Consider the following 63117-nt stretch of genomic DNA (forward strand, 5'->3'; position numbering starts at 1 on the left):
CTCGGGATAGAGTCATTCTGTTTGGTCATTTTAATTCCCGAGTTAGTCATGATTCTGACATCTGGTCTGGAATTAATGGAATGCATTGGCCAGATCAGTTCAATAACAACGGTAGGAGGCTGCTAAACTTTTGTGCAGCCTATGGGCTTGTAATTACCAACACGCTGTTCCAGCATCAGCGCATCCACACAACATCATGGATGCACACCGGGTCTAAGCAAGAACATCAGTTGGACTACATAGTGATGGAACAGCGGATGGGGACCCAGGTTTGGACTTCAGGACCTACCGTGGAGCTGATCTTCCCACTGACCATCTATTTGTCATCAGTAAAATGCGCCTACCATTCTTCCACTCTGGTGATGGGTGTACATCCAGGACCCCATTCAAACCCACAATGGCCTTGTCTCATCGAGGTGATGAAAGTTGTAAGCAAGAATTTCATCATTTCTTACAACTGGGGTTGGCATCGTCCCCCTCTCTCCTCCTGATGTCGAGGGGAAATGAGCGAGTTTCATGCTCATGTAGCTGCAATGGCTGCTTTGGGTACACGGTCCAAACCTCCCGAGAGACCCTGGGCTAACAGAGGACATGTTCCAGTTTCGATTTAAAGCTTTCGTGACTGCAGGGATTCATCTTCTTGGTTCTTTCGGTAAAGTGACGTATGTTTTATTTTTATTATTTTATTACTTCCCTTCTACGTGACTTTACCGAAAGAACCAAGAGGACTTGTTCCAGCTGGCTGAGACAAAACGACAGGTCCACTACCACCATCTGCAGCATCCCATGTAAGAGAATGAGGAGGCTTACCGCAGCCTTCGCTCAGAGGTTAGGAGAGCCGTGCGGTGCTGCAAGGATGGGTGGTGGTGGCGAGTTGGTGCCTCAGTAGCCAGCGATCACAATTGACTCTTTAACTCCATGAAGTACATTTTGATTTAAAGCTTTCGTGACTGCAGGGATTCAATATTCTTGGTTCTTTCGGTAAATGTCACGTGTGGATTTCGCACCTGATGACGATTGCATGTGTTGCAGTCGAAACGTCGTGAGAATTTTTATTGTTTTATATTCATATTATTTTATTATTTCCCTTCTACGTGACTTTACCGAAAGAACCAATGATATCCATCAAGTAACTTTCTGTGCCACACATTAGGGGGAAGAAATGTGACCTTAGCTCTGACCCCCAGGACCAGGTTTGCAGATTTGCTGAATATTTCGGTGAGGTCTTGGTGGAGGGGGAATCCCTCAGCCTGGAAAACATCCTGGGGCAAAGTGGGGATGGCCCTGCTGAGGCTGCAGTGCCTCGAATATTGGCAGTTGTCATCCCCTGTGAATGGCTATCTGAAGTGCCATCTGTTGAGGAAGCACAAATTATCCAGATTCTGAAAACAAGTATAACCCGTAAAAACAAAGTTGTTCACTATAAATCCTTTATATGCGTGGCGGCTAGAGTCCTCTCGTCCTCTGGCTTGAGATGGCTGCCACCTATGGGTCAGATGATTGCATTGCACCGTTAAGCAATTGGTAATTAAATATAATATTTTTGTCCTAAAAAATGTAAAATTTTGGGAAAATTTTTTTCACGAACATTAATTGTCACGCACAACGAGTCTGTGTGGAAAATGTCAGCTCGATTGGATCACGGGAAGTGGGTTAAAAAACGACCGAAAGATTTGCACGGTCGTAAGCGCGCAAGCAAGCAAGCGAACTTAATATAAAGGATTTAAAAAGATATGTGAACGCTCAACCACACGGACAATCTCGAGTTGAAGTTTTCGTGACTGCAAAGATCCAAACTCTTTGGTTCTTTCGGTAAAGTAACTTCGGTAGAAAATTAAAAATGTAAAAAAAAAGACTGCAGCGTTGTGAAGCAGTGAAGATACGCGCCGGTCAGGAGCTGCAGCAGAACGCCCACAAGATGACATCATTCGTGACTTTGAATTACGATGACGTCATTCGTGACTTTTGAATTGCGACGACGTCATTCGTGACTTTGAATTACGATGACGTCATTCGTGACTTTGAATTACGATGACGTCATTCGTGACTTTTGAATTACGACGGCGTCATTCGTGACTTTGAATTACGTTGACGTCATTCGTGACTTTGAATTACGACGACGTCATTCGTGACTTTGAATTACGACGACGTCATTCGTGACTTTTGAATTACGATGACGTCATTCGTGACTTTGAATTACGATGACGTAATTCGTGACTTTGAATTACGATGGCGTCATTCGTGACTTTGAATTACGACGACGTCATTCGTGACTTTGAATTACGTTGACGTCATTCGTGACTTTGAATTACGATGACGTCATTCGTGACTTTGAATTACGATGACGTCATTCGTGACTTTGAATTACGATGACGTCATTCGTGACTTTGAATTACGATGACGTAATTCGTGACTTTGAATTACGATGACGTCATTCGTGACTTTGAATTACGACGACGTCATTCGTGACTTTGAATTACGACGACGTCATTCGTGACTTTGAATTACGATGACGTCATTCGTGACTTTGAATTACGATGACGTCATTCGTGACTTTGAATTACGTTGACGTCATTCGTGACTTTGAATTACGATGACGTCATTCGTGACTTTGAATTACGATGACGTCATTCGTGACTTTGAATTAGGTTGACGTCATTCGTGACTTTGAATTACGACGACGTCATTCGTGACTTTGAATTACGAGGACGTCATTCGTGACTTTGAATTACGATGGCGTCATTCGTGACTTTGAATTACGATGACGTCATTCGTGACTTTGAATTACGATTACATAATTCGTAACTTACCAGCCAAGAGCTCAGTGTGCTTTACCGGGTAAGAATAAAACTTTTATTTTTGTAAAAAAACATGTAAGTGATCTGTTCACATTTCTCATGCTTTTCACTCTCATCGTATTTTTGTACTGCCCCTACTGGACATCTGCGAACAAGAGCTTGATAGCTCATCGGATTCCTGCAGCAAAATAAATAAATATTCACATTCTGACTTTGAAAAACATCCCATAGTGGTCGGTTCGTAAGTGCGGATGCTCGAATTTCGGACACATTCGTATCTCAGGAACTGCCTCTACCGCCCTCGCATGGACAAGAGACCCACCCACGGTGTAGAAGGGAATGAGATGGAACAGATGGAGATTAGTCCACACACGGTGTAGAAGTGAGCGAGATAGAACAGATGGAGATTAGTCCACCCACGGGGTAGAAGGGAGCGAGATGGAACAGATGGAGATTAGTCCACCCACGGTGTAGAAGGGAGTGAGATGGAACAGATGGAGATTAGTCCACACACGGGGTAGGAGGGCGAGAGATGGAACAGATGGAGATTAGTCCACACACGGGGTAGAAGGGAGCGAGATGGAACAGATGGAGATTAGTCCACACACGGGGTAGAAGGGCGCGAGATGGAACAGATGGAGATTAGTCCACCCACGGTGTAGAAGGGAGTGAGATGGAACAGATGGAGATTAGTCCACACACGGGGTAGAAGAGCGCGAGATGGAACAGATGGAGATTAGTCCACACACGGGGTAGAAGGGCGCGAGATGGAACAGATGGAGATTAGTCCACACACGGGGTAGAAGGGCGCGAGATGGAACAGATGGAGATTAGTCCACCCACGGGGTAGAAGGGAGCGAGATGGAACAGATGGACATTAGTCCACCCACGGGGTAGAAGGGAGCGAGATGGAACAGATGGACATTAGTCCACCCACGGTGTAGAAGGGAGCGAGATGGAACAGATGGACATTAGTCCACCCACGGGGTAGAAGGGAGCGAGATGGAACAGATGGACATTAGTCCACCCACGGGGTAGAAGGGAGTGAGATGGAACAGATGGAGATTAGTCCACACACGGGGTAGGAGGGAGTGAGATGGAACAGATGGAGATTAGTCCACACACGGGGTAGAAGGAGGTGAGATGGAACAGATGGAGATTAGTCCACCCACGGGGTAGAAGGGAGTGAGATGGAACAGATGGAGATTAGTCCACACACGGGGTAGGAGGGAGTGAGATGGAACAGATGGAGATTAGTCCACACACGGGGTAGAAGGAGGTGAGATGGAACAGATGGAGATTAGTCCACCCACGGTGTAGAAGGGAGTGAGATGGAACAGATGGAGATTAGTCCACCCACGGGGTAGAAGGGAGTGAGATGGAACAGATGGAGATTAGTCCACCCACGTGGTAGAAGGGAGCGAGATGGAACAGATGGAGATTAGTCCACCCACGTGGTAGAAGGGCGCGAGATGGAACAGATGGAGATTAGTCCACCCACGGTGTAGAAGGGAGCGAGATGGAACGGATGGAGATTAGTCCACCCACGTGGTAGAAGGGCGCGAGATGGAACAGATGGAGATTAGTCCACCCACGGGGTAGAAGGGAGCGAGATGGAACAGATGGAGATTAGTCCACCCACGTGGTAGAAGGGCGCGAGATGGAACAGATGGAGATTAGTCCACCCACGAGGTAGAAGGGAGTGAGATGGAACAGATGGAGATTAGTCCACCCACGTGGTAGAAGGGAGCGAGATGGAACAGATGGAGATTAGTCCACCCACGTGGTAGAAGGGAGTGAGATGGAACAGATGGAGATTAGTCCACCCACGTGGTAGAAGGGAGCGAGATGGAACAGATGGAGATTAGTCCACCCACGGGGTAGAAGGGAGCGAGATGGAACAGATAGAGATTAGTCCACACACGAGGTAGAAGAGAGTGAGATGGAACAGATGGAGATTAGTCCACCCACGGGGTAGAAGGGAGCGAGATGGAACAGATGGAGATTAGTCCACCCACGAGGTAGAAGAGAGTGAGATGGAACAGATGGAGATTAGTCCACACACGGTGTAGAAGGGAGTGAGATGGAACAGATGGAGATTAGTCCACGCACGGTGTAGAAGGGAGCGAGATGGAAAAGAAGGAGATTAGTCCACCCACGGGGTAGAAGGGAGCGTGATGGAACAGATGGAGATTAGCCCACGCACGGGGTAGTAGGGAGTGAGATGGAAAAGAAGGAGATTAGTCCACCCACGGGGTAGAAGGGAGCGTGATGGAACAGATGGAGATTAGTCCACACACGGTGTAGAAGGGAGTGAGATGGAAAAGAAGGAGATTAGTCCACCCACGGGGTAGAAGGGAGCGTGATGGAACAGATGGAGATTAGCCCACGCACGGGGTAGTAGGGAGCGAGATGGAACAGATGGAGATTAGTCCACACACGGTGCAGAAGGGAGTGAGATGGAACAGATGGAGATTAGTCCACACACGGTGTAGAAGGGAGCGAGATGGAACAGATGGAGATTAGTCCACACACGTGGTAGAAGGGAGCGAGATGGAACAGATGGAGATTAGTCCACCCACGGTGTAGAAGGGAGCGAGATGGAACAGATGGAGATTAGTCCACCCACGGTGTAGAAGGGAGCGAGATGGAACAGATGGAGATTAGTCCACCCACGGTGTAGAAGGGAGCGAGATGGAACAGATGGAGATTAGTCCACCCACGGTGTAGAAGGGAGCGAGATGGAACAGATGGAGATTAGTCCACCCACGGTGTAGAAGGGAGCGAGATGGAACAGATGGAGATTAGTCCACCCACGGTGTAGAAGGGAGTGAGATGGAACAGATGGAGATTAGTCCACGCACGGTGTAGAAGGGCGCGAGATGGAACAGATGGAGATTAGTCCACCCACGTGGTAGAAGAGATTGAGATGGAACAGATGGAGATTAGTCCACACACGGTGTAGAAGGGAGCGAGATGGAACAGATGGAGATTAGTCCACACACGGGGTAGAAGGGCGCGAGATGGAACAGATGGAGATTAGTCCACGCACGTGGTAGAAGAGATTGAGATGGAACAGATGGAGATTAGTCCACACACGGGGTAGAAGGGAGTGAGATGGAACAGATGGAGATTAGTCCACACACGGTGTAGAAGGGAGTGAGATGGAACAGATGGAGATTAGTCCACCCACGGTGTAGAAGGGCGCGAGATGGAACAGATGGAGATTAGTCCACACACGGGGCAGAAGGTGGAGTGAGATGGAACAGATGGAGATTAGCCCACACACGAGGTAGAAGGGAGTGAGATGGAACAGATGGAGATTAGTCCACACACGGTGTAGAAGGGAGCGAGATGGAACAGATGGAGATTAGTCCACCCACGGGGCAGAAGGTGGAGTGAGATGGAACAGATGGAGATTAGCCCACACACGGGGTAGAAGGGAGTGAGATAGAACAGATGGAGATTAGTCCACACACGGTGTAGAAGGGAGTGAGATGGAACAGATGGAGATTAGCCCACACACGGTGTAGAAGGGAGTGAGATGGAACAGATGGAGATTAGTCCACACACGGGGCAGAAGGTGGAGTGAGATGGAACAGATGGAGATTAGCCCACACACGGGGTAGGAGGGAGCGAGATGGAACAGATGGAGATTAGTCCACACACGGGGTAGAAGGGAGCGAGATGGAACAGATGGAGATTAGTCCACACACGGTGTAGAAGGGCGCGAGATGGAACAGATGGAGATTAGTCCACCCACGGGGTAGAAGGGAGTGAGATGGAATAGATGGAGATTAGTCCACACACGGTGTAGAAGGGCGCGAGATGGAACAGATGGAGATTAGTCCACCCACGGGGTAGAAGGGAGTGAGATGGAACAGATGGAGATTAGTCCACACACGGGGTAGAAGGGAGTGAGATGGAACAGATGGAGATTAGTCCACACACGGTGTAGAAGGGAGTGAGATGGAACAGATGGAGATTAGTCCACACACGGGGTAGAAGGGAGCGAGATGGAACAGATAGATATTAGTCCACCCACGGGGTAGAAGGGAGTGAGATGGAACAGATGGAGATTAGTCCACCCACGGTGTAGAAGGGAGTGAGATGGAACAGATGGAGATTAGTCCACCCACGGTGTAGAACGGAGTGAGGTGGAACAGATGGAGATTAGTCCACCCACGGTGTAGAAGGGAGTGAGATGGAACAGATGGAGATTAGTCCACACACGGGGTAGAAGGGAGCGAGATGGAACAGATGGAGATTAGTCCACACACGGGGTAGAAGGGAGCGAGATGGAACAGATGGAGATTAGTCCACCCACGGGGTAGAAGGGAGTGAGATGGAACAGATGGAGATTAGTCCACACACGGGGTAGAAGGGAGCGAGATGGAACAGATGGAGATTAGTCCACACACGGGGTAGAAGGGAGCGAGATGGAACAGATGGAGATTAGTCCACCCACGGGGTAGAAGGGAGCGAGATGGAACAGATGGAGATTAGTCCACACACGGTGTAGAAGGGAGCGAGGTGGAACAGATGGAGATTAGTCCACACACGGGGTAGAAGGGAGCGAGATGGAACAGATGGAGATTAGTCCACCCACGGGGTAGAAGGGAGTGAGATGGAACAGATGGAGATTAGTCCACCCACGGGGTAGAAGGGAGCGAGATGGAACAGATGGAGATTAGTCCACCCACGGTGTAGAAGGGAGTGAGATGGAACAGATGGAGATTAGTCCACACACGGTGTAGAAGAGAGCGAGATGGAACAGATGGAGATTAGTCCACACACGGGGTAGAAGGGAGTGAGATGGAACAGATGGAGATTAGTCCACCCACGGGGTAGAAGGGAGTGAGATGGAACAGATGGAGATTAGTCCACCCGCGGGGTAGAAGGGAGTGAGATGGAACAGATGGAGATTAGTCCACCCACGGGGTAGAAGGGAGCGAGATGGAACAGATGGAGATTAGTCCACCCGCGGGGTAGAAGGGAGTGAGATGGAACAGATGGAGATTAGTCCACCCATGGGGTAGAAGGGAGCGAGATGGAACAGATGGAGATTAGTCCACCCGCGGGGTAGAAGGGAGCGAGATGGAACAGATGGAGATTAGTCCACCCACGGGGTAGAAGGGAGTGAGATGGAACAGATGGAGATTAGTCCACCCACGGGGTAGAAGGGAGCGAGATGGAACAGATGGAGATTAGTCCACCCGCGGGGTAGAAGGGAGTGAGATGGAACAGATGGAGATTAGTCCACCCACGGGGTAGAAGGGAGCGAGATGGAACAGATGGAGATTAGTCCACCCGCGGGGTAGAAGGGAGTGAGATGGAACAGATGGAGATTAGTCCACCCACGGGGTAGAAGGGAGCGAGATGGAACAGATGGAGATTAGTCCACCCACGGGGTAGAAGGGAGTGAGATGGAACAGATGGAGATTAGTCCACCCACGGGGTAGAAGGGAGCGAGATGGAACAGATGGAGATTAGTCCACCCACGGTGTAGAAGGGAGTGAGATGGAACAGATGGAGACTAGTCCACCCACGGGGTAGGAGGGAGCGAGATGGAACAGATGGATACTAGTCCACCCACGGTGTAGAAGGGAGCGAGATGGAACAGATGGAGATTAGTCCACACACGGTGTAGAAGGGCGCGAGATGGAACAGATGGAGATTAGTCCACCCACGGGGTAGAAGGGAGTGAGATGGAATAGATGGAGATTAGTCCACACACGGTGTAGAAGGGCGCGAGATGGAACAGATGGAGATTAGTCCACCCACGGGGTAGAAGGGAGTGAGATGGAACAGATGGAGATTAGTCCACACACGGGGTAGAAGGGAGTGAGATGGAACAGATGGAGATTAGTCCACACACGGTGTAGAAGGGAGTGAGATGGAACAGATGGAGATTAGTCCACACACGGGGTAGAAGGGAGCGAGATGGAACAGATAGATATTAGTCCACCCACGGGGTAGAAGGGAGTGAGATGGAACAGATGGAGATTAGTCCACCCACGGTGTAGAAGGGAGTGAGATGGAACAGATGGAGATTAGTCCACCCACGGTGTAGAAGGGAGTGAGGTGGAACAGATGGAGATTAGTCCACCCACGGTGTAGAAGGGAGTGAGATGGAACAGATGGAGATTAGTCCACACACGGGGTAGAAGGGAGCGAGATGGAACAGATGGAGATTAGTCCACACACGGGGTAGAAGGGAGCGAGATGGAACAGATGGAGATTAGTCCACCCACGGGGTAGAAGGGAGTGAGATGGAACAGATGGAGATTAGTCCACACACGGGGTAGAAGGGAGCGAGATGGAACAGATGGAGATTAGTCCACACACGGGGTAGAAGGGAGCGAGATGGAACAGATGGAGATTAGTCCACCCACGGGGTAGAAGGGAGTGAGATGGAACAGATGGAGATTAGTCCACCCACGGGGTAGAAGGGAGCGAGATGGAACAGATGGAGATTAGTCCACCCACGGTGTAGAAGGGAGTGAGATGGAACAGATGGAGATTAGTCCACACACGGTGTAGAAGAGAGCGAGATGGAACAGATGGAGATTAGTCCACACACGGGGTAGAAGGGAGTGAGATGGAACAGATGGAGATTAGTCCACCCACGGGGTAGAAGGGAGTGAGATGGAACAGATGGAGATTAGTCCACCCGCGGGGTAGAAGGGAGTGAGATGGAACAGATGGAGATTAGTCCACCCACGGGGTAGAAGGGAGCGAGATGGAACAGATGGAGATTAGTCCACCCGCGGTGTAGAAGGGAGTGAGATGGAACAGATGGAGATTAGTCCACCCACGGGGTAGAAGGGAGCGAGATGGAACAGATGGAGATTAGTCCACCCGCGGGGTAGAAGGGAGCGAGATGGAACAGATGGAGATTAGTCCACCCACGGGGTAGAAGGGAGTGAGATGGAACAGATGGAGATTAGTCCACCCACGGGGTAGAAGGGAGCGAGATGGAACAGATGGAGATTAGTCCACCCGCGGGGTAGAAGGGAGTGAGATGGAACAGATGGAGATTAGTCCACCCACGGGGTAGAAGGGAGCGAGATGGAACAGATGGAGATTAGTCCACCCGCGGGGTAGAAGGGAGTGAGATGGAACAGATGGAGATTAGTCCACCCACGGGGTAGAAGGGAGCGAGATGGAACAGATGGAGATTAGTCCACCCGCGGGGTAGAAGGGAGCGAGATGGAACAGATGGAGATTAGTCCACCCACGGGGTAGAAGGGAGTGAGATGGAACAGATGGAGATTAGTCCACCCACGGGGTAGAAGGGAGCGAGATGGAACAGATGGAGATTAGTCCACCCACGGTGTAGAAGGGAGTGAGATGGAACAGATGGAGACTAGTCCACCCACGGGGTAGGAGGGAGCGAGATGGAACAGATGGATACTAGTCCACCCACGGTGTAGAAGGGAGCGAGATGGAACAGATGGAGACTAGTCCACCCACGGTGTAGAAGGGAGCGAGATGAAACAGATGGAGATTAGTCCACCCACGGTGTAGAAGGGAGTGAGATGGAACAGATGGAGATTAGTCCACCCACGGGGTAGAAGGGAGCGAGATGGAACAGATGGAGATTAATTCACCCACGGGGTAGAAGGGAGCGAGATGGAACAGATGGAGATTAGTCCACCCACGGGGTAGAAGGGAGTGAGATGGAACAGATGGAGATTAGTCCACCCACGGGGTAGAAGGGAGCGAGATGGAACAGATGGAGATTAGTCCACCCGCGGGGTAGAAGGGAGTGAGATGGAACAGATGGAGATTAGTCCACCCACGGGGTAGAAGGGAGCGAGATGAAACAGATGGAGATTAGTCCACCCGCGGGGTAGAAGGGAGTGAGATGGAACAGATGGAGATTAGTCCACCCACGGGGTAGAAGGGAGCGAGATGGAACAGATGGAGATTAGTCCACCCGCGGGGTAGAAGGGAGCGAGATGGAACAGATGGAGATTAGTCCACCCACGGGGTAGAAGGGAGTGAGATGGAACAGATGGAGATTAGTCCACCCACGGGGTAGAAGGGAGCGAGATGGAACAGATGGAGATTAGTCCACCCACGGTGTAGAAGGGAGTAAGATGGAACAGATGGAGACTAGTCCACCCACGGGGTAGGAGGGAGCGAGATGGAACAGATGGATACTAGTCCACCCACGGTGTAGAAGGGAGCGAGATGGAACAGATGGAGACTAGTCCACCCACGGTGTAGAAGGGAGCGAGATGGAACAGATGGAGATTAGTCCACCCACGGTGTAGAAGGGAGTGAGATGGAACAGATGGAGATTAGTCCACCCACGGGGTAGAAGGGAGCGAGATGGAACAGATGGAGATTAATTCACCCACGGGGTAGAAGGGAGCGAGATGGAACAGATGGAGATTAGTCCACCCACGGGGTAGAAGGTGGAGTGAGATGGAACAGATGGAGATTAGTCCACACACGGGGTAGAAGGTGGAGTGAGATGGAACAGATGGAGATTAGTCCACACACGGTGTAGAAGGGAGTGAGATGGAACAGATGGAGATTAGTCCACACACGGGGTAGAAGGGCGCGAGATGGAACAGATGGAGATTAGTCCACCCACGGTGTAGAAGGGAGTGAGATGGAACAGATGGAGATTAGTCCACCCACGGTGTAGAAGGGAGTGAGATGGAACAGATGGAGATTAGTCCACACACGGGGTAGAAGGGCGCGAGATGGAACAGATGGAGATTAGTCCACCCACGGTGTAGAAGGGAGTGAGATGGAACAGATGGAGATTAGTCCACCCACGGTGTAGAAGGGAGTGAGATGGAACAGATGGAGATTAGTCCACCCACGGTGTAGAAGGGAGTGAGATGGAACAGATGGAGATTAGTCCACCCACGGTGTAGAAGGGAGTGAGATGGAACAGATGGAGATTAGTCCACACACGGGGTAGAAGGTGGAGTGAGATGGAACAGATGGAGATTAGTCCACACACGGTGTAGAAGAGAGTGAGATGGAACAGATGGAGATTAGTCCACCCACGGGGTAGAAGGGAGCGAGATGGAACAGATGGAGATTAGTCCACCCACGGGGTAGAAGGGCGCGAGATGGAACAGATGGAGATTAGTCCACACACGGGGTAGAAGGGAGCGAGATGGAACAGATGGAGATTAGTCCACACACGGGGTAGAAGGTGGAGTGAGATGGAACAGATGGAGATTAGTCCACCCACGGGGTAGAAGGGAGCGAGATGGAACAGATGGAGATTAGTCCACCCACGGGGTAGAAGGGAGCGAGATGGAACAGATGGAGATTAGTCCACACACGGGGTAGAAGGGAGCGAGATGGAACAGATGGAGATTAGTCCACACACGGGGTGGAAGGTGGAGTGAGATGGAACAGATGGAGATTAGTCCACCCACGGGGTAGGAGGGAGCGAGATGGAACAGATGGAGATTAGTCCACCCACGGTGTAGAAGGGAGTGAGATGGAACAGATGGAGATTAGTCCACCCACGGTGTAGAAGGGAGTGAGATGGAACAGATGGAGATTAGTCCACCCACGGGGTAGAAGGGAGCGAGATGGAACAGATGGAGATTAGTCCACCCACGGGGTAGGAGGGAGCGAGATGGAACAGATGGAGATTAGTCCACCCACGGGGTAGAAGGGAGCGAGATGGAACAGATGGAGATTAGTCCACACACGGGGTGGAAGGTGGAGTGAGATGGAACAGATGGAGATTAGTCCACCCACGGGGTAGGAGGGAGCGAGATGGAACAGATGGAGATTAGTCCACCCACGGGGTAGAAGGGAGCGAGATGGAACAGATGGAGATTAGTCCACACACGGTGTAGAAGGGAGCGAGATGGAACAGATGGAGATTAGTCCACCCACGGGGTAGAAGGTGGAGTGAGATGGAACAGATGGAGATTAGTCCACACACGGGGTAGAAGGTGGAGTGAGATGGAACAGATGGAGATTAGTCCACACACGGTGTAGAAGGGAGTGAGATGGAACAGATGGAGATTAGTCCACACACGGGGTAGAAGGGCGCGAGATGGAACAGATGGAGATTAGTCCACCCACGGTGTAGAAGGGAGTGAGATGGAACAGATGGAGATTAGTCCACCCACGGTGTAGAAGGGAGTGAGATGGAACAGATGGAGATTAGTCCACACACGGGGTAGAAGGGCGCGAGATGGAACAGATGGAGATTAGTCCACCCACGGTGTAGAAGGGAGTGAGATGGAACAGATGGAGATTAGTCCACCCACGGTGTAGAAGGGAGTGAGATGGAACAGATGGAGATTAGTCCACCCACGGTGTAGAAGGGAGTGAGATGGAACAGATGGAGATTAGTCCACCCACGGTGTAGAAGGGAGTGAGATGGAACAGATGGAGATTAGTCCACACACGGGGTAGAAGGTGGAGTGAGATGGAACAGATGGAGATTAGTCCACACACGGTGTAGAAGAGAGTGAGATGGAACAGATGGAGATTAGTCCACCCACGGGGTAGAAGGGAGCGAGATGGAACAGATGGAGATTAGTCCACCCACGGGGTAGAAGGGCGCGAGATGGAACAGATGGAGATTAGTCCACACACGGGGTAGAAGGGAGCGAGATGGAACAGATGGAGATTAGTCCACACACGGGGTAGAAGGTGGAGTGAGATGGAACAGATGGAGATTAGTCCACCCACGGGGTAGAAGGGAGCGAGATGGAACAGATGGAGATTAGTCCACCCACGGGGTAGAAGGGAGCGAGATGGAACAGATGGAGATTAGTCCACACACGGGGTAGAAGGGAGCGAGATGGAACAGATGGAGATTAGTCCACACACGGGGTGGAAGGTGGAGTGAGATGGAACAGATGGAGATTAGTCCACCCACGGGGTAGGAGGGAGCGAGATGGAACAGATGGAGATTAGTCCACCCACGGTGTAGAAGGGAGTGAGATGGAACAGATGGAGATTAGTCCACCCACGGTGTAGAAGGGAGTGAGATGGAACAGATGGAGATTAGTCCACCCACGGGGTAGAAGGGAGCGAGATGGAACAGATGGAGATTAGTCCACCCACGGGGTAGGAGGGAGCGAGATGGAACAGATGGAGATTAGTCCACCCACGGGGTAGAAGGGAGCGAGATGGAACAGATGGAGATTAGTCCACACACGGGGTGGAAGGTGGAGTGAGATGGAACAGATGGAGATTAGTCCACCCACGGGGTAGGAGGGAGCGAGATGGAACAGATGGAGATTAGTCCACCCACGGGGTAGAAGGGAGCGAGATGGAACAGATGGAGATTAGTCCACACACGGTGTAGAAGGGAGCGAGATGGAACAGATGGAGATTAGTCCACCCACGGGGTAGAAGGGAGCGAGATGGAACAGATGGAGATTAGTCCACCCACGGGGTAGAAGGGAGCGAGATGGAACAGATGGAGATTAGTGCACACACTTTATATTAACAAGAAACGAAACAAACACCAAAACCCGCAGTTCGAAAACGGTGAAGCGTTTGTGTATTCCAAAACAAAAATTCAAAAAAATAAAAAAACACGCACGGTTCGATCACGTTTCGTTTCGCCCTTCGATATGGCTTCAGCTGTCGCGACGTTTCGGCCGCACGGCCTGTTTAAAAGGCGTCACCAACTCTAAATAACACAAATCCCACCACGCAAGTTCTAGATTTGAACACACAAACACACACAAAGTTGACGCCACGCAGCCTTTAGGCGATTGTGAAGACTTAAAGACACACACACACAGACACACATACAGACACACACACACACACACCACAAAGATGCGACCCCCACCCCACCCCCTCCGTATAGCCTGAACAGACTGTTGGGGCAAGTGCTGTTAGCGAGCACACACACACACAGACACATACACTCACACACTTATACACACACAGACATACACACACAGACACACACATTCACACAATCATACACACACATACACACACAGACACACACTCATACACACACAGATACACACTCATACACACACAGACACACACTCATACACACACAGACACACACTCATACACACACAGACACACACACTCATACACACACAGACATACACACACACTCATACACATACACTCATACACACACACTCACACTTATACACACACACACTCACACTCATACACACACACACTCACACTCATACACACACACTCACACACATACACTCTTACACACACACACTCATACACACACATACACACACACTCATACACAGACATACACACACACTCATACATACACAGACATACACACACACACTCACACAGACATACACACTCATACACACATACACACTCACACACACTCATACACACACACACTCACACATACACTCTTACACACACACACTCATACACACACATACACACACACTCATACACACACACACAGACATACACACACACTCACACAGACATACACACTCATACACACACACACAGACACACACTCATACACACTCACAGACACATACTCATACACACTCATACACACACACTCACAGACACATACACTCATATATACACGAGGCACGAGCGGCACAGAAGTTCAGGTCGAGTCGACCTAGGGGTGGCCCCAACACTCTACACCCACATTGAAGGGCGGGGCTAGGAGTGAAGGGCGGGGCTAGGAGTGAAGGGCGGGGCTGAGAGTGAAGGGCGGGGCTGGGAGGCGAAGGGCGGGGCTAGGAGACGAAGGGCGGGGCTGGGAGGCGAAGGGCGGGGCTGGGAGGTGAAGGGCGGGGCTAGGAGGTGAAGGGCGGGGCTAGGAGTGAAGGGCGGGGCTGGGAGGTGAAGGGCGGGGCTGGGAGGCGAAGGGCGGGGCTGGGAGGCGAAGGGCGGGGCTAGGAGGCGTAGGGCGGGGCTAGGAGGCGAAGGGCGGGGCTAGGAGGCGAAGGGCGGGGCTGGGAGTGAAGGGCGGGGCTAGGAGTGAAGGGCGGGGCTGGGAGTGAAGGGCGGGGCTAGGAGGTGAAGGGCGGGGCTAGGAGACGAAGGGCGGGGCTGGGAGGTGAAGGGCGGGGCTAGGAGGCGAAGGGCGGGGCTGGGAGTGAAGGGCGGGGCTAGGAGTGAAGGGCGGGGCTGGGAGTGAAGGGCGGGGCTAGGAGTGAAGGGCGGGGCTGGGAGTGAAGAGCGGGGCTAGCTGGGCCCTCAGTAGTCTGCATTGATCACGGCTGTAGCAGCAGCAGCGGTTACAGTGGTGGTGGTTGTGGTGGTGGTTGTGGTGGTGGTTGTAGTGGTTAGTGGTGACTACAGTGGTGGTGGTTGTGGTGGTTGTAGTGGTGGTGGTTGTAGTGGTGGTGGTGGTTGTAGTGGTGGTGGTGGTTGTAGTGGTGGTGGTTGCAGTGGTGGTGGTGGTTGTAGTGGTGGTTGTAGTGGTGGTGGTGGTTGTAGTGGTGGTTGTAGTGGTGGTTGTAGTGGTGGTTGTAGTGGTGGTGGTTGCAGTGGTGGTGGTGGTTGTAGTGGTGGTGGTGGTTGTAGTGGTGGTGGTGGTTGTAGTGGTGGTGGTTGCAGTGGTGGTGGTGGTTGTAGTGGTGGTTGTAGTGGTGGTGGTTGTAGTGGTGGTTGTAGTGGTGGTGGTGGTTGTAGTGGTGGTGGTTGTAGTGGTGGTGGTGGTTGTAGTGGTGGTGGTTAGTGGTGACTACAGTGATGGTGGTTGTGGTGGTTGTAGTGGTGGTGGTTGTAGTGGTGGTGGTGGTTGTAGTGGTGGTGGTGGTTGTAGTGGTGGTGGTTGCAGTGGTGGTGGTGGTTGTAGTGGTGGTTGTAGTGGTGGTGGTGGTTGTAGTGGTGGTTGTAGTGGTGGTTGTAGTGGTGGTTGTAGTGGTGGTGGTTGCAGTGGTGGTGGTGGTTGTAGTGGTGGTGGTGGTTGTAGTGGTGGTGGTGGTTGTAGTGGTGGTGGTTGCAGTGGTGGTGGTGGTTGTAGTGGTGGTTGTAGTGGTGGTGGTTGTAGTGGTGGTTGTAGTGGTGGTGGTGGTTGTAGTGGTGGTGGTTGTAGTGGTGGTGGTGGTTGTAGTGGTGGTGGTTAGTGGTGACTACAGTGGTGGTGGTTGTGGTGGTTGTAGTGGTGGTGGTTGTAGTGGTGGTGGTGGTTGTAGTGGTGGTGGTGGTTGTAGTGGTGGTGGTTGCAGTGGTGGTGGTGGTTGTAGTGGTGGTTGTAGTGGTGGTGGTGGTTGTAGTGGTGGTTGTAGTGGTGGTGGTTGCAGTGGTGGTGGTGGTTGTAGTGGTGGTTGTAGTGGTGGTGGTGGTTGTAGTGGTGGTGGTTGTAGTGGTGGTGGTGGTTGTAGTGGTGGTTGTAGTGGTGGTTGTAGTGGTGGTTGTAGTGGTGGTGGTGGTTGTAGTGGTGGTTGTAGTGGTGGTGGTGGTTGTAGTGGTGGTGGTTGCAGTGGTGGTGGTGGTTGTAGTGGTGGTTGTAGTGGTGGTTGTAGTGGTGGTTGTAGTGGTGGTGGTGGTTGTAGTGGTGGTTGTAGTGGTGGTGGTTGCAGTGGTGGTGGTGGTTGTAGTGGTGGTTGTAGTGGTGGTGGTGGTTGTAGTGGTGGTGGTTGTAGTGGTGGTGGTGGTTGTAGTGGTGGTGGTGGTTGTAGTGGTGGTGGTTGCAGTGGTGGTGGTGGTTGTAGTGGTGGTTGTAGTGGTGGTTGTAGTGGTGGTTGTAGTGGTGGTGGTGGTTGTAGTGGTGGTGGTTGTAGTGGTGGTGGTGGTTGTAGTGGTGGTGGTGGTTGTAGTGGTGGTGGTTGTAGTGGTGGTGGTGGTTGTAGTGGTGGTTGCAGTGGTGGTGGTGGTTGCAATGGTGGTGGTGGTTGTAGTGGTGGTTGTAGTGGTGGTGGTGGTTGTAGTGGTGGTGGTGGTTGTAGTGGTGGTTGCAGTGGTGGTGGTGGTTGCAATGGTGGTGGTGGTTGTAGTGGTGGTTGTAGTGGTGGTGGTGGTTGCAGTGGTGGTGGTGGTTGTAGTGGTGGTTGTAGTGGTGGTTGTAGTGGTGGTGGTGGTTGTAGTGGTGGTGGTGGTTGTAGTGGTGGTTGTAGTGGTGGTGGTGGTGGTTGTAGTGGTGGTGGTGGTTGTAGTGGTGGTGGTGGTTGTAGTGGTGGTGGTGGTTGTAGTGGTGGTGGTGGTGGTTGTAGTGGTGGTGGTGGTTGTAGTGGTGGTGGTTGTAGTGGTGGTGGTGGTTGTAGTGGTGGTGGTGGTTGTAGTGGTGGTGGTTGTAGTGGTGGTGGTGGTTGTAGTGGTGGTGGTGGTTGTAGTGGTGGTTGTAGTGGTGGTGGTGGTTGTAGTGGTGGTGGTTGTAGTGGTGGTGGTGGTTGTAGTGGTAGTGGTGGTGGTTGTAGTGGTGGTGGTTGTAGTGGTGGTGGTGGTTGTAGTGGTGGTGGTTGTAGTGGTGGTGGTGGTTGTAGTGGTGGTGGTTGTAGTGGTGGTGGTGGTTGTAGTGGTGGTGGTTGTAGTGGTGGTGGTGGTTGTAGTGGTGGTGGTGGTTGTAGTGGTGGTGGTGGTTGTAGTGGTGGTGGTTGTAGTGGTGGTTGTAGTGGTGGTGGTTGTAGTGGTGGTGGTGGTTGTAGTGGTGGTGGTGGTTGTAGTGGTGGTGGTTGTAGTGGTGGTGGTGGTTGTAGTGGTGGTGGTGGTTGTAGTGGTGGTTGTAGTGGTGGTTGTAGTGGTGGTGGTGGTTGTAGTGGTGGTGGTTGTAGTGGTGGTGGTGGTTGTAGTGGTGGTGGTGGTTGTAGTGGTGGTGGTGGTGGTTGTAGTGGTGGTGGTGGTTGTAGTGGTGGTGGTGGTTGTAGTGGTTACAATCAGTAGTTGCTAGAGAGCGAAGACGTGCTGATACCAGCAGTGGTATCGTCATAGTGCCATGAACACACCATCATCAGCAGCATCAGCATCATCATCAGCAGCAGCATCATCATCATCAGCAGCAGCATCATCATCAGCAGCAGCAGCAGCATCATCATCAGCAGCAGCATCATCATCATCAGCAGCAGCAGCAGCATCATCATCAGCAGCAGCAGCATCATCATCATCAGCAGCAGCAGCAGCATCATCATCATCAGCAGCAGCAGCATCATAACAGCGGCATTATGACAGCAGTATCATCACCATCATTATAACAGCAGTATCATCATCATTATAACAGCAGTATCATCACCATCATTATAACAGCAGTATCATCATCATTATAACAGCAGTATCATCACCATCATTATAACAGCAGTATCATCATCATCATTATAACAGCAGTATCATCACCATCATTATAACAGCAGTATCATCACCATCATTATAACAGCAGTATCATCACCATCATTATAACAGCAGTATCATCATCATCATTACAACAGCAGTATCATCACCATCATTATAACAGCAGTATCATCATCATTATAACAGCAGTATCATCATCATCATTATAACAGCAGTATCATCACCATCATTATAACAGCAGTATCATCATCATCATTATAACAGCAGTATCATCATCATCATTATAACAGCAGTATCATCACCATCATTATAACAGCAGTATCATCATCATCATTATAACAGCAGTATCATCACCATCATTATAACAGCAGTATCATCACCATCATTATAACAGCAGTATCATCATCATCATTATAACAGCAGTATCATCATCATCATTACAACAGCAGTATCATCATCATCATTATAACAGCAGTATCATCACCATCATTATAACAGCAGTATCATCATCATCATTATAACAGCAGTATCATCATCATCATCATTATAACAGCAGTATCATCATCATTATAACAGCAGTATCATCACCATCATTATAACAGCAGTATCATCATCACCATCATTATAACAGCAGTATCATCATCATCATCATCATTATAACAGCAGTATCATCATCATTATAACAGCAGTATCATCATCATCATTATAACAGCAGTATCATCATCATCATTATAACAGCAGTATCATCACCATCATTATAACAGCAGTATCATCATCACCATCATTATAACAGCAGTATCATCATCATCATTACAACAGCAGTATCATCATCATCATTACAACAGCAGTATCATCACCATCATTACAACAGCAGTATCATCATCATCATTATAACAGCAGTATCATCACCATCATTATAACAGCAGTATCATCATCACCATCATTATAACAGCAGTATCATCATCATCATTATAACAGCAGTATCATCATCATTATAACAGCAGTATCATCATCATCATTATAACAGCAGTATCATCATCATTATAACAGCAGTATCATCACCATCATTATAACAGCAGTATCATCACCATCATTATAACAGCAGTATCATCATCACCATCATTATAACAGCAGTATCATCACCATCATTATAACAGCAGTATCATCACCATTATTATAACAGCAGTATCATAACCATCATTATAACAGCAGCATCATCATCATCATCATTATAACAGCAGTATCATCATCACCATTATAACAGCAGTATCATCATCATCATTATAACAGCAGTATCATCATCATCATCATTATAACAGCAGTATCATCATCATTATAACAGCAGTATCATCATCATCATCATCATTATAACAGCAGTATCATCATCATCATTATAACAGCAGTATCATCATCATCATTATAACAGCAGTATCATCATCATCATTATAACAGCAGTATCATCATCATCATTATAACAGCAGTATCATCATCATGATTATAACAGCAGTATCATCATCACCATCATTATAACAGCAGTATCATCACCATCATTATAACAGCAGTATCATCATCATCATTATAACAGCAGTATCATCACCATCATTACAACAGCAGTATCATCACCATCATTACAACAGCAGTATCATCACCATCATTATAACAGCAGTATCATCATCACCATTATAACAGCAGTATCATCACCATCATTATAACAGCAGTATCATCATCATCATTATAACAGCAGTATCATCACCATCATTATAACAGCAGTATCATCATCACCATTATAACAGCAGTATCATCATCATCATCATCATTATAACAGCAGTATCATCATCATCATTATAACAGCAGTATCATCACCATCATTATAACAGCAGTATCATCATCACCATCATTATAACAGCAGTATCATCATCATCATCATTATAACAGCAGTATCATCATCACCATTATAACAGCAGTATCATCACCATCATTACAACAGCAGTATCATCATCACCATCGCAGCAGCAGCAGCCGCCGGTAGGAACAGCTGCTGTGCATCACTAGGGTCGTCCATTAGGGGGGGGGGGTGCGGGGCCCCCCACAACACATTCGCGCTTCGGCCCCCCAGAGGGCAGGGCCCGGGGCAGTCGCCCCGATGAGTCGTGTACCCTAGAGACGGCTCTGTGGGTGAGTGGTGGGTGAGTGGTGGGTGAGTGGTGGGTGAGTCGTGTACCCTAGAGACGGCTCTGTGGGTGAGTTGTAGGTGAGTGGTGGGTGAGTGGTGGGTGAGTGGTGGGTGAGTCGTGTACCCTAGAGACGGCTCTGTGGGTGAGTGGTGGGTGAGTGGTGGGTGAGTGGTGGGTGAGTCGTGTACCCTAGAGACGGCTCTGTGGGTGAGTAGTGGGTGAGTGGTGGGTGAGTGGTGGGTGAGTCGTGTACCCTAGAGACGGCTCTGTGGGTGAGTGGTGGGTGAGTGGTGGGTGAGTGGTGGGTGAGTCGTGTACCCTAGAGACGGCTCTGTGGGTGAGTGGTGGGTGAGTGGTGGGTGAGTGGTGGGTGAGTCGTGTACCCTAGAGACGGCTCTGTGGGTGAGTGGTGGGTGAGTGGTGGGTGAGTGGTGGGTGAGTGGTGGGTGAGTCGTGTACCCTAGAGACGGCTCTGTGGGTGAGTAGTGGGTGAGTGGTGGGTGAGTGGTGGGTGAGTGGTGGGTGAGTCGTGTACCCTAGAGACGGCTCTGTGGGTGAGTAGTGGGTGAGTGGTGGGTGAGTGGTGGGTGAGTGGTGGGTGAGTGGTGGGTGAGTCGTGTACCCTAGAGACGGCTCTGTGGGTGAGTGGTGGGTGAGTGGTGGGTGAGTGGTGGTGAGGATTGGGTGAGTGGTGGGTGAGTGGTGGGTAAGTGGTGGTGAGTGGTGGGTGAGGATTGGGTGAGTGTTGGGTGAGTGGTGGGTGAGTGGTGGGTGAGTCGTGTACCCTAGAGACGGCTCTGTGGGTGAGTGGTGGGCGAGTGGTGGGTGAGTGGTGGGTGGGTAACGTAATGGGTGAGGATTGGGTGAGTGGTGGGTGAGCGGTGGGTGAGCGGTGGGTGAGCGATGGGTGAGCGGTGGGTGAGTGGTGTACCTTAGAGACGGCTCTGTGGTTGAGTGGTGGGCGAGTGGTGGGTGAGTGGTAGGTGAGTGGTGGGTGGGTAACGTAATGGGTGAGGATTGGGTGAGTGATGGGTGAGTGGTGGGTGAGTGGTGGGTGAGTGGTGAGTGAGTGATGGGTGAGTGGTGGGTGAGCGGTGGGTGAGCGGTGGGTGAGCGGTGGGTGAGTGGTGGTGAGTGGTGGGTGAGGATTGGGTGAGTGTTGGGTGAGTGATGGATGAGTGGTGAGAGAGTGATGGGTGAGTGGTGGGTGAGTGGTGGGTGAGTGGTGGTGAGGATTGGGTGAGTGGAGGGTGAGTGGTAGGTGAGTGGAGGGCGAGTGGTGGGTGAGTGGCGGTGAGGTTTGGGTGAGTGGTGGGTGAGTGGTGGGTGAGTGGTGGGGTGAGTGGTGAGTGAGTGAGCGATGGGTGAGTGGTGGGTGAGTGGTGGGTGAGTGATGGGTGAGTGGTGAGTGAGTGATGGGTGAGTGGTGGGTGAGCGATGGGTGAGTGGTGGGTGAGTGGAGGGTGAGTGGTGGGTGAGTGGTTAGTGAGTGGTGGGTGAGTGATGGGTGAGCGGTGGGTGAGCGGTGGGTGAGTTGTGGGTGAGTGGTGGTGAGTGGTGGGTGAGGATTGGGTGAGTGTTGGGTGAGTGATGGGTGAGTGGTGAGAGAGTGATGGGTGAGTGGTGGGTGAGTGGTGGGTGAGTGGTGGTGAGGATTGGGTGAGTGGAGGGTGAGTGGTAGGTGAGTGGAGGGTGAGTGGTGGGTGAGTGGTGGTGAGGTTTGGGTGAGTGGTGGGTGAGTGGTGGGGTGAGTGGTGGGGTGAGTGGTGGGTGAGTGGTGGGTGAGCGGTGGGTGAGTGGTGGTGAGTGGTGGGTGAGTAGTGGGTGAGTGGTGGTGAGGATTGGGTGAGTGGTGGGTGAGTGGTGGGTGAGCAGTGGGTGAGCGGTGGGGTGAGTGGTGGGTGAGCGGTGGGGTGAGTGGTGGGTGAGTGGTGGGTGAGTGGTGAGTGAGTGATGGGTGAGTGAGTGGTGGGTGAGTGGTTAGTGAGTGGTGGGTGAGGATTGGGTGAGTGGTGGGTGAGTGGTGGGTGAGCAGTGGGTGAGTGGTGGGTGAGTGGTGGGTGAGCGGTGGGGTGAGTGGTGGGTGAGTGGTGGGTGAGTGGTGAGTGAGTGATGGGTGAGTGAGTGGTGGGTGAGTGGTTAGTGAGTGGTGGGTGAGTGGTGGTGAGCGGTGGTGAGCGGTGGGTGAGTGGTGGATGAGTGGTGGGGTGAGTGGTGGTGAGTGGTGAGTGAGTGGTGAGTGAGTGGTGAGTAAGTGGTGGGGTGAGTGGTGGGTGAGTGGTGGGTGAGTGGTGGGTGAGTGATGGGTGAGTGGTGAGTGGTGGGTGAGTGGTGGTGAGTGGTGGGTGAGGATTGGGTGAGTGTTGGGTGAGTGGTGAGTGAGTGGTGGGTCAGCGGTGGGTGAGCGGTGGGTGAGCGGTGGGTGAGCGGTGGGTGAGTGATGGGTGAGTGATGGGTGAGCAGTGGGTGAGCGATGGGTGAGCACCCGAGCGAGGCCTCTCTGTGCGTCACACAACAGGGCACAGGGAAACCACAACAACAACAACAAAGATCCCCTGGACAGCCTGTAGGGGAGGCCCATAACCAGTTCAGATAATCGTCACCGGTGGTGTTGGCCGTGAGCGGGAATCGAACTCGGGTGGCCAGGTCCATAGCGCGCCGATAACCGCTCCACCACCGCCACCTCTCCACAACAACCACAACAACAACCAGAACAACAACCACAACAACAACCACAACAACAACCACAACGTTTCAATCCGTCGCTTGCCATCACAGCAGAAGCAGCGGAAAGTTTTGGTCGCTCAGAGGCCGAGACGGCAAACCAACAGAAACTACATTTTTCCCACCACCGCCACAACCAGGCCAAGCCAGGCCGGCTTTCTTTTTCCACCGCAGGAGCCGTGCCGAGCCGAACCGTGACGGTGATGAACGCGTCGTGAGCACAGCGCCTGGCCCTGCTTGACCCCGTGTCGTTGTTACCCTGTGCCGTTGTTACCGTGCGGATGTTACCGTGCCGATGTTACCGTGTTGGTGTTACCGTGCCGCCGTTACCGTGCCAGCTCGGCATTGAATGTGGCAGTGGGAAACAACAAAGTTTTGTGGTGGTGCCGTTCACGCCCCCCCCCCCCAATCCCTTCCCACAATGCACCGGGGTGGATTGCAGCCCCCCTCCCAATCCCTTCCCACAATGCACCGGGGTGGATTGCAGCCCCCCCCCCTCACTCAGCAAAGCAACTGGGGGTCCTGGGGAAAACCGGGACAGGTGGCAACGCCGTGGGGGAGAGAGAGAGAGAGAGAGATGGGGGGTGGGGGGGTGGATGTATGGGTGTGTGTGTGTGTGGGAGTGTGGGTGTGTGTGTGTGGGTGTGTGTGTCTGTGTGTAAGTGTGTATGTATGTGTGTGTATGTATGTGTGTGTATGTGTGTGTATGTATGTGTGTGTGTATATGTGTGTATGTGTGTATGTATGTGTGTGTATGTGTGTATGTATATGTGTGTATGTGTGTGTATGTATGTGTGTATATGTGTGTGTGTGTATGTATGTGTGTATGTATATGTGTATATGTATGTATGTCTGTGCGAGCGCAAGCCGCGAGTTCCGTGGCAAGCGCCGTCTTCACGCCTCCGAGCTCTGCGCCCTCCCCCTGCCCCCCTCCTCCCCCCCCTCATCTCCCCGCCCCTCCGACTCCCCACGGCGCCGCCCGCCAGCACCACCGCCGGTGATCCCGGCGCCGTGGCTCCGACCGGGCGGCGCCACGGCCATCGACGCCGGCGGTGGCGGCGGCGGCAGCAGCAGCACCGGCGTCGCCGCCACGGGCTCCGGCAGCGTCGTCCCCACCGCCTCCACCACGTGGCCCTCCAGCGCCAGCCGACGATCTCCGCCCCGCATCTCCGCCGGACCGGCGCCGTCTTCAGCGCCGTCGCCGTCGTCATCGCCAACGTCGCCGTCGTCGTCGGCGCCGTCGTCGTCATCCGCCGGGAGGAACGCGAAGCCACCGCCACCGCCGGCGCCCGACAGCAGCGGCACGTCCCCACGGCGCCGCCTGCCGCCGCCGCCGCCGGCTTCGCCGCGATCGTCGCCGGCGAAGGTGAAGCTGGTGGCGGTGAAGAGCGGCGGGCGTCGGTAGCGGTCGCCCTGGCGCAGGTCGTCGGGCAGCCGCTTGCGCTTGCTCTCGGGCAGCAGCATGAGCGCGAGCAGGGCGAGCACGGCCAGCGAGGCGAGCACCACGTGGAACAGGAAGGAGCCGCGGTTGTCGTGCAGGTCCATGATGGGCACCATGAGGCGGCCCAGGGCGCCGCTGCACAGCACCAGGCCGAGGCCCGAGGCGCTAGCGGGGAGGGGAGGGGGGGGAGGGTGATGACCGGTGGAGATCGTCCGGTGCAGAGAGATTAGTGGAGATATCTTTTGGGGGTCCGGGGAGATCCGCGCAGATGTGTGTGTGTGCGCGTGTGTGGATACGAGTGTGTGTGGGAGTGTGTGTGTGTGTGTGAGTGAGTGTGTGTATGTGTGAGAGTGTGTATGTGAGAGTAAGTGTGTGTATGTGTGTGCGAGTGAGTGTGTGTGTGTATGTGAGAGTGTGTGTGTATGTGGGAGTGTGTGTATGTGGGAGTGTGTGTATGTGGGAGTGTGTGTATGTGTATGTGGGAGTGTGTGTATGTGGGAGTGTGTGTATGTGTATGTGAGAGTGAGTGTGTGTGTATGTAAGAGTGAGTGAGTGTGGGAGTGTGTGTGTGTGTATGTGAGAGTGAGTGTGTGTGTGTGTGTGAGAGTGAGTGAGTGTGTGTATGTGAGAGTGAGTGAGTGTATGTGGGAATAAGTGTGTGTATGTGAGAGTAAGTGTGTGTATGTGGGAGTGTGTGTATGTGAGAGTGAGTGTGTGTATGTGAGAGTGAGTGTGTGTGTGTGGGAGTGTGTGTGAGATTGAGTGAGTGTGTGTGAGAGTGAGTGTGTGTGTGTATGTGAGAGTGAGTGTGTGTGTGTGGGAGTGAGTGTGTGTGAGATTGAGTGAGTGTGTGTGAGAGTGAGTGTGTGTATGTGAGAGTGAGTGTGTGTATATGGGAGTGTGTGTATGTGTATGTGGGAGTGTGTGTATGTGAGAGTGAGTGTGTGTGAGAGTGAGTGAGTGTATGTGAGAGTGAGTGTATGTGGGAGTGAGTGTGTGTATGTGGGAGTGTGTGTGTGTGACAGTGTGTGTATGTGAGAGTGTGTGTATGTGAGAGTGTGTGTATGTGAGAGTGAGTGTGTGTATGTGAGAGTGAGTGTGTGTGTGTATGTGAGAGTGAGTGTGTGTATATGGGCGTGTGTGTATGTGTATGTGGGAGTGTGTGTATGTGAGAGTGAGTGTGTGTATGTGAGAGTGAGTGTGTGTGAGAGTGAGTGAGTGTATGTGAGAGTGAGTGTATGTGGGAGTGAGTGTGTGTATGTGGGAGTGTGTGTATGTGAGAGTGTGTGTATGTGACAGTGTGTGTGTGTGACAGTGTGTGTATGTGAGAGTGTGTGTATGTGGGAGTGTGTGTATGTGAGAGTGTGTGTATGTGACAGTGTGTGTGTGTGACAGTGTGTGTATGTGAGAGTGTGTGTATGTGAGAGTGTGTGTATGTGGGAGTGAGTGTGTGTATGTGAGAGTGAGTGTGTGTATATGGGAGTGTGTGTATGTGTATGTGGGAGTGTGTGTATGTGAGAGAGAGTGTGTGTATGTGAGAGTGAGTGAGTGTGTGTATGTGAGAGTGAGAGTGTGTATGTGAGAGTGAGTGAGTGTGTATGTGAGAGTGTGTGTATGTGAGAGTGAGTGTGTGTATGTGAGAGTGTGTGTATGTGAGAGTGTGTGTATGTGGGAGTGAGTGTGTGTATGTGAGAGTGAGTGTGTGTGTGTATGTGGGAGTGAGTGTGTGTATGTGAGAGTGAGAGAGTGTATGTGAGAGTGAGTGTGTGTATGTGAGAGTGAGTGTGTGTATGTGAGAGTGAGTGTGTGTATGTGGGAGTGAGTGTGTGTATGTGAGAGTGAGTGTGTGTATGTGGGAGTGAGTGTGTGTATGTGAGAGTGAGTGTGTGTATGTGAGAGTGAGAGAGTGTATGTGAGAGTGAGTGTGTGTATGTGAGAGTGAGTGTGTGTATGTGAGAGTGAGTAAGTGTGTGTATGTGAGAGTGAGTGAGTGTATGTGAGAGTGAGTGTGTGTATGTGAGAGTGAGTAAGTGTGTGTATGTGAGAGTGAGTGAGTGTATGTGAGAGTGAGTGAGTGTGTGTATGTGAGAGTGAGTGTGTGTATGTGAGAGTGAGTGTGTGTATGTGAGAGTGAGAGAGTGTATGTGAGAGTGAGTAAGTGTGTGTGTATGTGGGAGTGAGTGTGTGTATGTGAGAGTGAGTGTGTGTATGTGAGAGTGAGTGAGTGTGTGTATGTGGGAGTGAGTGTGTGTATGTGAGAGTGAGTGAGTGTATGTGAGAGTGAGTGTGTGTATGTGAGAGTGAGTGAGTGTGTGTATGTGAGAGTGAGTGTGTGTATGTGAGAGTGAGTGTGTATGTGAGAGTGAGTGTGTGTATGTGAGAGTGAGTGTGTATGTGAGAGTGAGTGTGTGTATGTGAAAGTGTGTGTGTATGTGAGAGTGAGTGTGTGTATGTGAGAGTGAGTGTGTGTATGTGAGAGTGAGTGTGTGTATGTGAGAGTGAGTGTGTATGTGAGAGTGAGTGTGTGTATGTGAAAGTGTGTGTGTATGTGAGAGTGAGTGTGTGTATGTGAGAGTGAGTGTGTGTATGTGAGAGTGAGTGTGTGTATGTGAGAGTGAGTGTGTATGTGAGAGTGAGTGTGTGTATGTGAAAGTGAGTGTGTATGTGAGAGTGAGTGTGTGTATGTGAAAGTGTGTGTGTATGTGAGAGTGAGTGTGTGTATGTGAGAGTGAGTGTGTGTATGTGAGAGTGAGTGTGTGTATGTGAGAGTGAGTGTGTATGTGAGAGTGAGTGTGTGTATGTGAAAGTGTGTGTGTATGTGAGAGTGAGTGTGTGTATGTGAGAGTGAGTGTGTGTATGTGAGAGTGAGTGTGTGTATGTGAGAGTGAGTGTGTATGTGAGAGTGAGTGTGTGTATGTGAAAGTGAGTGTGTATGTGAGAGTGAGTGTGTGTATGTGAAAGTGTGTGTGTATGTGAGAGTGAGTGTGTGTATGTGAGAGTGAGTGTGTGTATGTGAGAGTGAGTGTGTGTATGTGAGAGTGAGTGTGTGTATGTGAGAGTGAGTGTGTGTATGTGAGAGTGAGTGTGTGTATGTGAAAGTGAGTGTGTGTATGTGAGAGTGAGTGTGTGTATGTGAGAGTGAGTGTGTGTGAGAGTGAGTGTGTGTGTGTATGTGAGAGTGAGTGTGTGTATGTGAGAGTGAGTGTGTGTATGTGGGAGTGAGTGTGTGTATGTGAGAGTGAGTGTGTGTATGTGAGAGTGAGTGTGTGTATGTGAGAGTGAGTGTGTGTATGTGAGAGTGAGTGTGTGTATGTGAGAGTGAGTGTGTGTATGTGAGAGTGAGTGTGTGTATGTGAGAGTGAGTGTGTGTATGTGAGAGTGAGTGAGTGTATGTGAGAGTGAGTGAGTGTGTGTATGTGAAAGTGAGTGTGTATGTGAGAGTGAGTGAGTGTGTGTATGTGAGAGTGAGTGTGTGTGTGTATGTGGGAGTGAGTGTGTGTATGTGAGAGTGAGAGAGTGTATGTGAGAGTGAGTGTGTGTATGTGAGAGTGAGTGTGTGTATGTGAGAGTGAGTGTGTGTATGTGGGAGTGAGTGTGTGTATGTGAGAGTGAGTGTGTGTATGTGGGAGTGAGTGTGTGTATGTGAGAGTGAGTGTGTGTATGTGAGAGTGAGAGAGTGTATGTGAGAGTGAGTGTGTGTATGTGAGAGTGAGTGTGTGTATGTGAGAGTGAGTAAGTGTGTGTATGTGAGAGTGAGTGAGTGTATGTGAGAGTGAGTGTGTGTATGTGAGAGTGAGTAAGTGTGTGTATGTGAGAGTGAGTGAGTGTATGTGAGAGTGAGTGAGTGTGTGTATGTGAGAGTGAGTGTGTGTATGTGAGAGTGAGTGTGTGTATGTGAGAGTGAGAGAGTGTATGTGAGAGTGAGTAAGTGTGTGTGTATGTGGGAGTGAGTGTGTGTATGTGAGAGTGAGTGTGTGTATGTGAGAGTGAGTGAGTGTGTGTATGTGGGAGTGAGTGTGTGTATGTGAGAGTGAGTGAGTGTATGTGAGAGTGAGTGTGTGTATGTGAGAGTGAGTGAGTGTGTGTATGTGAGAGTGAGTGTGTGTATGTGAGAGTGAGTGTGTATGTGAGAGTGAGTGTGTGTATGTGAGAGTGAGTGTGTATGTGAGAGTGAGTGTGTGTATGTGAAAGTGTGTGTGTATGTGAGAGTGAGTGTGTGTATGTGAGAGTGAGTGTGTGTATGTGAGAGTGAGTGTGTGTATGTGAGAGTGAGTGTGTATGTGAGAGTGAGTGTGTGTATGTGAAAGTGTGTGTGTATGTGAGAGTGAGTGTGTGTATGTGAGAGTGAGTGTGTGTATGTGAGAGTGAGTGTGTGTATGTGAGAGTGAGTGTGTATGTGAGAGTGAGTGTGTGTATGTGAAAGTGAGTGTGTATGTGAGAGTGAGTGTGTGTATGTGAAAGTGTGTGTGTATGTGAGAGTGAGTGTGTGTATGTGAGAGTGAGTGTGTGTATGTGAGAGTGAGTGTGTGTATGTGAGAGTGAGTGTGTATGTGAGAGTGAGTGTGTGTATGTGAAAGTGTGTGTGTATGTGAGAGTGAGTGTGTGTATGTGAGAGTGAGTGTGTGTATGTGAGAGTGAGTGTGTGTATGTGAGAGTGAGTGTGTATGTGAGAGTGAGTGTGTGTATGTGAAAGTGAGTGTGTATGTGAGAGTGAGTGTGTGTATGTGAAAGTGTGTGTGTATGTGAGAGTGAGTGTGTGTATGTGAGAGTGAGTGTGTGTATGTGAGAGTGAGTGTGTGTATGTGAGAGTGAGTGTGTGTATGTGAGAGTGAGTGTGTGTATGTGAGAGTGAGTGTGTGTATGTGAAAGTGAGTGTGTGTATGTGAGAGTGAGTGTGTGTATGTGAGAGTGAGTGTGTGTGAGAGTGAGTGTGTGTGTGTATGTGAGAGTGAGTGTGTGTATGTGAGAGTGAGTGTGTGTATGTGGGAGTGAGTGTGTGTATGTGAGAGTGAGTGTGTGTATGTGAGAGTGAGTGTGTGTATGTGAGAGTGAGTGTGTGTATGTGAGAGTGAGTGTGTGTATGTGAGAGTGAGTGTGTGTATGTGAGAGTGAGTGTGTGTATGTGAGAGTGAGTGTGTGTATGTGAGAGTGAGTGAGTGTATGTGAGAGTGAGTGAGTGTGTGTATGTGAAAGTGAGTGTGTATGTGAGAGTGAGTGAGTGTGTGTATGTGAAAGTGAGTGTGTATGTGTAGGGGTGTTAGAGAGAGAGCCCGTTATGCATGGCAGCCTATGGTAAACAAACACAGTAGGCGGGGCTACATGTGTGCACGAGCAGGTGCCCTCTGCGACGTCCGCGCCAGACACCCTGGGGGGTCGATTCGGTCATTATGATCCCCCGGGGCCCCACCCCTCAGGGAGGGGTTGGGTATAAAAGGGGAATGTATCGAGGGGCTCGGGAGTGTTGTGTTAGCTAAGAAGAGGAGACGGAAGACGTCCTAGATAGAGCCCTGGTCTCCCCCTGGCACGCCGTCCTTATCAGGACCGCGCAGGCTCGAGCCAGTGGCGTGGTACCAGAGCCAGAGCCAGTGCTGGTCTGGACTCTGGGTACCGGGCCCGACTGACCAGTGTCGGGCCAAGATAGCCTCCCCTAGCCCATTAGAGGAGGACTCAGAGGCAGGCTAGGGTTAGCCTAGAGGTGTGTCCTCAGATAGACGGGTGAGGGGGCCGATACCCCCTCAGTGTGTATGTCACAACGTGTGGTGTTAAATAAACAAGTGTGCCTCCAACTCCGGTGTGAACGAGTCATAAGCGTTACTACATCTGGCGTCAGAAGTGAAACAAAGTACGAACATGGATACACGCCGGACGACTCGAGTCGGGGTACCAGAGGCAGAAGACACCACTGCAGTCGGAGGGCCCGAGACGGCTGAAGATGCCATCGACCAGCCGGGGCTGGGCGCATCCACGCCACAGCAGCTGGAGGAAGGGGAGCCGTCGATGGAGGGGCTGAGGGAGGCGCACGCGAAGCTGACCGAGCTGCTGTACGCCGCAGCCGCCATGCTCGACACCATCACGCAGCTGGGGGCTGCGGGACCGCCACGGGGCAACGGCAGCCGACGATCACAGCGCCTTCCCGCCATTTCCACGGAGCAACATTTTGAAACTCCCGCCATCGCCGCAGCTGCTGCTGAGGGCGTGGCCGCTCTAAGCATCGCGTCCAACGGCGGGAGTACAGTACCTGCCGCGTCACCACCAACGGGCGGAACGTCACCACGGGTGCGACCGGCGATGCCATCGCTGGTTCGTGCCGACGCTGACTTGAGTGAGGCGGACGAGGGAGTGCGTTCTTCCTCTGCAGCCGCTGCCTTACATCAGCGGCTACCTCCACTCAAGGAATTTGTGGGCGAGGATGGCGACTGGGGCGGCTTCCAGCGGCGCTTCCTCGCTCACCAGGAGATGGCACAGTGGACAGACGCCGAGGCTCTCCGCGCGCTGCCAGCACTTCTCGACAGCGACGCCCTCGCCACTCTAACATCGGCTTCGAAGGAGAGGCGCTCCACGCTGCGGAAGGCGATGCAGGTGCTGTCGGCGGTATATGGTCCACCATCGGACTGTCGCCAACTCTTTTACGATCGCCAGCGAGGGACGAAGGAGTCGCCCCTGGCGTACCGCACAAGCCTCCTGGCACTGGCGAAGGAGGCCTTTCCACGAATGGATGACGAGGGTGTCGACGCCATGGTGACAGAGAAGATACTTTTGCTGGCGGACGACTTAGACATCGTCATTGTCGCACAGGACGATGCAGAGATGTGCTCCCTCCAAGCGGCCCGTCTTCTCCACGCAAACCTGTCCTCTCAACGACGGAAGGCCAGCAAGGCGGCGAGCGGGCGTGCCGTCGCTGCAGCCACCCTCCCGGCGGAAGAGGTTTGCGCCATCGACCATCAACGGCAGCATGGAGCGGGAGTACGGGAGGACCGGGCCGGTTCAAGCCGTCTACAACATCCATCGTCGTCACCAGCGCTTCCACGCTGTTACAACTGCGGCATCCGGGGCCACGTCGCCTCGGGGTGCCGCTCTCCTGGGCAGCGCAGGACGACACCTCAACGGGACGCTGGCCCTCGTCACAAGCTCCACCATCATAATCCGGCGAGTCGCGGCACCCCTCATGCTTGGCCCACGCACACGCCCGTCACACACTCAAACACCGCAGCGAAGGGGGGGCCAATATCGCGTACCATGGCACCAACACGCACCGCTCTGGGTACTCAGATTGAACCCAGCCAGTGGTCCGTGTTGGCCCATCGGGTTGTAGCCGCGTCGTCAGGGTCGTCGGCCGTTGTGGGCCACATCGATGGGGTCGAGGTGCGCATCCTGGTCGATACAGGAGCATCGGCGACCATTATTTCGGAGTTGATTTATAACATTCTCCCTGCCCAAAGCCGTCCTTTGATGCCTGTTAACGTGCCATTCTTTGCTGCTAACGGGGGTTCACTTGGCATCATCGGACAAATTCGTGCCCAAATTTGTGTCGGGGATATTAAATTGTCTGGGCCGATTTTTGTTTCCTCCTCGCTGGCGGTTCCGTGCCTGCTGGGGACGGACTTCCTGGCCAAAATGCCGATTAGGATATTAATCGACCAGGGATGCATTGAGCTCCCATCGGGCCGACGCATGGCGTTTCTGCCATCCCCCGCTACGAGCCGGACGGCGTTCGCGACGGTGCCGGCGTTCGTAGATAGAACGGTGCGCGTTCCTCCGGGGGCGCAAATGTTGATTCCCTTGAAACTTCGGCGGCCCTTCGCTAAGGGCATTGGGGCTCAAGGGGTTCTGTTGGGACCGTCTAGGGCCGGGGTCAGTGGACCTGATTTACTCCCGGCCCAGACCATAGTGAGAGGGGAAGGAGAACCCTTCATCGCGGTCCTCAATGTGGGCTCGCAGACGGTGGTGGTCCCACAGGGGACCGTGCTTGCTCACGCAACGCCGGTGCCCTGTGAGGAACCCGTCGCGAGTCATGTCGGCGCTGTCCCTGCACCGCGACCACATTCGGACAGCGATGAAGGGTGGCTCGAGGCGCTTTGTGCGGGATCGACGGACCTGTCAAATTTAGAGCGTCAACGTCTTAAGACACTACTAAGGGAATTTTCCGACGTTTTCAGTCGGGATAAATACGATTTGGGCTGCACTAATCTGCTGCGTCACCATATTGATACGGGTGACAGCGCGCCAATACGCCAGAATCCTTTTCGGTTGAGTCCCGCCGAAAAGGACCATGTCAAATCGGCTGTTGATGACATGCTAGCCGCCGACATCATTTCTCCCTCCAACAGCCCTTGGGGAGCGCCGATCGTCCTGGTTAAGAAGCAGGACGGTTCGTTGCGGTTTTGCGTTGACTTTCGGCGCCTTAACAAAATTACGGTTGCCGACGCATACCCGCTCCCACGGATGGACGAATCGCTTGACGCTTTGGCGGGAGCGCGATTCTTCTCCACATTGGACTTACTTTCGGGATTCTGGCAGCTTCCTCTGGACGATGATTCAAAGCCTAAAACTGCTTTCCGTACTCCGCACGGCCTGTTTCAATTCAACCGGTTGCCGATGGGCTTACACTCAGCGCCGGCAACTTTCCAGCGGTTGATGGAATTGGTTTTGGCTGGATTGCAATGGGAGTCGTGCCTGATTTATTTGGATGACGTTATTGTCTTTGGCAAAACTTTTGATGAACATCTCCAGAGGTTGCGGGCGGTTTTCCTAAAGATGCGGGCTGCTAATTTGAAATTTAAGCCCCAAAAATGCCATTTGTTACGCGAGTCAGTGCGTTATTTGGGGCACATCGTGGGACGCTCAGGTATTTCTACCGATCCCGCCAAAACGCAGTGTGTAAGCTCCTGGCCGACTCCCACCTCAGTGGGAGAGGTTAGGAGTTTTATTGGGTTTGCGTCGTATTATAGACGCTTCGTCGCTAATTTTGCGACTATAGCAAAACCCCTACACGCTTTAACATCAAAAGGGGTTCGGTTCTGCTGGGGTCAGGAGGAGGAAGCTGCTTTTTGCTCCCTTCGGGACGCTTTGGTAAACGCTCCTCCCCTGATTTACCCTGATTTTTCAAAACCATTCTTGCTCGACACCGATGCGAGCAACACGGGTATTGGGGGCGTGCTCTCCCAGGTGGTTGACGGCGTGGAACGTGTGGTTGCGTACGGCAGTCGGGTGTTGTCTCCAGCGGAGCAACGATATTGTGTCACCCGTAGGGAACTGTTGGCAATTGTCCATTTCATCCAACAGTATCGCCCATATCTGTACGGTCGGCATTTCACCGTCCGCACAGATCATGCGGCACTGCAGTACGCCCTGAGGGTTCAACAGCCATCGGGACAATTGTCCCGATGGTTGGAGGTCCTCCAGGATTACGATTTCCAAACCACATACCGTAAGGGCGTTCGCCACACCAACGCGGACGCTCTGTCGCGCTTGCCAACCACCTCCGAGTGTGCATGCCTCCTGGGGTCTGGACGTTGCAGACCTCCAGGGGACACATCGGTTCCTGTCTTGGCGGCCGCCAACGACGACGATACAGTAGTTACTAATTCGATCGAACAACAGGGCAAAGATTCCCTGTTGGGGTTGCCCGTCATTGACTGGGGGCGCCTCCAGATGGAGGATGTGTCCCTCCTCGGGTGGCGACGTCGCGTTGGCGGTGCGGCGGGGGGAAAAAGAGGTGGTTCCGACGCATGGGAAATGTGCCAAGGCCTGCTGATGCATTGGGACGGGAAGTCGCGTCGACATCGGCTGGTGGTCCCTACTGGGTTGCGGGGCAGGGTGGTATGGGCCGCTCATGAGCGCCTCCTACACCTGGGGACCCAAAAGACTCTCGCCTTGCTGCAACTTGATTTTTATTGGCCTGGCATGACGAGGGATGTTGGGGATTTGTTGGGATCATGTCCTCGATGTGCACAACGCAAACCGCCGGCACGGGAGTCTAACCCGCCCTTGCAATCGATCAAAGTGTCCAGGATAAACGAGCTGGTCGCTCTGGACATTTTGGGACCATTCCCCGCCACCCCCAGGGGGAATAGATATTTGTTGACTGGTGTCGAGTATTTTACACGCTGGCCTATGGCCTGGCCTCTGGCCAACCAGTCGGCAGCAGCCATCGTGGAGACCTTTGTTCAGGGTTATGTCCTGGACAAAGGTGCTCCGGAGAGGCTGCTGACCGACCAGGGCAGAAATTTTTCCGGTAAACTACTCAGACAAGTCTGTGATCTCCTGGGCACAAAGAAAATTCGGACCTCCCCATATCACCCACAAACTGACGGGATGGTCGAACGGTTGCATCGCACCATCACGTCCATGTTATCACAACAAGTTTCGGACTCGCAAACGGATTGGGACCTACAAATTCAGGGGGTCTTGGCGGCGTACCGGATGGCACCCCATGCAGCTACGGGGTTTTCTCCCTTTTACCTCATGTACGGCCGAGAACCAGACCCGCCTGTTCGTGCCCAGTTGCAGATCCCCGTGCCGCAGGGAAAAACTAATCTGGCTGACCACGTTAAATTTAATCTGGACAAATTGACCGAGGCACGGGATGCTGCAATGCAAAACTCTGACCTCCGTCAGAAGGCGAATGAGCGCCTCAGATTGAGTCGAGCGCACATGCTGCAGTGGAAGCCGGGGGACAAGGCATGGCTGCACTGCCCCCAGGTGCCACTGGCAACCTCCTCTAAACTGGTGCGGCCGTGGCGGGGCCCTGTGGAAGTGGTGGAGGTGTTACGACCGCAGTGCGTGCGCATCAAGTGGGGGAAGCGGCGATGGTTCGTGCACCCCTCTAGGTTAAAACCCTTCTCTGCGGTACACAATCACACTTCACACGCGCGTGGCCAAGCATGTGGGGGGTCGGCCGACTCGCTGGGTCCGTCTCCGTCGCTCTCACCTAATGCCTTGCCGGCTGTGCCACCTTCAGGTGCATCAGGAGTGACGGGCTCACGCCCAATCACCCCTCCTGCGGATACCGAGGGTCACGCGGAGTCGGATGAATGCTCACCCCAAGACGGACAATTGCCACCTGATGGTCCGCCACACGCGGTTACCCCGTGTGAGGGGCCCGCTGCAAGGACGCGCGCTAAAATGCGCAAACTGTTGTGAGGCCGGAAAATGTGTACATAGCTGTTGTGTTCATTGGATGTTGTGTGGGTGGTGTGTTCCCCACTCCTCGGATGTACATATGTTGGCTTCACCGTGTGTTGTGTGTGCGTGGTGGGTTCCTTGCTGATTGTATATAGGCTGTTTTTTTTACGGAATTCGTATTTATTCGGGGGGGGTGCGACGGGTTGTTTTCTCATCTTGCTGTTGCGTTCTTGTTCTGGTTCCTGTTATTGTTCAAAAATAGTGAGGCACACGCGCGGTCAGGGGGTGAAGGCACCTTTATTGTCAAATTTTTGTATGTTGGCAGCCGGGACGGCTGCATGCTATGCGGGGGGGAGTGATGTAGGGGTGTTAGAGAGAGAGCCCGTTATGCATGGCAGCCTATGGTAAACAAACACAGTAGGCGGGGCTACATGTGTGCACGAGCAGGTGCCCTCTGCGACGTCCGCGCCAGACACCCTGGGGGGTCGATTCGGTCATTATGATCCCCCGGGGCCCCACCCCTCAGGGAGGGGTTGGGTATAAAAGGGGAATGTATCGAGGGGCTCGGGAGTGTTGTGTTAGCTAAGAAGAGGAGACGGAAGACGTCCTAGATAGAGCCCTGGTCTCCCCCTGGCACGCCGTCCTTATCAGGACCGCGCAGGCTCGAGCCAGTGGCGTGGTACCAGAGCCAGAGCCAGTGCTGGTCTGGACTCTGGGTACCGGGCCCGACTGACCAGTGTCGGGCCAAGATAGCCTCCCCTAGCCCATTAGAGGAGGACTCAGAGGCAGGCTAGGGTTAGCCTAGAGGTGTGTCCTCAGATAGACGGGTGAGGGGGCCGATACCCCCTCAGTGTGTATGTCACAACGTGTGGTGTTAAATAAACAAGTGTGCCTCCAACTCCGGTGTGAACGAGTCATAAGCGTTACTACATATGTGAAAGTGAGTGTGTATGTGAGAGTGAGTAAGTGTGTATGTGAAAGTGAGTGTGTATGTGAGAGTGAGTGTGTATGTATGTGCCTTCATAAGTGCACGCTAACAGCACTTGCCCCTACATTCTGTTAAGGCTATACGGGGGATCTTTGTCTTTGTACGTGAGAGTGCGAGAGTGTATGTGAGAGTGAGTGTGTGTATGTGAGAGTGAGTGTGTGTATGTGAAAGTGTGTGTATGTGAGAGGGAGTGTGTGTATGTGAGAGTGAGTGTGTGTACGTGAGAGTGAGTGTGTGTACATGAGAGTGCGTGAGTGAATGTGAGAGTGTGGGTTGGTGCCGGACGGCAACTCTGTGGTGGGCAGTGCCGTGGGGGGAGGGCCAATTTAGATTGGCTATTCCCCTCATGGCATTTGTAGCCACCAAAGTTGCCAAATGGGGGCTCTGGACGGGTGCGAGAGGCTGGTAACCCTCCACCGTCAAATACATTGCCACTGTACTACGAAGAAAATTTAAAACGAAACTTGTGCCCTGGGGGACAGGCGTCTATGACTTCTCCTGGCCAAACTCCATTTGGCGGAGCCAGGAGACTGAATCCTTGCCCTCGGGGTTCCTCCAGAAGTAGCAAGAAGCGACTGCGGGTGGCCACATGGAATGTTCGAACGCTCACTGCGGAGGAGAGGCTGCCACTCCTCTGTCGGGAGCTGGACCGGTACCGCCTGGATCTCTGTGGTATTCAGGAGGTCCAGTGGACCGATTCTGGCTCCTGCTACCATGAGGAGTGGACAGTCCTCTACTCAGAGACTGCCAAACAACAGGGAGTGGCTCCTCTTCTGAACAAAAGAATAAAGGAGGTGTGGGAGGGAGAGTGGAGGTGAGGTGTGGGAAGCTGTAAGCCCCAGGCTACTTTGGGCTCACCTTCCGATCAACCAGAGGCGAGGAGTGGTGGTCGTGGTAACTTATGTCCCCACCGAAGATGACCATCAGTGGAGGGATGCAAGCAAGGCCGATAAGTCAGATGCCTTCTATGACCTCCTGTCACAGGTGCTAGCTAAAGTAACCCCCTGTTGGGTGACTTTAATGCCCAAGTTGGTCATGATGCTGACACCTGGTCTGGAGTGATTGGAAGGCATGGGCCAGATCAGCTCAATAACAACGGTAGGAGGCTGCTAGATTTTTGTGCAGCCCATGGGCTTGTAATTACCAACACGCTGTTCCGGCATCAGCGCATCCACACAACATCATGGATGCATGCCGGGTCCAAGCAAGAACATCTGCTGGACTACATAGTGACGGACCAGCAGATGCGGGTCTATGTCCTTGACACCAGGACCTACCGTGGAGCTGATCTGCCCACTGACCATCGACTTGACATCTGTAAGATGCGCCTGCCATTCTTCTACTCCGGTGGTGGGTGTACACCCAGGACCCCATTCAAACCCAATGTGGCCTGGTCTCGGCTAGCTGATGAAAGTTGCATGCGAGAATTTGTCGAGGGGAAATGGGAAAGGTTTCGGACTGCAGCTCATGCAGTCCAGACCTCCCCAGAGACCCTGGCTGACAGAGGACGTGTTCCAGCTGACTGAGAAAAAGCAACAGGCCCACTCTCATCGTCTTCAGCATCCCACATCAGAGATTGAAGAGGCTTGCGGCAGCCTTCGCTCGGAGGTTCGGAGAGCCGTGAGGCGCTGCAAGGATGGGTGGTGGTCGCGGGTTGCTGAGGAGATAGAGTCTGCCTCAATGGCCCGCAATTACAAATCTGTCTTTAATTCCATCAAAAAAGTAAATTGTAGTGCCACACCTATCACCATCATTCGGGGAAAGAATGCTGATCCAATCTCCGACTCCCAGGAACAGGTTTGCCAGATTTGCTGAGCATTTCCGTGAGGTCTTGGGGGAGGGGAAATCCCTCAGCCTGGAACACATCATGGGGCAAAGTGGGGATGACCCTGCTGAGGCTGCGGTGCCTTAAATATTGGAAGAAGTCGTCACCCGCTGTCAGTGGCTGGCTGAGGTGCCATCTGTTGAGGCATTGGGCAGAGATGATCTCCCAAGCGAAATGCACGGACTGCCCTACATGACATCATAACAACAGTCTGGACCACTGGACGAGTTCCCCAGGATTGGAAGGATGCCCTGGTGGTCCCCCTCTTTAAGAAGGGGGACCGCACAGACTGTAACAGCTACAGGGGCATCTCACGCCTCAGTGTGCCGGGAAAGGTCCTGGCAAGGATTATTCAACATCGCCTTGCCAGGTACGCTCAGAAGAGGCTTGCGGAGCCCCAATGCGGTTTCAGGAACGGGCGGTCCTGCACACATGCCATGTATTCTGTCTGTCTGCTACAGCAGAGGTGTAGGGAGTTCCAACAAGACCTACATCTCTGCTTGATTGACCTGGTCAAGGCCTATGATACCATCAGTAGGACTGGGCTCTGAGTGGTTCTTCATACTTTCGAAGTCCCTGACCCTCTGCTCACAATCTTTAAGGGCCTCCATGATGGTGAGCGGACACCGGTAAAACTACGTGGCCGGGAGTTGGAGCCATTCCCTGTTCACCTTGGGGTGCGACAGGGATGTCCTCTGGCTCCCACATTATTTCACATCTATTTTGACCACGTAGTTTGTGAAGCCTTTGATGGCTTTACCAGAGGAATTTCCATCTGGTACAGATACAATTGGAGGCCAATCGATGCCCGGGTGCGGTCAAGGGTTGGCTCCCTATTGCTCAACCACGTTATGTGTGCCGATGATCTGGTAATTGCGGCTCACTCAGAGGAGGAGTTGAAGGCGCTGCTGCTGAACCTAAAGCATGCCGCTAAGAAGTGGGGTCTTACCATGAGTGATAGTGAGTGATAGTGATAGTGAGTGATAGTGATAGTGAGTGATGGTGAGTGACAGTGATAGTGATAGTGAGTGATAGTGATAGTGAGTGATAGTGAGCGACAGTGATTGACGGTGAGTGTAGCGCGAGTACCGGATGACGGTGGGGATGATCTCGGCCGCGAAGAGGACGCTGAGGATGGCGATGGCGCTGGATGAGAAGAGGCCCAGCACAGAGAACACCGCCACCACGGCCACGGGCAGGTCTGGGGGCGCGGGGACGGGGAGACACACGGGGAGAGACACGGGGAGAGACACGGGGAGAGACACGGGGAGAGACACGGGGAGAGACACGGGGAGAGACACGGGGAGAGACACGGGGAGAGACACGGGGAGAGACACGGGGAGAGACACGGGGAGAGACACGGGGAGAGACACGGGGAGAGACACGGGGAGAGACACGGGGAGAGACACGGGGAGAGACACGGGGAGAGACACGGGGAGAGACACGGGGACACACGGGGAGAGACACGGGGAGAGACACGGGGAGAGACACGGGGAGAGACACGGGGAGAGACACGGGGAGAGACACGGGGAGAGACACGGGGAGAGACACGGGGAGAGACACGGGAGAGACACGGGGAGAGACACGGGAGAGACACGGGGAGAGGGGGACACGGGGAGAGGGGGACACGGGGAGAGACACGGGGAGAGACACGGGAGAGACACGGGGAGAGACACGGGGAGAGACACGGGGAGAGACACGGGGAGAGGGGGACACGGGGAGAGACACGGGGAGAGACACGGGGAGAGACACGGGGAGAGACACGGGGAGAGGGGGACACGGGGAGAAGGGGACACGGGGAGAGACACGGGGAGAGACACGGGGAGAGGGCGACACGGGGAGAGACACGGGGAGAGACACGGGGAGAGACACGGGGAGAGACACGGGGAGAGGGGGACACGGGGAGAGACACGGGGAGAGACACGGGGAGAGGAGGACACGGGGAGAGACACGGGGAGAGACACGGGGAGAGACACGGGGAGAGACACGGGGAGAGGGGGACACGGGGAGAGGGGGACACGGGGAGAGACACGGGGAGAGGGGGACACGGGGAGAGGGGGACACGGGGAGAGGGGGACACGGGGAGAGACACGGGGAGAGACACGGGAGAGACACGGGGAGAGACACGGGGAGAGACACGGGGAGAGACACGGGGAGAGGGGGACACGGGGAGAGACACGGGGAGAGACACGGGGAGAGGAGGACACGGGGAGAGACACGGGGAGAGACACGGGGAGAGACACGGGGAGAGACACGGGGAGAGACACGGGGACACACGGGGAGAGGCACGGGGAGAGACACGGGGAGAGACACGGGGAGAGACACGGGGAGAGGGGGACACGGGGAGAGACACGGGGAGAGACACGGGGAGAGACACGGGGAGAGACACGGGGAGAGACACGGGGAGAGACACGGGGAGAGACACGGGGAGAGACACGGGGAAAGACACGGGGAGAGGGGGACACGGGGAGAGACACGGGGAGAGACACGGGGAGAGACACGGGGAAAGACACGGGGAGAGGGGGACACGGGGAGAGACACGGGGAGAGACACGGGGAGAGACACGGGGAGAGACACGGGGAGAGACACGGGGAGAGGGGGACACGGGGAGAGACACGGGGAGAGACACGGGGAGAGACACGGGGAGAGACACGGGGAGAGACACGGGGAGAGGGGGACACGGGGAGAGACACGGGGAGAGACACGGGGAGAGGGGGACACGGGGAGAGACACGGGGAGAGACACGGGGAGAGGGGGACACGGGGAGAGACACGGGGAGAGACACGGGGAGAGACACGGGGAGAGACACGGGGAGAGACACGGGGAGAGGGGGACACGGGGAGAGACACGGGGAGAGACACGGGGACACACGGGGAACACATCGCCAGGGCACGCGGCAAGGTACGTGTCACCGTGTGGTGTCTACCCACATCTACCAAGGTGTCCCAGCGTATGTCACGATGTGCAGCCCAGGTGTCTACCCACGTATCTCCCCATACATCTCCCCATGTGTCTCCTCGTGTATCTCCCCACGTGTCCCCGTGTCTCCCCACATCTCCCAAGGTCCCAACGCATCTCCCCAACGACCCCTCCCCCCCACACCACCCCCCCCACCACCCCCCCCACCCCCCCCCCCCACACCCCCCCCCCCTTCCCCCCCTCCCCCCCACACCGCCCCCCCACCACCCCCCCACCCCCCCCCCCCACACCCCCCCCCACACCCCCCCCCCCCCTCACACTGCGCGAGCGCCAGCTGCAGCAGGGAAACTCCTCCGGTGGTGACGGCTGCGAGCAGCAGCGTGGCCCTGCGGCCCAGGGGCCCGCCGGCGGCGGCCCACACGGCCAGGCAGGCCGCGGCGCGGGCCCCCGTCCCCGTGAAGTACGCCGCCGATGACGTCGCCGATGACGTCGCCGCCGCGGTCGCCGCGGTGACCGCCGTCGTCACGGCGATGGCGGCGATGGCCGCCCGCAGGTTGCGCTCGAAGCAGTGGTGGATGGCGTTGCCGATGAAGCTGCGCGCGGCGGGGGAGACGGGGAGCGTCGTCATCGTCGTCGTCGTCATCGTCGTCACCATCGTCATCGTCACCACTGTCATCATCGTAACCATCACCATCATCACCACCGTCACCACCGTCACCACCGTCACCATCGTCACCATCATCACCATCGTCACCACCGTCACCGTCGTCACCGTCACCATCATCACCGTCACCGTCGTCACCATCATTGTCACCATCACCATCGTCACCACCGTCACCGCCGTCACCACCGTCACCATCATCACCATCATCACCATCGTCACCATCGTCACCATCGTCACCGTCACCATCGTCACCATCGTCACCATCGTCACCATCGTCACCGTCACCGTCACCATCGTCACCATCGTCACCATCATCACCGTCACCACCGTCACCACCGTCACCATCATCACCATCGTCACCATCGTCACCATCATCATCATCGTCACCATCATCACCATCATCGTCACCATCATCACCATCGTCACCATCGTCACCATCGTCACCATCGTCACCATCATCATCATCGTCACCATCATCACCACCGTCACCATCATCATCATCATCACCATCGTCACCATCGTCACCATCATCATCATCGTCACCATCATCATCATCGTCACCATCGTCACCATCGTCACCATCGTCACCATCGTCACCATCGTCACCATCGTCACCATCGTCACCATCGTCACCATCGTCACCATCGTCACAATCATCACCATCGTCACCATCGTCACCATCGTCACTGTCACCATTGTCACCATCGTCACCGTCGTCATCATCGTCACCATCATCACCATCGTTACTGTCACCATCGTCACCATCGTCACCATCGTCACCATCGCCACCATCGTCACCATCGTCACCATCGTCACCATCGTCACCATCATCACCATCGTCATCATCGTCACCATTGTCACCATCATCACCATCATCACCATCGTCACCGTCGTCATCATCGTCACCATCATCACCATCGTTACCGTCACCATCGTCACGATCGTCACCATCATCACCATCACCACCATCGTCACCATCGTCACCATCATCACCATCATTACCATCGTCACCGTCGTCATCATCGTCACCATCATCACCATCGTTACCGTCACCATCGTCACCATCGTCACCATCGTCACCGTCGTCACCGTCGTCACCGTCGTCATCATCGTCATCATCGTCACCATCGTCACCATCATCACCACCGTTACCACCGTCACCGTCATCACCGTCACCATCATCACCATCATTACCATCGTCACCATCACCACCATCGTCACCGTCGTCATCATCTTCACCATCGTCACCGTCGTCACCACCGTCACCATCGTCACCATCGTCACCGTCGTCACCGTCGTCACCGTCGTCACCATCGTCACCGTCGTCACCATCGTCACCATCGTCACCACCGTCACCACCGTCACCACCGTCACCATCGTCACCATCTTCACCACCGTCACCACCGTCTCCACCGTCACCGTCGTCACCGTCGTCACCGTCGTCACCGTCGTCACCACCGTCACCACCGTCACCACCGTCACCATCGTAACCACCATCACCACCGTCACCATCGTCACCGTCTTCACCGTCATCACCGTCACCACCGTCACCATCGTCACCATCGTCACCACCGTCACCACCGTCACCATCATCACCACCGTCACCACCGTCATCACCGTCACCGTCGTCACCACCGTCACCATCGTCACCATCGTCACCATCGTCACCATCGTCACCATCATCACCATCGTCACCATCGTCACCATCATCACCATCATCACCATCGTCACCATCGTCACCATCATTGTCACCATCATCACCATCATCACCATCGTCACCATTATCACCGTCGTCACCACCATCACCATCGTCACCGTCGTCACCATCGTCACCGTCGTCGCCATCATTGTCGCCATCATTGCCACCATCACCACCACCATCACCACCACCACCATCATCGTCGTCACCATCATTATCACCATCATCACCACCACTGTCAGGAGAGACTTGCCCAGCCTCAAGACTCACATGTGACCCCGCATCCCCTTGACCCCGTGTCCCTGTGAACCGTGACCCAGTGTCCCCATGACCCCGTGTCCCCGTGACCCCATGTCCCGTGACCCCGTTTCCCAGGAACCCCATGTCCCCCTTACCTAGTGACCCGTGTCCCCATGACCCCGTGTCCCCATGACCTCGTCTCCCTTTACACCATGTCCCCATGACCCCGTGACCCTGTGACCCCATGACCCCATGTCCCGTGACCCCGTTTCCCAGGAACCCCATGTCCCCATGACCCCATGACCCCATGTCCCGTGTCCCCGCTACCCCATGTCCCCTTACCCCGTGTCCCCGCGTCCGTGTCCGTGTTTCCCTGTCCCCGTGTCCCCGTGTCCCCGTGTCCGTGTCCCCGTCCCCGTGTCCCCGTGTCCCCACGTCCGTGTCCGTGTTTCCCTGTCCCCGTGTCCCCGTGTCCCCGTGTCCGTGTCCGTGTCCCCGTGTCCGTGTCCCCGTCCCCGTGTCCCCATCTCCCCGTGTCCCCGTGTCCTCACGTGGTGAAGGACAGGATGAGGATGTTCTTGAGGATGTTTTTGGATCGTCCGACGTCACAGAGGCTGTGTCTCTGTGTCCCCACGCGGCCCCCCAGTGTCGCGTCCAGCTCTACACAACAACAACAACAACCAACACAGCCACCAACACAACCATCAACACAACAACACAACCATCAACAACACCATCAACACAACAACACAACAAACCAGCCACCAACACAGCCACCAACACAACCATCAACACAACACAACCATCAACACAACCATCAACACAAAAACACAACCGTCAACACAACCGTCAAAACAGCCACCAACACAATCATCAACACAACCATCAACAACAACCGCCATTCGCCACAAAGTGGCGGTGACGTCACCACGACGCTGGTGCCAGGCTAGGTGCACTTTGAGGCCACGTGAAGTGTGGAACGCCCGCTGGCAGGAGGTCACGGGGCAGACCCAGCAGGTGCCACGGGTCGACTGACCGAGATGACCGAGATGACTGGCTGATGCACCACCTGTGCCCCCTACTGTACCAACTTGCTGTGTTTTAGCCACCCGGCATTCCGCTCGTTGTTGTGAGCATCTCTCCTCCCCACTCCGTTGTTGTTGGAGGGCGACTGACTCCAACTGCCCGTTAGCGTCCGTCACGAGCCTCCTCCACAGAGGCCGATCTTGACACCGCTGGTACCAGTCATTGGCAAGTCCACTCAGCTCCACGTCCTCCTGTACCACGTCACTCCATCTCTTCTCTAGCCCGTGCCGCGCCCGTTTATCCCCCTCGATCCGGCCGAACAAAAGCTGTTTTGTCATGCGGTGGCTGGGCATGCGGGCTACATGACCCAGCCAACGCAGCCTGCCTGCAGGAGGAGCTCACCGATGGGACTTTGTCCAAATCTTTCAAGGATTTGTGAGCTCCTCACACAATCCAGCCTGGTTAAACCCAGGATGGATCGTAGGCAGGCCAGCCTGAATGTCTCTAACCGGCGGAGATGCTCCATTAGGGGAGTCCACGTTTCGCAAGCGTAGAGAAGGGAGGGAATGACCGTGGCCGAGAAGACCTGAAGCTTCGTGCGGAGCGACAGACCAGGTAGCTTCCACCCAGCGTTGCGCAACCGATGAAATTATATTGCCGCTTGACTGATTCGGAGTGAGACCTCTGCTGTTAAACTGGAGCCGGTCGTAAGCACACTGCCCAGGTATGGGAAACTCTCCACTCTCTCCACAACTGCCCCATCACCAATTGAGAGTTGTGGGGGTAGAGTGTCCGATGGTACAAAATACCCAGGCAGGTGCTTAGTTTTGGTGGGGCTGATGGTAAGGCCCCACCTCTTAGTGGCAAGCTCCACGTTCAGCAGCAGCGCATCCAACTCCTCCTCTGAGTGAGCGGCAATTACCAGATCATCGGCATACATGACATGGTTGACTAATAGGGAGCCATCCCTTGACTGCACCCAGGCATCGATCAGCCTCCCATTATATCTGTACCAGGTAAAAATTCCTCCGGTACAGCCATCGAAGGCTTCACAAACTACGTGGTCAAAAAATATGTTAAATAATGTGGGAGCCAGAGGACATCCCTGTCACACTCCAAGTGAAATAGGGAATGGCTCCGACTCCCGGCCACGTAGTTTTAACCGAACCTGCTCACCATCATGAAGGTCCTTAATGATCGTGAGCAGAGGGTCAGGGACTCGAAAAGCACAAAGAACAACCCAAAGACCAGGCCTACTGATGGTATCATAGGCCTTGACCAGGTCAATAAAGCAGATATGTAGGTCTTGTTGAAATTCCCTACACCTCTGCTGTAGCAGACGGAAAGAAAATATGGCATCTGTGCAGGACCGCCCTTTCCTGAAACCGCATTGGGGCTCCGCAAGCCTCTCCTCAGCGTGCCTAAGCAAGGCGATGTTGAATAATCCTTGCCAGGCCCTTTCCCGGCACACTGAGGAGTGAGATGCCCCTGTAGTTGTTACAGTCTGTGCGGTCCCCCTTCTTAAAGAGGGGGACCACCAGGGCATCCTTCCAACCCTGCGGAACCCATCCAGTGGTCCAGACTGTTGTTATGATGCCATGTAGGCCAGTCTGCACACAAACGCCACCCTCCCTCAGCATTTCGCTTGGGAGATCATCTCTGCCCGGTTCCTTTCCTAGTCTCAGACTCTGGATTGCCTTTAGTACTTCCTCAACAGATGGCACCTCAGCCAGCCACTCAGAGGGGGTGTCTTCTTCCAATATTTGAGACACCGCAGCCTCAGCAAGGTCATCCCCACTTTGTCCCATAATGTTTTCCATGCCGAGGGATTTGCCCTCCCCCAGGACTTCACAGAAATGATCAGCAAATCTGCAAACCTGTTCTTGGGGGTCAGAGATTAGATCACCGTTTTTTCCCCTAATGATGGTCATAGGTGTGGCACTGCAGGTTACTTTTTTGATGGAGTTAAATAACGATTTGTGATCGCGGGCCATTGAGGCAGACTCCATCTCTTCAGCAACCCGGACCACCACCCATCCTTGCAGTGCCTCACGGCTCTTCGAATCTTCGAGCGAAGGCTGCAGTAAGCCTCCTCACTCTCTGGCGTTGGATGCTGTAGACCATGAAAGTGGGCCTGTCGCTTTTTCTCAGCTAGCCTGAACACCTCCCCTGTCAGCCAGGGTCTCCGAGAGGTCTGGACCATGTACCGAAAGCAGCCATTGCAGCTGCATGAGTCACAGTCCTAAACCTCGCCCATTTCCCCTCGACATCTGGAGGAGTGGGGGACGATGCCAACCCCAGCCGCAAGCGATGATGAAATTCTCGCTTGCAACTTTCATCAGCTAGTTGAGACCAGGCTACCTTGGATTTGAATGGGGTCCTGGGTGTACACCAAACACCAGAGTGGAAGAATGGCAGGCGCATCTTACAGATGACAAGTCAATGGTCAGTGGGCAGATCAGCTCCACGGTAGGTCCTGGTGTCAAGGACATGGGTCCTCATCCGCAATTCCGTCACTATGTAGCCCAGCAGATGTTCTTGCTTAGACCCGGCATGCATCTATGATGTTGTGTGGATGCGCTGATGCCGGAACAGTGTGTTGGTAATTACAAGCCCATGGGCTGCACACAAATCTAGCAGCCTCCTACCGTTATTATTGAGCTGATCTGGCCCATGTCTTCCAATCACTCCAGACCAGGTGCCAGCATCATGACCAACTCGGGCATTGAAGTCACCCAACAAGATGACTCTGTCCCGAGTGGCCACTTTAGCCAGCACCTGTGACAGGAGGTCATAGAAGGCATCTGACTCATCGGCTTTGCCTACATCCCTCCACGGATGTTCGCCTACGGTGGGGGCATAAGTAACCACGACCACCACTCCTCGCCTCCGGTTGATAGGAAGGCAAGCCCAAAGTAGCCTGGGGCTTACAGCTTCCAACACCTCACCGCCACAGTTACACGCCCCCTTCATTATTTTGTTCAGAAGAGCCACTCCCTGTTGTTTGGTGGTCTCCTGCCCCGAGTAGAGGACTGTCCATCCCTCATGGTGGCAGGAGCCAGAGCCGGTCCACCGGACCTCCTGAATACCACAGAGATCCAGGCGGTACCGATCCAGCTCCCGACAGAAGAGTGGCAGCCTCTCCTCCGCAGTGAGCATTCGAACATTCCACGTGGCCACCCGTAGTGGCTTTTTGTTGTTGCTGAAGGAGCACCGACGGTAAAGATTCAATCTCCTGGCTCCGCCAAATGGGGTTTGGCCAGGAGACGTCATAGACGCCTGTCCCCTCGGGGCCTCCGGCACAAGCTTATTTTACCTCGTAGTTTAGTGGTAGTTAATTGAAGGTGGAGGGGTTACCAGCCCCTCGCACCCATCCAGAGCCCCCATTTGGGGGAATGGCCAATCAAAATTGGCCCTCCCCCACGGCACTGCCCACCACAGTGTTGCCGTCCAGCACCACGAAGAGGTAGGGGGTTGTTTTTGCCGGACAACCATCAACACAGCCATCAACACAGCCACTAACACAACCATCAACAAAGCCACCAACACAACCATCAACACAACAATCAACACAACCATCAACACAACAACCAACACAACAATCAACACAACCATCAACACAACAACCAACACAACAATCAAATCAACCATCAACACAACCATCAACACAGCCACCAACACAGCCACCAACACAACAATCAACACAACCATCAACACAACCACCAACACAACCACCAACACAACCATCAACACAACGCCATGTGCGTGTGCATGTGTGTACGCGCGTGTGGGTGTAGGTGTGGGTGTACGCCTGTGCGCATGTGCGTGCGTGTGTAGGTGTGCATGTACGCCTGTGTGCATGTGCGTGCGTGTGTAGGTGTGCGTGCACGCCTGTGCGCATGTGCGTGTGGGTGTAGGTGTGCGTGCACGCCTGTGTGCATGTGCGTGTGGGTGTAGGAGTGCGTGTGTAGGTGTGCATGTACACCTGTGTGCATATGCGTGCGTGTGTAGGTGTGCATGCTACGTGTGTGCATGTGCGTGTGGGTGTAGGTGTGCGTGCACGCCTGTGTGCATGTGCGTGCGTGTGTAGGTGTGCGTGTACGCCTGTGCGCACGTGCGTGTGTGTGTAGGTGTGCGTGTACGCCTGTGCGCACGTGCGTGTGGGTGCAGGTGTGCATGTGGCGTGTGCGTCGCTACCGGCGAAGTCTTCGCCCTCCACGTTGATGCCGTTGCGCGTCGCCTCCAGCTGCACGGCGACACGCGCACGCAGCCGCTGCTGCGTCGCCAGCAGCCAGCGCGTCGACTCGGGGATCGTCCTGAGACACGGGGGAGACACAGGGGGAGACACGGGGGGGAGACACGGGGGGTGAGACACGGGGGAGACACGGGGAGAGACGCGGGGGGAGACACGGGGAGAGACACGGGGGGAGACGCGGGGAGAGACGGGGAGAGACATGGAGACGCGGGGGGAGACACGGGGAGAGACGCGGGGGGAGACGCGGGGAGAGACACGGGGGGAGACACAGGGGGAGAGACGGGGAGAGACGCGGGGGGAGACACGGGGAGAGACGCGGGGGGAGACGCGGGGAGAGACACGGGGGGAGACACAGGGGGAGACACGGGGAGAGACGCGGGGAGAGACGCGGGGGGAGACGCGGGGAGAGACACGGGGGGAGACACAGGGGGAGACACAGGGGGAGAGACGGGGAGAGACGCGGGGGGAGACGCGGGGAGAGACGGGGAGAGACGCGGGGGGAGACACGGGGGGAGACACGGGGGGAGACACGGGGAGAGACGCGGGGGGAGACACGGGGGGAGACACGGGGAGAGACGCGGGGAGAGACACGGGGGGAGACACAGGGGGAGAGACGGGGAGAGACGCGGGGGGAGACACGGGGAGAGACGCGGGGGGAGACGCGGGGAGAGACGCGGGGAGAGACGCGGGGGGAGACACGGGGAGAGACACGGGGGGAGACACAGGGGGAGAGACGGGGAGAGACGCGGGGGGAGACACAGGGGGAGACACGGGGAGAGACGCGGGGGGAGACACAGGGGGAGAGACGGGGAGAGACACGGGGGGAGACACAGGGGGAGAGACGGGGAGAGACACGGGGGGAGACACAGGGGGAGACACGAGGAGAGACGCGGGGAGAGACGCGGGGGGAGACGCGGGGAGAGACACGGGGGGAGACACAGGGGGAGAGACGCGGGGGGAGACACGGGGAGAGACGCGGGGGGAGACGCGGGGAGAGACGCGGAGAGAGACGCGGGGGGAGACACGGGGAGAGACGCGGGGGGAGACACGGGGAGAGACACGGGGGGAGACGCGGGGAGAGACGCGGGGGGAGACACGGGGAGAGACGCGGGGAGAGACACGGGGGGAGACGCGGGGGGAGACGCGGGGGGAGACACGGGGAGAGACGCGGGGGGAGACACGGGGGGAGACACGGGGGGAGACACGGGGAGAGACACGGGGGGAGAAGCGGGGAGAGACGCGGGGGGAGACACGGGGAGAGACGCGGGGAGAGACACGGGGGGAGACGCGGGGAGAGACGCGGGGGGAGACACGGGGGGAGACACGGGGAGAGACACGGAAGGAGACACGGGGAGAGACGCGGGGGGAGACGCGTGGGGAGACGCGGGGAGAGACGCGGGGGGAGACACGGGGAGAGACGCGGGGGGAGACACGGGGGGAGACACGGGGAGAGACGCGGGGGGAGACACGGGGAGAGACGCGGGGGGAGACACGGGGAGAGACGCGGGGAGAGACGCGGGGAGAGACACGGGGAGAGACGCGGGGGGAGACACGGGGAGAGACGCGGGGAGAGACGCGGGGGGAGACGCGGGGAGAGACACGGGGAGAGACGCGGGGGGAGACACGGGGAGAGACGCGGGGGGAGACGCGGGGAGAGACACGGGGAGAGACGCGGGGGGAGACACGGGGAGAGACGCGGGGAGAGACGCGGGGTGAGACGCGGGGAGAGACACGGGGAGAGACGCGGGGGGAGACACGGGGAGAGACGCGGGGAGAGACACGGGGGGAGACGCGGGGGGAGACACGGGGGGAGACGCGGGGGGAGACACGGGGGGAGACGCGGGGGGAGACACGGGGAGAGACGCGGGGAGAGACGCGGGGGGAGACACGGGGAGAGACACGGGGGGAGACGCGGGGGGAGACACGGGGGGAGACGCGGGGGGAGACACGGGGGGAGACGCGGAGGGAGACACGGGGAGAGACACGGGGGGAGACACGGGGAGAGACGCGGGGAGAGACGCGGGGAGAGACGCGGGGAGAGACACGGGGAGAGACACGGGGGGAGACGCGGGGGGAGACACGGGGGGAGACGCGGGGGGAGACGCGGGGGGAGACACGGGGGGAGACGCGGGGGGAGACACGGGGAGAGACACGGGGGGAGACGCGGGGGGAGACACGGGGGGAGACGCGGGGGGAGACGCGGGGGGAGACACGGGGGGAGACGCGGGGGGAGACACGGGGAGAGACGCGGGGGGAGACACGGGGGGAGACACGGGGGGAGACACGGGGAGAGACGCGGGGGGAGACACAGGGGGAGAGACGGGGAGAGACATGGAGACGCGGGGGGAGACACGGGGAGAGACGCGGGGGGAGACGCGGGGGGAGACACGGGGGGAGACACGGGGGGAGAGACGCGGGGGGAGACGCGGGGGGAGACGCGGGGGGAGACGCGGGGGGAGACACGGGGGGAGACGCGGGGGGAGACGCGGGGGGAGACACGGGGGGAGACACAGGGGGAGAGACGCGGGGGGAGACGCGGGGGGAGACGCGGGGAGAGACGCGGGGGGAGACACGGGGGGAGACGCGGGGGGAGACGCAGGGGGAGACGCGGGGGGAGACACAGGGGGAGACACAGGGGGAGAGACGCGGGGGGAGACGCGGGGGGAGACGCGGGGAGAGACGCGGGGGGAGACACGGGGGGAGACGCGGGGGGAGACACAGGGGGAGACACAGGGGGAGAGACGCGGGGGGAGACGCGGGGGGAGACACGGGGGGAGACGCGGGGGGAGACACGGGGGGAGACACAGGGGGAGACACAGGGGAGAGACGCGGGGAGAGACGCGGGGAGAGACGCGGGGGGAGACGCGGGGGGAGACGCGGGGATAGACGCGGGGGGAGACACGGGGGGAGACGCGGGGGGAGACGCGGGGGGAGACACAGGGGGAGACACAGGGGGAGAGACGCGGGGGGAGACGCGGGGGGAGACGCGGGGAGAGATGCGGGGGGAGACACGGGGGGAGACGCGGGGGGAGACGCGGGGGGAGACGCGGGGGGAGACGCGGGGGGAGACGCGGGGGGAGACGCGGGGAGAGACGCGGGGGGAGACGCGGGGGGAGACGCGGGGAGAGACGCGGGGGGAGACGCGTGGGGAGACACGGGGGGAGACACGGGGGGAGACGCGGGGAGAGACGCGGGGGGAGACACGGGGGGAGACACGGGGGGAGACGCGGGGAGAGACGCGGGGGGAGACGCGGGGGGAGACACGGGGGGAGACGCGGGGGGAGACGCGGGGGGAGACGCGGGGGGAGACGCGGGGGGAGACGCGGGGGGAGACACGGGGGGAGACGCGGGGGGAGACGCGGGGGGAGACGCGGGGGGAGACACGGGGGGAGACACGGGGAGAGACACGGGGGGAGACACGGGGGGAGACGCGGGGGGAGACACGGGGGGAGACGCGGGGGGAGACACGGGGGGAGACGCGGGGGGAGACGCGGGGGGAGACACGGGGGGAGACACGGGGAGAGACGCGGGGGGAGACGCGGGGAGAGACGCGGGGGGAGACGCGGGGGGAGACGCGGGGGGAGACGCGGGGGGAGACGCGGGGGGAGACACGGGGGGAGACACGGGGAGAGACGCGGGGGGAGACACGGGGGGAGACACGGGGGGAGACACGGGGAGAGACGCGGGGGGAGACGCGGGGGGAGACGCAGGGGGAGACGCGGGGAGAGACGCGGGGGAGACGCGGGGGGAGACACGGGGGGAGACGCGGGGGGAGACGCGGGGGGAGACACGGGGGGAGACGCGGGGGGAGACGCGGGGGGAGACACGGGGGAGACGCGGGGGGAGACACGGGGGGAGACACGGGGGGAGACACGGGGGGAGACACGGGGGGAGACGCGGGGGGAGACGCGGGGAGAGACGCGGGGGAGACGCGGGGGGAGACACGGGGGGAGACGCGGGGGGAGACGCGGGGGGAGACGCGGGGGGAGACACGGGGAGAGACGCGGGGGGAGACACGGGGGGAGACACAGGGGGAGAGACGCGGGGGGAGACGCGGGGGGAGACACGGGGAGAGACGCGGGGGGAGACGCGGGGGGAGACACGGGGGGAGACGGGGGGGGAGACGCGGGGGGAGACGCGGGGGGAGACACGGGGGGAGACGCGGGGGGAGACGCGGGGAGAGACGCGGGGGGAGACACGGGGGGAGACGCGGGGAGAGACGCGGGGGGAGACGCGGGGGGAGACACGGGGGGAGACGCGGGGGGAGACACGGGGGGAGACGCGGGGGGAGACGCGGGGGGAGACGCGGGGGGAGACACGGGGGGAGACACGGGGGGAGACACGGGGGGAGACGCGGGGGGAGACACGGGGGGAGACGCGGGGGGAGACACGGGGGGAGACGCGGGGGGAGACGTGGGGGGAGACACGGGGGGAGACACGGGGAGAGACGCGGGGGGAGACGCGGGGAGAGACGCGGGGGGAGACGCGGGGGGAGACACGGGGGGAGACGCGGGGGGAGACGCGGGGGGAGACACGGGGGGAGACACGGGGAGAGACGCGGGGGGAGACACGGGGGGAGACACGGGGGGAGACACGGGGAGAGACGCGGGGGGAGACGCGGGGGGAGACACAGGGGGAGACGCGGGGAGAGACGCGGGGGAGACGCGGGGGGAGACACGGGGGGAGACGCGGGGGGAGACGCGGGGGGAGACACGGGGGGAGACGCGGGGGGAGACGCGGGGGGAGACACGGGGGAGACGCGGGGGGAGACACGGGGGGAGACACGGGGGGAGACACGGGGGGAGACGCGGGGGGAGACGCGGGGAGAGACGCGGGGGAGACGCGGGGGGAGACACGGGGGGAGACGCGGGGGGAGACGCGGGGGGAGACGCGGGGGGAGACACGGGGAGAGACGCGGGGGGAGACACGGGGGGAGACACAGGGGGAGAGACGCGGGGGGAGACGCGGGGGGAGACACGGGGAGAGACGCGGGGGGAGACGCGGGGAGAGACACAGGGGGAGAGACGCGGGGGGAGACGCGGGGGGAGACACAGGGGGAGAGTCGCGGGGGGAGACGCGGGGGGAGACACAGGGGGAGAGACGCGGGGAGAGACGGGGAGAGACGCGGGGGGAGACGCGGGGAGAGACGCGGGGAGAGACGCGGGGGGAGACGGGGAGAGACGCGGGGGGAGACGCGGGGAGAGACGCGGGGAGAGACGCGGGGAGAGACGCGGGGGGAGAGACGCGGGGAGAGACGCGGGGAGAGACGGGGAGAGACGCGGGGAGAGACGCGGGGGGAGAGACGCGGGGGGAGACGCGGGGAGAGACGCGGGGAGAGACGCGGGGGGAGACACAGGGGGAGAGACGCGGGGAGAGACGCGGGGAGAGACGCGGGGGGAGACACAGGGGGAGAGACGCGGGGGGAGACGCGGGGAGAGACGCGGGGAGAGACGCGGGGGGAGACGCGGGGAGAGACGCGGGGGGAGACGCGGGGAGAGACGCGGGGAGAGACGCGGGGGGAGACGCGGGGAGAGACGGGGAGAGACGCGGGGAGAGACGCGGGGGGAGACGCGGGGAGAGACGCGGGGAGAGACGCGGGGGGAGACGCGGGGAGAGACGCGGGGGGAGACGCGGGGAGAGACGCGGGGGGAGACGCGGGGAGAGACGCGGGGGGAGACGCGGGGAGAGACGGGGAGAGACGCGGGGGGAGACGCGGGGAGAGACGGGGAGAGACGCGGGGGGAGACGCGGGGAGAGACGCGGGGGGAGACGCGGGGAGAGACGGGGAGAGACGCGGGGGGAGACGCGGGGAGAGACGGGGAGAGACGCGGGGAGAGACGCGGGGGGAGACGCGGGGAGAGACGGGGAGAGACGCGGGGGGAGACGCGGGGAGAGACGCGGGGGAGACGCGGGGAGAGACGCGGGGGGAGACGCGGGGAGAGACGCGGGGGGAGACGCGGGGAGAGACGGGGAGAGACGCGGGGGGAGACGCGGGGAGAGACGGGGAGAGACGCGGGGAGAGACGCGGGGGGAGACGCGGGGAGAGACGGGGAGAGACGCGGGGGGAGACGCGGGGAGAGACGCGGGGGGAGACGCGGGGAGAGACGCGGGGGGAGACGCGGGGGGAGACGGGGGGAGACGCGGGGGGAGACGCGGGGGGAGACGGGGAGAGACGCGGGGAGAGACGCGGGGAGAGACGCGGGGGGAGACGCGGGGGGAGACGGGGGGAGACGCGGGGAGAGACGCGGGGAGAGACGCGGGGGGAGACGGGGGGAGACGCGGGGGGAGACGCGGGGGGAGACGGGGAGAGACGCGGGGAGAGACGCGGGGGGAGACGCGGGGAGAGACGGGGGGAGACGCGGGGGGAGACGGGGGGAGACGCGGGGAGAGACGCGGGGGGAGACGCGGGGAGAGACGGGGGGAGACGCGGGGGGAGACGGGGAGAGACGCGGGGGGAGACGGGGGGAGACGCGGGGGGAGACGGGGGGAGACGCGGGGGGAGACGCGGGGAGAGACGCGGGGGGAGACGGGGGGAGACGCGGGGGGAGACGCGGGGGGAGACGGGGAGAGACGCGGGGGGAGACGGGGGGAGACGCGGGGGGAGACGCGGGGAGAGACGCGGGGGGAGACGGGGAGAGACGCGGGGGGAGACGCGGGGGGAGACGCGGGGAAAGACGCGGGGGGAGACGGGGGGGGAGACGCGGGGGGAGACGCGGGGAGAGACGCGGGGAGAGACGCGGGGGGAGACGGGGAGAGACGCGGGGGGAGACGCGGGGAGAGACGCGGGGAGAGACGCGGGGGGAGACGCGGGGGGAGACGCGGGGGGAGACGCGGGGGGAGACGCGGGGGGAGACGCGGGGGGAGACGCGGGGGGAGACGCGGGGGGAGACGCGGGGGGAGACGCGGGGGGAGACGCGGGGGGAGACGCGGGGGGAGACGGGGAGAGACGCGGGGGGAGACGCGGGGAGAGACGCGGGGAGAGACGCGGGGGGAGACGCGGGGGGAGACGCGGGGAGAGACGCGGGGAGAGACGCGGGGAGAGACGCGGGGGGAGACGCGGGGGGAGACGCGGGGAGAGACGCGGGGAGAGACGCGGGGGGAGACACAGGGGGAGAGACACCTCCCACTCCGCTACTCACCTCCCCTAAATCACCCCCCATCGCTCACCTCCCCTCACTCACTCACTCACCACCCCCCTCACTCACCCCCGGCTCACCCCTCGCTCACCTCCCACTCCCCTCACTCACCTCCTCCAACTCACCCAATCGCTCACCTCCCCCCACTCACCCCCCATCGCTCACCTCCCACTCCGCTACTAACCTCCTCCCACTCACCCCACGCTCACCCCCCCTCACCCCCTCCCCCCCCCACCCCCCGCATCGCTCACCTCCCACTCCGCTACTCACCTCTCCCTCACTCACCCCCCATCGCTCACCTCCCACTCCGCTACTCACCCCCCCCCTCGCTCACCTCCCACTCCGCTACTAACCTCCTTCCACTCACCCCATCGCTCACCTCCCACTCCGCTACTCACCTCCACTCACTCACCCCCCACGCTCACCCCCCCTCACCCCCCCCCCCCCCCGCTCACCGCCAGCAGGAGATGATGAGCAGGAAGGGGCCTGCTAGTGCCCCCTGTAGCAGGCGCCAGTGCCGGCACAGCAGCACCAGGCCGGGCAGCAGCAGCTGGCCAGCCACCAGCAGCAGGTCGCCCGCCATGGCCACGCGCAGGCGGTGAGTAGCGTCGCTCACCTCCACACCTGCACCGCCGTCACCATCGTCGCCACCGTTACCACCGTTACTACCGTTACTATCGTCACCACCGTTACTACCGTTACTACCGTTACTACCGTTACTAGCGTTACTGCCATTACTACCGTTACAATCGTTACTATCGTCACCACCGTCACCATCGTCACCACCGTTACTACCGTTACTACCATTACTAACGTTACTACTGTCACCATCGTCACCACCGTTACTACCGTCACCACCGTCACCACCGTCACCATCGTCACCACCGTTACTACCATTACTAACGTTACTACTGTCACCATCGTCACCACCGTTACTACCGTTACTAACGTTACTACCGTCACCACCGTTACTACCGTCACTACTAACGTTACTACCGTCACCACCGTTACTACCGTCACCACCGTCACTACCGTCACCACCGTCACCACCGTCACCGTCTTCACCACCGTCACCACCGTCACTACCGTCACTACCGTCACCACCGTCACCACCGTCACCACCGTCACCACCGTCACCACCGTCACTACCGTCACCATCGTTACCACCGTTACTACCGTCACCACCGTCACCACCGTCACCACCGTCACCATCGTTACCACCGTTACTACCGTCACCACCGTCACCACCGTTACCACCGTCACTACCGTCACCACCGTCACCACCGTCACCACCGTCACCACCGTCACCACCGTCACCACCGTCACTACCGTCACCACCGTCACCACCGTCACCACCGTCACCACCGTCACCACCGTCACCACCGTCACCGTCGTCACCACCGTCACCACCGTCACCACCGTCACCATCGTTACCACCGTTACTACCGTCACCGTCGTCACCACCGTCACCACCGTCACCACCGTCACCACCGTCACTACCGTCACCACCGTCACCATCGTTACCACCGTTACTACCGTCACCGTCGTCACCACCGTCACCACCGTCACCACCGTCACTACTGTCACCACTGTCACCACCGTCACCATCGTTACCACAGTTACTACCGTCACCACCGTTACTACCGTTACTACCGCTACTATCGTTACTACCGTCACCACTGTCACCACCGTCACCACCATCACCACCGTCACCACTGTTACTACCGTCACCACCGTCACCACCGTCACCACCGTCACCACCGTTACCACCGTTACTACCGCTACTATCGTTACTACCGTCACCACCGTTACTACCGTTACCACCGTTACTACCATTACTATCGTTACTACCGTCACCACCGTTACTACCGTTACCACCATTACTACCGTTACTATCGTTACTACCGTCACCACCGTTACTACCGTCACCACCGTTACCACCGTTACTTTCGTTACTACCGTCACCACTGTTACCACCGTTACTACCGTCACCACCGTTACTACCGTTACTACCGTCACCACCGTTACTGCCGTCACCACCGTTACTACCGTTACCACCGTTACTACCGTCACCACCGTCACCACCGTTACTACCGTTACTACCATTACTACCGTCACCACCGTTACTACCGTTACCACCGTTACCACCATTACTACCGCCACCAACGTTACTACCGTTACTAACGTTACCACTGTTACTACCGTTACCACTGTTACTACCGTTACTACCGTTACTATCGTCACCACCGTTACTACCGTTACTAACGTTACCACTGTTACTACCATTACTACCGTCACCACCGCCGTCACCACCGTTACTACCGTTACTACCGTCACACCGCCGTCACCACCGTTACTACCGTTACTACCGTTACTAACGTTACCACTGTTACTACCATTACTACCGTTACTACCGTTACTACCGTTACTACCGTCACCACCGTTACTACCGTTACTACCGTTACTACCGTCACCACCGTTACTACCGTTACTACCGTCACCACCGTTACCACCGTTACTACCGTTACTACCGTCACCACCGTTACTACCGTCACCACCGCCGTCACCACCGTTACCACCGTTACTACCGTTACTACCGTCACCACCGTTACTACCGTCACCACCGCCGTCACCACCGTTACTACCGTTACTACCGTTACTACCGTTACTACCGTCGCCACCATTACTACCGTCACCACCGTCACCACCGTTACCACCGTTACTACCGTCACTACCGTCACTAACGTCACTACCGTTACTACCGTCACCACCGTCACCACCGTTACTACCGTTACTACCATTACTACCGTTACTAACGATACTACCGTTACTAACGTCACTACCGTTACTATCGTCACCACCGTTACTACCGTTACTACCGTTACTAACGTCACTACCGTTACTACCGTCACCACCGTCACCACCGTTACTACCGTTACTACCATTACTACCGTTACTACCGATACTACCGTTACTACCGTTACTAACGTTACTACCGTTACTATCGTCACCACCGTTACCACCGTTACCACCGTTACTACCGTTACTACCGTTACTACCGTTACTATCGTCACCACCGTTACTACCGTCACCACCGTTACTACCGTCACCACCGTTACCACCGTCACCACCGTCACCACCGTCACCACCGTTACTACCATTACCACCATTACCACCGTTACTACCGTTACGACCGTTACTACCGTCACCACCGTCACCACCGTTACCGCCGTTACTAACGTTACTATCGTTACCACCGTTACTAACGTTACTACCGTCACCACCGTTACTACCGTCACCACCGTTACTACCGTCACCACCGTTACCACCGTCACCACCGTCACCACCGTCACCACCGTTACTACCGTTACTACCGTTACCACTGTTACTACCGTTACTACCGTTACTACCGTCACCACCGTTACTACCGTTACTATCGTCACCACCGTTACTACCGTTACTACCGTCACCACCGTTACTAACGTTACCACTGTTACTACCGTTACTACCGTTACTACCGTCACCACCGTTACTACCGTTACTAACGTTACCACTGTTACTACCGTTACTATCGTCACCACCGTTACTACCGTTACTACCGTTACTACCGTCACCACCGTTACTACCGTTACTATCGTCACCACCGTTACTACCGTTACTACCGTTACCACTGTTACTACCGTTACTAACGTTACCACTGTTACTACCGTTACTACCGTTACTACCGTCACCACCGTTACTACCGTTACTATCGTCACCACCGTTACTACCGTTACTACCGTTACCACTGTTACTACCGTTACTAACGTTACCACTGTTACTACCGTTACTACCGTCACCACCGTTACTACCATTACCACCGTTACCACCATTACTACCGCCACCAACGTTACTACCGTTACTAACGTTACCACTGTTACTACCGTTACCACTGTTACTACCGTTACTACCGTTACTATCGTCACCACCGTTACTACCGTTACTAACGTTACCACTGTTACTACCATTACTACCGTCACCACCGCCGTCACCACCGTTACTACCGTTACTACCGTCACACCGCCGTCACCACCGTTACTACCGTTACTACCGTTACTAACGTTACCACTGTTACTACCATTACTACCGTTACTACCGTTACTACCGTTACTACCGTCACCACCGTTACTACCGTTACTACCGTTACTACCGTCACCACCGTTACTACCGTTACTACCGTCACCACCGTTACCACCGTTACTACCGTTACTACCGTCACCACCGTTACTACCGTCACCACCGCCGTCACCACCGTTACCACCGTTACTACCGTTACTACCGTCACCACCGTTACTACCGTCACCACCGCCGTCACCACCGTTACTACCGTTACTACCGTTACTACCGTTACTACCGTCGCCACCATTACTACCGTCACCACCGTCACCACCGTTACCACCGTTACTACCGTCACTACCGTCACTAACGTCACTACCGTTACTACCGTCACCACCGTCACCACCGTTACTACCGTTACTACCATTACTACCGTTACTAACGATACTACCGTTACTAACGTCACTACCGTTACTATCGTCACCACCGTTACTACCGTTACTACCGTTACTAACGTCACTACCGTTACTACCGTCACCACCGTCACCACCGTTACTACCGTTACTACCATTACTACCGTTACTACCGATACTACCGTTACTACCGTTACTAACGTTACTACCGTTACTATCGTCACCACCGTTACCACCGTTACCACCGTTACTACCGTTACTACCGTTACTACCGTTACTATCGTCACCACCGTTACTACCGTCACCACCGTTACTACCGTCACCACCGTTACCACCGTCACCACCGTCACCACCGTCACCACCGTTACTACCATTACCACCATTACCACCGTTACTACCGTTACGACCGTTACTACCGTCACCACCGTCACCACCGTTACCGCCGTTACTAACGTTACTATCGTTACCACCGTTACTAACGTTACTACCGTCACCACCGTTACTACCGTCACCACCGTTACTACCGTCACCACCGTTACCACCGTCACCACCGTCACCACCGTCACCACCGTTACTACCGTTACTACCGTTACCACTGTTACTACCGTTACTACCGTTACTACCGTCACCACCGTTACTACCGTTACTATCGTCACCACCGTTACTACCGTTACTACCGTCACCACCGTTACTAACGTTACCACTGTTACTACCGTTACTACCGTTACTACCGTCACCACCGTTACTACCGTTACTAACGTTACCACTGTTACTACCGTTACTATCGTCACCACCGTTACTACCGTTACTACCGTTACTACCGTCACCACCGTTACTACCGTTACTATCGTCACCACCGTTACTACCGTTACTACCGTTACCACTGTTACTACCGTTACTAACGTTACCACTGTTACTACCGTTACTACCGTTACTACCGTCACCACCGTTACTACCGTTACTATCGTCACCACCGTTACTACCGTTACTACCGTTACCACTGTTACTACCGTTACTAACGTTACCACTGTTACTACCGTTACTACCGTCACCACCGTTACTACCGTTACTACCGTCACCACCGTTACTACCGTTACTAACGTTACCACTGTTACTACCGTTACTAACGTTACCACTGTTACTACCGTTACTACCGTTACTATCGTCACCACCGTCACCACCGTTACTACCGTCACCACCGTTACCACCGTCACCACCGTCACCACCGTCACCACCGTTACTACCATTACCACCGTTACCACCGTTACAACCGTTACGACCGTTACTACCGTCACCACCGTCACCACCGTTACCGCCGTTACTAACGTTACTATCGTTACCACCGTTACTAACGTCACCACCGTTACTACCGTCACCACCGTTACCAC

The 63117-nt window shown here is 56.2% G+C and overlaps 1 protein-coding gene across 1 annotated transcript; it reads right to left on the reverse strand.

Moving 5' to 3' along the window:
* Positions 1-24799: 24799 nt before the first annotated feature.
* Positions 24800-57863, reverse strand: LOC144952848 (solute carrier family 22 member 17-like). The gene is made up of 6 exons (XM_078883318.1): positions 57677-57863; positions 50029-50147; positions 45357-45465; positions 42521-42795; positions 40373-40484; positions 24800-25511 (listed from the first exon to the last, which is right to left on the reverse strand). The coding sequence occupies exons 1-6, from the start codon at positions 57802-57804 to the stop codon at positions 24800-24802; spliced, it is 1455 nt and encodes a 484-aa protein (XP_078739444.1). The 5' UTR covers positions 57805-57863.
* Positions 57864-63117: the final 5254 nt, after the last annotated feature.

Source organism: Lampetra fluviatilis, chromosome 70, assembly GCF_964198595.1.
Source record: "Lampetra fluviatilis chromosome 70, kcLamFluv1.1, whole genome shotgun sequence".
Lineage (NCBI taxonomy): Eukaryota > Metazoa > Chordata > Hyperoartia > Petromyzontiformes > Petromyzontidae > Lampetra > Lampetra fluviatilis.

Bases quoted from the DNA above. Each gene is read 5' to 3' on its own strand.
- LOC144952848 (XM_078883318.1), bottom strand. From the start codon at position 57,804: ATGGCGGGCGACCTGCTGCTGGTGGCTGGCCAGCTGCTGCTGCCCGGC. The intron at 50,148-57,676 runs GTGAGCGGGGGG...CCCGTGTCTCAG, and splicing joins CTCATCATCTCCTGCTGGCG to GACGATCCCCGAGTCGACGC. The intron at 42,796-45,356 runs GTGAGGACACGG...CGCCGCGCGCAG, and splicing joins CTCATCCTGTCCTTCACCAC to CTTCATCGGCAACGCCATCC.